General features: G+C 45.8%; 3 protein-coding genes across 3 annotated transcripts; 1 reads left to right on the top strand and 2 right to left on the bottom strand.

Moving 5' to 3' along the window:
- Positions 1-30,605: 30,605 nt before the first annotated feature.
- LOC125513435 (phragmoplastin DRP1E) lies at positions 30,606-35,492 on the bottom strand. The gene is made up of 15 exons (XM_048678555.2): positions 35,204-35,492; positions 35,025-35,088; positions 34,820-34,927; positions 33,864-33,965; positions 33,500-33,550; positions 33,349-33,410; positions 33,162-33,252; positions 32,597-32,661; positions 32,320-32,514; positions 32,113-32,232; positions 31,965-32,035; positions 31,663-31,888; positions 31,537-31,587; positions 31,054-31,449; positions 30,606-30,975 (listed from the first exon to the last, which is right to left on the bottom strand). Exons 1-15 carry the CDS (start codon positions 35,348-35,350, stop codon positions 30,847-30,849), a joined length of 1,878 nt encoding a protein of 625 aa, XP_048534512.2. The 5' UTR covers positions 35,351-35,492; the 3' UTR covers positions 30,606-30,846.
- A 2,952-nt stretch (positions 35,493-38,444) lies between these two features.
- On the top strand, positions 38,445-43,666 carry LOC125513424 (T-complex protein 1 subunit epsilon). Its single transcript, XM_048678546.2, has 9 exons — positions 38,445-38,787; positions 39,078-39,396; positions 39,527-39,875; positions 40,014-40,146; positions 40,223-40,275; positions 40,936-41,038; positions 42,475-42,641; positions 42,715-42,828; positions 43,157-43,666. The coding sequence occupies exons 1-9, from the start codon at positions 38,589-38,591 to the stop codon at positions 43,325-43,327; spliced, it is 1,608 nt and encodes a 535-aa protein (XP_048534503.2). The 5' UTR covers positions 38,445-38,588; the 3' UTR covers positions 43,328-43,666.
- A 16,769-nt stretch (positions 43,667-60,435) lies between these two features.
- On the bottom strand, positions 60,436-64,333 carry LOC125534131 (uncharacterized). Its single transcript, XM_048697426.2, has 8 exons — positions 64,279-64,333; positions 63,575-63,677; positions 63,085-63,258; positions 62,568-62,699; positions 62,405-62,470; positions 61,500-62,022; positions 61,277-61,387; positions 60,436-60,774 (listed from the first exon to the last, which is right to left on the bottom strand). The coding sequence occupies exons 1-8, from the start codon at positions 64,320-64,322 to the stop codon at positions 60,584-60,586; spliced, it is 1,344 nt and encodes a 447-aa protein (XP_048553383.2). The 5' UTR covers positions 64,323-64,333; the 3' UTR covers positions 60,436-60,583.
- Positions 64,334-71,871: the final 7,538 nt, after the last annotated feature.

The raw sequence follows: 71,871 nt of genomic DNA, 5'->3' as shown, positions 1-71,871 counted from the left end.
GCAAGAGCCATGTGCTCATGATAAGCATATTTTGTATCTTCGGGGTTACTCTCCTCTTCTTCCTCTTCATCCTCTTCTTCTACACTAGCCTTGGCCTTCAAGGCAAGGTTGGGCTTCTTTACGCGTTGAGAATGCAACACCGCATTATCGGCGGTCTTGTCCAAGATCCTCATTGCCACAAACTCATCGAACACTTCAGTTGAGGACAAGGTGTGAAGTCTGGCCTTTGACAGATGATGGAGGACATGGCCTTATGGTAAGGCATCATGGCCTTGAGAAACTTGCGCTTGATCCAATTGTCATCCGTATCCTTGCTTCGATGATCTCAGAGTGAGACCGCGAGAGTGGTTAATCTCCGGTAGAGCTCACGAGGTTCTTCATCTTCATTCATTGCAAACTCATCGGCTTCATCTTGAACCACTTCATAGTTGGAGTGTTGAATGCTTGCGCTTCCCTTGTAAATGGAAACAACATGTTGCCATGCTTCCTTGGCCACGGTGAAAGGTCGGAGACGAGCAATATCTTCGGGAGGGATGGCCTCTTGGAGAATTCAAAGAGCAGACTCGTTGAATTGATGATCCGCGGCTTCTCTAGGAGTGAAGTTGCTTGGGTCATGCGGGTAGAAACCTTGCTCAATAATTCTCCAAAGGTTAGTAGACCTATGATTTAAATGACGTTTAAAGCGATTGACCCATGAGGCAAAATCCTCATTTTCCACAAGCTTAGGAGGAGGACCAACATGATTCAAATGAGTGGAGGGAACTGGTCCTCCATAAGTAAGTGGAGGTTCAACATGGGCAAAGATGCCATTTCCACTTCTACCACTAGATAAAGGAACTTGTCACTAGTAGCCCCCCCCCCCTTGTCGGAGTTAGCATCCGTCACCTTGTTAGCGGGATCACCCACTTTCATTGGTGCGGTGGATAATTTAAGGCCTTCAAAAAACTTATTGAACATGCCTTCAACCTCGGTCGTCATGGAGGTTTTCAATGTGTCCAAAGCCGCATTGAACTCCTCACGAGAGACCGAGGAACCCCCATCGGCCGTAGACGAGGACGGAATCACACCGGGGTGCTCCCCCCCCCTCCCGGTCTACGGTGTCAACCATACTCTTTGGAAGGCAAAGTCCTTAATAAATAGACGAGGCTCTGATACCAATTGAAAGGATCGATATAGTTGACTAGAGGGGGGTGAATAGGCAACTAACAATTTTTAGCTTTTCTTTACCAATTTAAACTTTGCATCAAAGTAGGTTGTCTAGATATGCAACTAGGTGAGAAACCTATATGATGCAACAACAACAAGCACACAAGCAAGCAAGGGATACAACACGATATAAGCTTGCACAAGTAAAGGTAAGAGATAACCAAGAGTGGAACCGGTGGAGACGAGGATGTGTTACTGAAGTTCCTTCCCTTTGAGAGGAAGTACGTCTCCATTGGAGCGGTGTGGAGGCACAATGCTCCCCAAGAAGCCACTAGGGCCACCGTATTCTCCTCACACCCTCACACAATGCGAGATGCCGTGAATCCACTATTGGTGCCCTTGGAGGCAGCGACCGAACCTTTACAAACAAGGTTGGGGCAATCTCCACAACTTAATTGGAGGCTCTCAACGACACCATGAATCTTCACCACAATGGAATATTGCTCCGCGGTGACCTCAACCGTCTAGGGTGCTCAAACACCCAAGAGTAACAAGATCTGCAAGGGATTAGTGGGGGGAATCAAATTTCTCTTGGTAGAAGTGTAGATCGGGGCCTTCTCAACCAATCCCTAGAAAATCAACAAGTTTGATTGGCTAGGGAGAGAGATCGGGTGAAAATGAAGCTTTGAGAAACAGTGGAGCTTAGGGAAGGAAGAGGTAGTCAACTTGGGGAAGAAGACCCCCCTTATATAGTGAGAGGAAAAATCCAACCGTTACCCATCTACTCAGCCCGCGACATGCGGTACTACCGCACATACACGCGGTACTACCGCATAGGATTGCGGTACTACCGATGGGTGTTGCGGTACCACTGTTCGCATGGCAGGAACCAGGTGAGACCCTGTTGCACACGGCAACGAGCGGTAGAACCGCCGGAGTGGTACTACCACTCACCCTTGCGGTACTACCGCAAGGCAGGGCTCATTCGGGGCTGGGAAGGCACAGACTAAAATTACATCCGTGACTACTTCCGCTGAGTTTCGGTCAGTGCAAAAATCCGACACGGTACTACAGCTCACAGGGAGCGGTACTACCGCGTGCGGAAGTAAAAAATTACTTCCGCCCTACTTCCGCTCAAGCCACTGATCTGGGCCAGAGGCCATGGTACTACCGTGTGCTAGGAGCGGTACTACCGCACTTGCGATACTACCGCTGCTATGGGCGGTACTACCGTGGGCAGCTGCGGTACTACTGCTCCCTTGAGCAGTACTACCGCACGTCACACATCAGCAACACTAGAAAGCCTTCATCTTTGCAATGACAAGGGGAACAACCGGTGCTCCAATGAAGCAAGGAAAGGTGGTGCAAAGAAACAGACGTGTACATGTTGATTCCACCCTAACCTTTCCGAAGCGGACCCCCTCTTAATAGTACAGCTTTCCTATGACTCAAGTCCACCGAAAAGAAACATAGAGAAACGTCGTCTTCGATAGGTTCCGAGGGGCACCGAATCATCTTGTGCCTAGACATGAGATATCTGAAATGCTCAATGCACATGATTAGTCCGCAAATGCATTGTCATCAATCAACAAAAGAGCAATTCATTTCTTCGACTCAATGCCTCCTCATTTGCTCCCATTCCCATATTAATAAAAGAGAGAAATATGCCCTTACAGCACCCCTGTTTGCATAAATACCAAAAAAGTGATTAGTATAAAGCAAACAGTACTATGAATTGACAGTTTAAACAGGCAACCTACATGATCCATGCAGAGCACACATTTAAAAAATGGAACTCACAGGAAAGAATTCTAAAACAACATTGTATTGGCCATCACCGCAACAAAGATGGAGATATGTGAGTCCTTCTGAGCTAAAGTTAGTTTGTTCTTGTGGGCAGTAATGTAATGATCCTTCAACTGCTTCCTTCTAATATGAAAAGGATGATCCTTTTGTGCAAAGGCAATAGAACAACTAAATGATGCATCCCTGTTTTCTCTAAAAAAAGGAAAGGAAATAATTAAAACAACACAGATGTAGCACTTCTCAAGGACAAATACCACTTTCTCATCACAGTATCTAAACAGTAGCACAACACCAATAGAGATGACAAAGCTCAATCATATGGATGAAATCCGTGGGCCAGTCCCAACCTTTGTCAGGAGGCTAATTGTATAGAGCATACGGATGAAGCACTTCCCCGGAACCATCTGTTGTTATCTACTATGGTTGCCATGCTTACTATATACTCCTCGATTAGTTTAATGTTTCCAACACCTTCTTGTGCAGTTCCACTAAAATATATGTTATCTTCAAAGAAGATCCTTGTTTGCACAAGTAGATATAATTACATATTACATTAAGAGTGGCATAAAATTAGTGGCAAAATAATTGCTTGTTCCAGCCATAGCAATAAATTAAGATGCAAAACTATATCATTACTTGTGTCATTATAGTTATAGTGCTTCATTACAGCACCGGGAAATGATTTTTGTTTTTCTTCCACTTGTTCTTCCCCTTCATCACTTGGTTCAATAACAGACAAGCTTCGCCTTCAATGTAAGATTTGGCATGTCAATTAGGGAGCACAAGTATAGCACTAAACAACGACATTAATTTATGATAGTGGCAAAATATAGGCCAACAATTGTGAAATATCATTATCTTACCTCAATGGGATATTACGACGCACATACAGATTGGAAGTCTTGTCTCCATTTGTGCAGTTCACTAAAATCAAGCAACATTACCATATAAGTAGCACAACATATGAAAGCGCACTGCACAATCATGTGAAGGAAGGCTAGTACTGACCTCTCATGATGCAGAATTCAAACAACTCACAAGAAGAAGTTATGAAACAAATTTGCCAACACGGATAGGAAGTCAGATCTCCTCTTGTGCGGTTCCACTAAGATCAAGCAATCAAGCAACGTTGTTGGAGTGACATTTTGGTTGAACTACACAAAACACTCTTGAAACAAAATATTTTTGTGAAGTGCAACAAAAGGTCGCAATAGCAACAAGGTGAAGTAGATAACGTTGTTTACACAGATGTGAAAAGGAAACAACTACTGGTCAACAACGGTGGATGACACAGAAGCCCACAAAAAGAAAGAAGACAATAGCATTTCTCAAACAATGGCATTGATTCATATTAATAGAGAGATTATATTAACAATAAAATTCATTAAACATGTAATTTGCTTTTAACAGTGGCATTGCTTTAATTTTCTAGTGGCATTATTAGAGGGTGTTTGTTTACACGGACTTTTTGGTGTAGGGACTAAAAAAAGTCCCTTTTAGTCCCATCTAAACCAAACAGGAGGGACTTTTAGGGACTAAAAGTGGGCATTTGGGACTAAATAAGGAAGACCCTCAGGGAGTCTTTTTGGGACTTTTTCCAATAGTTGCCCCTACCCCGCATCGCACCTTATGTCTATTAGTTCATTACTAGGGGCAACATGGTCTTTTAGCATGTCATTTAATAACCTCTAGTCCATGTTTAGTCCCTGGAACCAAACATGTAGGGACTAGGGAATTTTTAGTTGGGACTAAAAAAAGTCCTAGGACTTTTTAACCAAACAGGGCCTTAGATTAACAACAACTAAAGAGTTGTACGGGACAGTGGACGCACCACCACCATGTGCATCTACCGATGTATAAAGGGGTGATGCATAGTCTGTTGTGACAAAGAACAAACAACCAAGGAGCATATTTGTGTTGGTCCCAATTTTGTTATCTTTAGACACCTTTCCCTATGTGAGGGCAGGAGATCTAGTCCTGCTCAAACTCTACAGCCTTGTCCCCCAAAACAGAAAGATCAGTTCGTTACAGATGTGTGTACTGCGTTGGTCATTGTTTTCCCTTTTCGACCAACATAGGTGCTGGATAGCCAGTCTGTACTACTTTCCCCCTTCCTTTCCTCTTTGAACCACGTCCTAGATTCATGTTATACAACTTTCCCCACAACCCCCCCTTCCTTTCCTCTTTGAACCATGTCCTAGATTCATTCTATACAACTTTCTCCACTACTTTCCCCCTTACTTTCCTCTTTGAACCACGTCCTAGATTCATGCTACACAACTTTCCCCACTACTTTCCTGTTTGATCCAACACCTAGATTCGAGTGTAGAAGCGAAAAAAGCCCACATGCAGCTAGAGCAATGCATGTGGAATAAGTAAATTATACCTTAAGGTTCTCGGGGTGTGCCTCAATGGGTGACCGGAGGCCGATCTGCCGACACTATGTACGGCAGCAAGGAAGAAGGGGTCGGAGGCCCTCCCGCGCCGCCGCTGGGTGAAAGAGAATAGTTGCGCCGGTAGTGGATTCCCTCCTTCGCCGACGGTGATAGCGTTAAGCCTCCTTCCCTTCCCGGCGGACGATTCATGCCGGCTCTTTGACCAGCAGTGAGGGGGGAGAGAGAGAGGCCAACGAAGTCTTGTTTAGATCTGGAGAGGGTGAGAGAGTGTAAAGAGAGCAACTACAAGCGTTGAGGCTCCGGCGTGTATATATATAGTGGAGAGAGAGTGTGAAGAGAGCAAACCCTAGAAAACAAGCGCCAAGGCTGCAGCGTATATAGATGGAGTGGTTTTCTTTTTCTCTCCATAAAAATTGTTTTAAATCGTGCATGAAACGGAACTCTTTATTTAACATAGTGAAGAAAAATACTAGGGGCAATGCTAATACGTGAAGAAAATTTAATGTTGTCAACTCGCAATTAACGCTGCACGCCTCCCGGTCGTCCTTAGTAACATTCACGTGTGATACACGACCCTCTGAAGTGAACAACAACTGAACCACACACGGTCAAAATATCGGAAAGGTGGGCTGCACCATCCTCCAATTTTAAATATTTTGCGCACTTGTATTCGGCCTAAGTCAGTGTGCCACCGTATGTACTAAGGGTTATAGCGGGTGCTAAGAAACTAGGGCGTATTGAGAGTAATTGCCATGGCGTTTATTTGTAGGTTCACTTGCAAATAGTGAAACTCTATTCTCCTCTTATTTAGTGTATGAGGCAAATCTTTTGCCTCCGTTTCAGAAAAATAAACGGGAAATTCAATTTTAATTATTTAGTTTGTACACTTTGCTCTCTTCCAATAATTTTGGGCACTTGTATTTGACCTAAGTCAGTTTGCCACTGTATCTCATAATACTCCCTCCGTCTGGGTGTAAGTCACATTAGAAGGTGCAGCGGGACCAAGGTACAAGCAGATTGGAGGAGAAGGAGAAACTTGATCGGTCCTTCCTCCAATCAAAGCCCTGATTTCTGTCTCTAAACACAACAATTAAGAGATGTCGTTTTAGCTACCATGCAGGGCCACATATTAACTCGCATGCAAGTCGACTTTGATTCCTTGACTGATCAATGTGTAGTTGCGCTCCATGCATTGGGTTTCTAGGGGAGATAAAAAGGCAGAGTAAGTAACAACGCTCGCTAGCAACGAGGCTAGGAGGGGATTGAGATGCGAAGTTAATGGATGACACCTAAATTTTTTGGGAATATTTGATTTTCGTAAGATGACTTAACACCTAGACGGAGGGTGTACTACTCCTCAGTCCAGGTTTGATGGAATATTCGTCACCTCTTCTCTTCTTGTACGTACTCCATTTATATCACTTCCTGTGGCTTCCCACTCGCACGATATTCCTATTCTATGAACTTGTGTGTGTGTGTGTGTGTGTTTTAACGCGTGTGTGTGTTATAGAGAGTGACACATCGACCTACTCCTACAGAGAGATGGTGTGTAGTGTACGATTTATCCACGAGAGTCGGTGCATCCTCTCGTTTCCGGGCGTCCGATTGGGACAGCTGCCATGCCCGCTCCTGACCAGCCTGGCCTACCCAAAGCCCCTCCATCACCCGCGCGCACTTCCTGTCTAAAACGGTTATCGCCGCTCCAGAGAATCGGTGTCGCATTCATTCCCGGGCAGAGCGGATGCGACCTCTCACTGGCGCCTGCATTGAATGGAGAAGCGGATTCAAGAGTGATGGTTGCTTCGTCCATCCAACTTACTGTTGGGTCTATGTGATTTGATGGCTCATTAGTCATTATTACTGAGGTGGTACAACTGCTGGATGTACTACGCTTCGGCGAACGGAGGTACTAGATTACAATTTTCTCCATTCTTACAGCGAAGGAGTGCTAAAGTAGTGAAAACACGCAAGCTCAATGATTACATGGCCCACCTCACACTATCACCATATTTTCTGGATACCGTGCGACACCTAACTCTTTACAGTGTAGTATGGTGTGTACTGTAATTTCTCAGCAAGATAAATCTGTACAATGCTATGAAGCTTCCAAATTCTGTTTTCATGTATCTTGCGTCCAAGGTTGCCCCGTTGCAACATTTCATCAAATACAAAGGAGACTAACATGCATGCTATTGCATCTCAATGATTGACAGATCATAGCCAATATGTATTCCCTCCGTTCCAAAATAAGTGTCTCAACTTTATGCAAACTTCAGTACAAAGTTGTACTACTACTAAAGTTGACACTTATTTTGGAACAGAGACAACTAAAGAAAAAGACGATCCATGCAGTCCCTAGCCCTTGAACCCTAAACCCTAACCAGGCTTTAATTTGCTGGCGACGTTGAACCTTCTGAAAAATGAAGTTTGCAACCCTTTGACCATCGGATCATTTTGTGCAATTTCATTAAAATCAAGATGAGCATCCCCATGGCAAAGAAATTGAAGAAGCGTGATTAGAATAAGATTACTAGGACTAGTTGATGAGACATAAAATCATCACAAATACAGTAGAAGCCGGTAGAGGTACGTGCAGGGCAAAGAAGTAGAGAAATATCCACATGGAGCAATGTGGGCAGCTAGGGCAGTGGTGCGAGCCGGCTATAAAGGAAGTTGTACCTGAGGGATGTCGGGATGTAGCTCAACCTAGAGGAGGGCGGCGGGAGGCGGCAACTTCCCACGTCGCGGTAGTGAGCAAGGGACGAAGGAAACCATACCGGCTTTGTGAGAGAGAACGGCGGGGACCCCTGATCGGGAAGTGCCGACAGTGGGTTTTCGCCGTCGGCGACGGCGACCGCATCTACACAAAGAATCCACCCCTTCCCCCGTCGGACGTGATCCGCCCGGATGTTAGAGATGTGGCCACACTCGTTTTGTGCGAGAGAGTGTGAAGAGAGCAACCCCAACAAGCAATCGTGTAGGATCGTCCTGGCTATGTATATAGTGGAGCGGTTTCTTTTTCTCTCCATATGAACCTTTTTATATTGAGTATGTGCCACTGAAGGAAAATAAATTATTTATAAATGACCCTCCATTATTCACGACCCTCCATTATTTATAAGTGAGTAACTACTACTAGACGCGTCAAATTATCACATGGGTTGCATCATCGTACAGAAATGAGCTCCACCGTGTCACGTGTGTGGTTGGGGAAGATGCAAAAGACACAAAGAGTACACGTGTGTGGGTGCGTGCACCTCTTCTCTTCGAGCATGGTTATTAAAAGTATAGCCCACTACTCTACCACGCGGTTATTATATGGGCAAAGAGTATAGGCAGTAATAATGACTAATAAGCCGTCAAATCACGAGGCCCGCCTTTCTCTATGTTTGACCGAGGAAGCATCCATCATTTCACTCCTCGTTGAATATCCATCCGCTGCTACCTCCACAAATAAATAAAAATCCGCTTCTACCTCCGCAACATGGTTAATAATATAGCCATGTCAATCATGACATAGAAATATCATTCACTGATACAATAGAGCTGGCTCTAAGGCTGGTGATTTTTTTTACTTTGTCTCTTTCTCTTTTTGTCACATTTACTCATTTTACATAGGAGCACATGTAGAGGATGGCTATTCCTTTCGATGGGACTTCTTCATGGGGTTTAAGACTAAGCAGCTCCGAATTATGCCCGCCGCCCACCACTCTGAATCATGCCATCTATGATAGTACTCCCATTGCAACAATGAGGTCCACTAGGTCTAGCACGTCCTATAAGAAGAGACTGTCACACAAAACATACATCTTGTTGCCTTCTTCCTCATAAAGTATGTACCACTGGTACATACTACTAGTACTACTACTACTCGTTCTCCTATAAACCTTGCGCTTGGCTCTTCGCCTCTTCGAGAAGTCGAGCAATAATGGTAGTACAGTATATCATTTTGGCTATCTGAGACCGAATGAATTGCTGCACGTCCATCACGTGGGCGAGGGTCGAGGGGCGAGGGAGAGTGTGTACTAGTACGTCTGTTTCAATATGGACTACATACGGAGCAAAATGAGTGAATCTACACTCTAAAATATGTCTATATACATCAGTGTTTGGAGTATGTACTAGTAGTTCATACTGAAATCTACTAAAAGACATATTTTCAAACAATATGATAATCACTCTAACCAAGGTAGGGACGAGGAGTAACGAAGGGAGTAGTAAAATTTTCTCCTCGCCATGCGAGCCACAGCGCGCGTGGGCGAGGGGGCGGGCGTAGGCGTAGTAAGCAAGATTCTCCTCGTCCTGCGACTTTGTGAGCCACCACGCCTATGGGCGGGGGAGATGGCGTACTAAGCAAGCTTCTCCTTATTTTGCGAGCTGACATGACACATCAAAAGTAATACGTATAGAGCATCTCCAGTGTATAGAGCGTTGCTTATAAGGTAGGCCCCACATGATTTGCCTCTTTTTAACATAACGCATCAAGTCGCAATTTGTTTGTTCACCCATGGTACACGATCCTCCATCAAGTGGACAACCAGTACACGTGTCAAATTACCACATGAGCCGCCTTTTCGTACAGAAATGAGCTCCACTGTGTACCCGCACGGGTGTGGTTGGGAAAGAGGTGGGAGTACATGCGCCGTGCATGCACCTCTTCTCTTAATGCACGTCCCCCACCTACGTGGGTGTGTGTGAGAGAGATACAAACCTAGACAGATGGCGTGTGCGTTCGTGACTGTTTTTTGTTGGGGGTGATTTTGTGAATGTATTTGTGGGAATATGTGTCGATGATATCTCAAACAAAAATTTGACACATGCAATGTGTGTGAAATAGAGGCCTATCTATATCATATATAAAGGGGGCGATCCATGAGAAGAGAGGGAGGGGTCATAGATATCGATAGAGTCGAAGAGAGCATCAAGTGGGTGGGTGCGAGATCGATGAAGAGAGCCATCGAAATTGTGTGTGTGCAAGTCAAAGATATAGGGCGACTGAGCTACCGGAACGTCAGAGGGCACAGGGCAAGTTTGTGTGTGGCAGGGAGACATGACTAGAGTGCTCGATGTATCGGTGTGTGTCTGGGGGGAGGGGGGAGACAGAGACCTAACTAGAGAGGTAGATCGACTCGTATATGTGTTGAGAAGGAGAGACCCAACTATGTCTTGAGTGAGATCGGTCGACATCCATACATAAGTGAAGGACGGGAAATAGGTTGGGACAGAGAGAGAGAGAGGGTAGAGTGCCGGATGGGTGGTGGAGTTGCTTCTCGAAGATGGTGGGAGAGGCCTACTAGAAAAACTGAGGGTATAACAGCAATATTATCAGTAAGGGTGGGATGTGTTTCTGTGTGTGCGTGTGCGTGATAGATGTGTCAGGAGGCATGCATGGATGATGAAGAGGGACCATGTGCTTGGTAAGCAGACCTAACTAGATCGGTAGATCAATTGTTGTGTGTCGGAGGAAGGGAGAGACAAAACTAATGAGGTAGATCGACCGGTGCGTGGGGAAAACGAGTTATAAAGACCTAGCTAGCTATATGTATAGCGGGAGATCGGTCGGTGTACATCCATTTGTTAGAGGCAAATAAGACGCAGCGAGACGGATAGACAGAGAGAATGGAGCTAGGAGGTGGTGCGAGAGGCCTACTACCTAGATAGGGGGAGGTGGTGCGAGAGGCCTACTACCTAGATAGGGGGAGGAGTGTGCGATTGTGAGATCGATGAAAAGAGGGGCGAGAGTTTACATGTGTGTGGGACCGTATGAGAGACACGAGGCATGGAAACAGAAAGGAGGAGATGGAAGGTGTGTGTGTATGTGATAGGCAGACATCGCTGGAGAGGTTTATCGATTGGTGTGTGTCGGAAAGGAGTTGTGGAGACCGACCTAAAGAAAAAAAATGAATGTGCACGATGGATAGAATGCTAAGGGAGGGGGAGGGTGAGGAGGGCGTGTGCATGCACGAGAGAAAGTTAGTGCGAGCTACAAAGGTTAAAGGATTGTGTGGGTGTAAGAGACTGACAAAGATCATAATTCAATATGAAAGTGGATTCAAATATTTGAATAGGAGATCATAGTGTTATAAACATATGCATGCATGAATATAGCAGTGATACGCGTGGTGTGGTTTTGGACATGTTATACCATAATGTGATAATGCGTGGCGTTTGCAACTCACAGCTAAATATCGAACAATCTAAACCATACTATACATCGAACAATCTCACATTTTATTTGAATTTGTGATAATGTGTGGCATTTGCAGCTCACAACTAAATATCGAACAATCTAAACCATACTATATATCGAACAATCTCACATTTCATTTGAATTTGTGATAATGTGTGGTGTTTGCTACTCACATCTAAATACTTGTAGGCATAGGGGGCGGGGCACCATACATTATGTGATAAACACATTATAGATATAAGACATGATTTAAATTATGAAGAACTAGCTAGAGCTTGAAATGTACTGTGACTTGAAATCAACATAAAGTGGATTCAAAAAATCGAGTTTGAGTTCATATAGTACACATAGTTCATATCTAACTCGATAGTAATCATGTGGTGTGATGTGAAGATAATATACAAATGATGGTTTAACTTGACAATATTGATGATTGTAGATCTTATTAAAATAGGAATTCAAATGGTTTAACTTTACAACAATCATGATTGTAGATCTTATTTAAATAGAGAAACAAATTCAAATTTAGTTCATATTGAAGCGGTAGTGTATATATGTTTGGAATGCACTAAAACGCTCATTTGAGTAATAGGTTGCATGCATTATACACGTAGAAAAATATTTTAATTGAACATAACATGAATTCAAAGTTTTGAATGGCATTTGTAGTGCAGATTGATTTGGTACAGTACACGAGACTAGACTCTCTTGTGTGGTGCGAAATGATTTCTTTTTGTTTTTTCGTTGAGGGAAGTGCGAATTGATTTGGTATAGTACATGTTAGGTTTGTCCAGAAATTTCAACCCGTGCCTTGTTACCCTGAAATATTTAAGATATATCTTTGTATCGTTGTGCTCCAAAAACTCCCTCCATCTCAACCCGCGCCTTGCTATCCCAAAAATACAACATGCGCGAAAACTCCCACCTCTTGTGAAATCCCGACACGCGAAATGCATGTGATACCCCTGAACCGAAAGAACCCCCTAACTCAAATCGGTGGGGGTACTTTTGTAACTTACCCCACATTTCAGACAAGCGCATCCCTAATCCATGGTTCCCCCCTCCCATCCCATCTGCCCACCCATTCGTACACCAAGGCCGCAAACACCCGCGAAACCCCACACCCTCCTCCGTCTGCCAGCTAGCCGGAGCCTCTTCCCCGACGATGTCGTCCACAACAACACCTTGACGTCCCTCGTCCACCGCACTAGATGAGGATCCCTCGTCGATCTCGTCGTCCCGCCGGTTCAGCCACCCCGTCCTCCACCTCCAAGGAGTTGCCCCGATGTTCCCCTCGTCTTCTGCGCCACCTTCATTCCCACACCGTCGTCTTCACCTGCACCATCAGAAGGGTGGCATCATCACCGATTCCTTGGATGAAGCTGAGGCCTAATCAGTGCCACCAAAGAGGTTCTACACTAATCGCTGTATTTTCTTATTGATTCGATCTCACGGTGTTGTCGGCGCTCGATCCCGAGCCGACATGGCGCGGCTCCATCCACGGCGGCGTCGCCAGCCACTTCCTCCATGGCATCGCTCCCCGGTGGCGACGTCCACATCAGTAGGAGCTGCTGCTGCTTTGGCTCTCACTCGCGCTGCTGCTCTGCTCTTGCTCTCAGTCCCCTGCCTGGTTTGCTCTTGCTCTTGCTCTTCCTCGCGCTGCTGCTATCGCTCTTGCTCTTACTTGCCCTGCTGTTCTCGCTCTTGCTCTTGCTTGCGCTGCTGCTCTACTCTTGCGCGCGTTGCTGCTGTACGAGCAGCAGATCCTGCTCTCCCTCAAGCCCCTGCAGCTGCTACCCGAGATGCTGCTACACGACCAGTTGCCCCAGCTCTCGCATGCGCTGCTGCTCTAGGCATGGCTGCTGTTGCTACTGCTTTTCTACTACTAGTGTGTTCCGTTATGACTGTAAAATTCAGTTTCGACAGCAAAATTCAGTTTCAACAATTAAATTCAGTTTTGACAGTTAAGTTCAGAGATGAGCGGCTGATGTATTTTACATCTAGCACTTTGCGGTTACGTATTTTACGTCATCTATTGGATATGCTATTAGAATTCCACTCAGGTTAACATTATCTCTCTTGTCCTGCTTCAGCCTCGCCATCGTACAACTCACCGGAGCTGCTCCAATGATGAAACCCTCCATGACAGCGGTCAGTACCCCGGGTATCCTCACCGACCAACCCAATCGCGCTGAGATCAACATGGCTTTGCCAAAGAGGTTGTACACTTGTTGCATCGCTTTTTTACTCTACATGTTATATATATTGTCCACTGAGTACACGTAGTAACATGAAATACGATTAGTTTCTCCTACTATATGACAAGCAGTGAGGTACCAGGCAACTTAGCTATCCGTGATGGACTCTCTTGAACGCCATCATTATTTATCTCTGCGCGTTTGAGCTGTGCATTTGTAGATGGGCCTGGGAGTTGAGCTAATAGGGCAGTGGCCTGGGTCCAAAGTAATAGAAGTAGCACAAAAACATTTCTTGAGTGTAGGTTTTTCCCTGCTTAAGCCTGCCTACTAGAATCGTCAGTGCTTGAAAGGAAAAGTGAAGGAAAAACATATGAATTAGAAAGTTTCCTATGGTACTACTATTCATGGGTTTGGTTCAAAGGAATGGAGCAAAGGAAAACTGTAGAATTTGTTCCTTTGGTGTCTCCTTGAAAGAAAAACCATAGGAATTTTAATATCCACTTGTCCTCCTTTTCAAATTCCTATTTATGAAGTACGAGACTAAGAGATAGTAGCATAATAGCATTATAACCGTACATTTTTTGTGGTTTGACTTAATCTCAGCATGCTTCTTTGCATCCTGTGATCTTCCAATTCTTGTGAACCAAACACACAAATTGGCAGAAATCATGCGTTTTTAAAATCTCTGTTTTGCACTTGCATTCCTATCCTATTCGTGTGTATTTCCTATTCCTGCATTGTTAGAATCCTCAAATTCAAACAAGCCCTTACACAATTACTTCTGTTACAGATATGTGTCAAAGAAAACCTTGTGTGCTTTGTCCCACTCCTGTTGTGCCGTCGTCCACCCCAGCTCAGCTGCTCCAACGACAGAAGGGTCCACCGCAGCAAGGATTCGGCCTCTAGACTGTCTTTCGCCGCCTCAGATTTTCTTCCCCGCTGCCAGTAGCCACGACAACTTCATTACCATCATCAACCGAGCAGATGACCTCGAGGACTACACAGGTCCGCAAGAGAGGTCGCACTCTTTCGTGTCTGCTTATGTTATGCATCGCTTAATATTACATGCTACTTTATCATCCTGTTCACCGATTAGACTCTGAGACAGCTCCAAACTAATGCTCAAACTTGAGTTTTTAAATGGTTGTGGGGTACATATCGGGGCCGCAATCAATAGTATCTATCTACTATCTGGTTAATCTCAGGTGTCTACTATGAGTTTCATGTTGGGTGGGAAACAAATAGTAAAGAAGCCATTATCTGTATTTTTTTAATGAAGCCATCATCTGCCTGCTATCATTGGTTTTGGGTCTATCCACATGTTGCTACCATCACTCTGGATTTCTGCATGCACTCCTTACATAATCTCACTATGTTTTATTCCTATGCATGTCAGATATTGTACACAATGGAAATGAACATGTAGAGCAAAAGAGACGAGCCTTGCGTGGCAATAAAATTTCATGCAGACGTCGCTCCATGGTGGGTGCAAAGGCAACCCCCTCCACCCATTTCGGATTGTAATCAAGAGGAAGATAACTGTTCTGAGGGGGATTCAGAAGGAGAAGACCACTCCTATTTACCCCCTGAGGTCTTCGCTCTAACTTGGCATGCTGATGTTGGTAATATCATGCATATGGTGCCTTGCATTACTTACTGTATACATCAAATATGCCATATGCTTAGTTTAGACATGCTTTGTGTGAATGCCATCTGTTTAGTTTCTTTATCGTATATGTGAATTATGCAATGCCATCTTGTTTAGCCAGGCATCATATATGTGAATTTTGCAATGCCATCCTGCTTAGCCAGTCATCTTATATGTGAATTATATCATGCCATCCTTTTCTTCATTACGTATTACATTTGTCAACAATGTTAGTACATTCAACTACTCTTCATGTGCATCAGCCATTTGACACGGTGATGGAAAATTCTGGAGTGAAAACAAGGTCTTCAGAGGAGGATTCAGAGACATATCTCGCTGGTTATGGATAGCTTCTCAAAGGAGGATTCACAGACAAATGACCAGTCCTATCCCCCCCCCTCGAGGTGTATGCTCTAACTTGGCAGGGTTATGTTGCTCATATCGTGTGTATGGTGTCTTGCATTGCTATGCCATTTGCTTAGTTTAGACATGCTTTGTTTGAATGCCACCTGTTTAGTGTCTAATTACCATATATGTGAATTATGCAATGCCATCTTGTTGCAAGAGATTATATATGTGAATTATGCAATGCTACCTTGTTGCAAGGCATTATATATGTGAATTATGCAATGCCATGTTGTTTAGCCAATCATCATATATGTGAATTATATCATGATATCCTTTTTTTGTATTGCGTGTTCCATTTGTCGACAACATGTGTATATTCAACTACTCTTCTTGTGCATCAGCCATTTGCAGCGGTGATGGAAGTTTCTAGAGTGAGACAATGCTACCTGCTGAAGCAAACATCTTTCTGGTTACAGATAGCTCTTTAGAGGAGGATTCAGAGACAGATGACCAGTCCTATTTCCCCCCTGAGGTCTATGCTCAAACTTGGCAGGGTTATATTACTCATGTCATGCATGTTGTGCATTGCTTAGTTTTTACATCACATATGCGATTGTCATCTACTTACTTGCTTAGTATATAAATCATATATTTTAATTATGTCATGCCATCATGTTTACATAGACAGCATCTATCTGAATTATGGCATGCCAACCCATTTAATAAACACATCATATAGTTATATCATCTCATCATGTTTAGTGTTTACAGTCATCATATTTTGAATTATGTCATTCTGTCTATGAATTATATAATGCTATCATGTTTCCATAGGCGGCATGTATGTAAATTATGGCATGCCAACCTATTTAATAAATACATTATATATTATATCATGTTATCCTGTTTATACAGTCATCATATTTTAAACTATGTCTTTCCATCCTTTTTAGTTAGCCATCATATATGTGAAATCGTGTCATGCTATCCTGTTTAGTTAGCCATCATATATGTGAAATTGTGGCATGCTATCCTTTTTGGTTAGACAACATAAATGTGAATTATTTCATGCCCTCTTTTATTCCCCACTATCCATTGCACATGTCTATCATACAATATTTGTACATTCAATTACTTTTCTTGTTTATTAGCCATTTGAATTGGAGAGGGTGATGGCAGTATCTAAGGGAGTAACAATGCGGTCTTCAGAAAAGATAGTGCTACCAATCGATGCAGATAGAACCACAGTTGTTCTTGCCCAAGAACCAGCCCCACCACACATAACCCAGACTCTCGCAGATTGTACCCCTACCCAGTTGGACAGAGAACCAGCTACACCCCTTCTAACCCCAACCCCAGCAGATAGTAACCCAGTTCCAGTTGACACAGCATTGTCTCCACCACAGAGCACCCAAACACGAGCAGTTAGTAAGAGAACAGTAGTGCCCAAAGCACGAGGACCACCACTCTGAATCCCAACTCAATGCTTAAAGCACAAGAAGAATTGTTCTCAGGTCAGGTTTTGTAGCCATGGTTCATACTCCTTTGCTCTTGCATCACTGTATTTACTCATACCAACTATTTTCAAATTTGAAGGATGGAATTGAAACTTCAATGGCACAATAAGTATGTTTTAAACCTGTTTCTTTAACTGGTTTGCTGTTGTAACTTGCTCTATGTTGATTTATGTTTCAATTGAATAAACAGCTATGTTCTCATGTCATGCACATTACAAGTGTTGTTATTGCTCTGTAGTTTCCCACAGTTATATTCTATCTATTCTGCTTTGTCTTAAACAGATATTATTTGAATTGTGTCTCTATCTTGATTTGGTAACAAAAACTAGAATGATATAGACCATACAGTGACCATGGTACGTAGATATATGTTTGTTTCATGTTGTTATCATGTCCACTTTACTACTAAACTGATTTACCGAAATGAGTTTCATATACAACATGGTAAAACTGTGATGTGTCTGCTTGTTTCTCTTTTAGAATGCGGACAAAATATTAGAGAAGAGTACCCCGTTATGCAATGGTAACGGAAGTAATGCAGATAAGGTTCAAGATAGTGAGACATCCCTGTTGGTCTCCAAGAAAGCTGATAAAAAGTATCTTGACGACAGTGAGACAACCCAAAGTCCTGTCTTGATGTAGTGTTCGAGTTACTGTCCACTACTGCTGGCACAAGATCTTCGAACTCGCCGCCTGAATTAGTTAGTCTTCTTGAGTCTCAACTTAAAGTTGAAAGACATCGATCAGATGTGCCGCGGCACGAAGCCGAGGGACTGAGGAAGTCCCTGCAGAATTCAGATGCATACTTTCTGGTGCAATAGCAAGCGTTGGAGGAGTTAAGCGCCAAACAAGAGAAAGTTAATAAGCCTGCTAAGCATCTTGCCAGCATTATCGGTACGCAGGATATTGTTTCTTGAGCTCTTGTGAAGTGGTTTCAGTTCTGGACTTGTTTTGTTGCGGCGTTTATTTGCACTGGTCGCCAACTTTGACAACCAGTGTATGTGATATGCTGATTTGTTCCCTATATTTGCACTGGTGGCGAACTTCGATGCCCAGTGGATGTAATACGTGTAATAGCCATGATAGCCTAGCGTAAGTTGCTTGCTTATTTATTTCCTTGTTGTCTTGTTTATTTATTTGCTTGTAGTCGGTGTGGTTCTTTTTCCGCGGTTTGCTAGTGGCCGCAATAACCTATTTTTTAAAACTAGGCCACAATAACCATGGGCTACATATTTACTGTAGTGACCATGGGCCTCCTACGGGCCGTAGAAACAATGGGCCTTCTACGAGTCGTAGCATCAATGGGCCTTCTACGGGCCGTATGATCGATTGGCCAAACATGAGCAAATAACAGACCACATTATGGGCCGTAAACGGGCGGGCCAACCATAACGGGTCGTTGTTAATCGGTCGTATTTGATGGCGCTGTGAAAACAGCCCAACGAATTAACGGGCCACAAACGGGCCGACTGTAACCACGGGTTGAATTTGTCCCACAAGCAAAAAAGGTCAGTAACGGGCCATAAGTAATCGAATGCTAGAAATGAGCCCAAGAATAAATGGGCCCTGAGAAGGCCGAAAGATAACACTGGTTGGAAATGGCCCAATGGAATAATGGGCCGTTAATGGGTATAAAGCAATACACTGTTCATTGCGGGCCAGTTTCACCACGGGCCATTAATGGGCCAAGAGTTACAAAGGGCCTCATATGGGCCGAAAGACGTCATGAGCTATACATGGGCCAGAAGTTACAATGGGTTGGAATCATATTGGACGGCCCAGATGAAGCTACTAGGCTTAATTCGGGTTGGCCGTAATGGGCGGCGAGTTAACGGGTCGTAAATGGGCTATATACTAACATCCCGTTAACAAGCTTTCCGTGGATCGGCCCGCTGCCTTTTGACCAAGTCAAACGGGCCGGCCTTTTCACCAGAATGGGCCTCTGTTGGCCGTGCCACGTGTCGACGTATCATAGGCGCCTCCTGTCCAATGAGTGGATGACATCTGTCCCAACGATGAGCCGACACGTGGTTCCTCTGCCATTGAGAATTTTACACGTGGAAAATCCCCATTGGTCCAGGCTGTTAACGGGTTATCGGATCCAAAACCGGACCCGATAACTTAACGGCGACCCGTTACGGTGGATGTCACGTGTCGGTTGCCCTTGACGAAAGCACTTCCATGACATGCCATTTATCATCATGGAAGTGGACACTTCGATGATGATAATTTTGGTAATGTCATGGAACACTTCTATGACAGCACAGGTATGACTATCTTGATTCTGTCATAAAATCATCATGGATATACATGCATGACAGAAAACGTGACCTACTGTGACAAACACGTATCATCACAGAAGTGTATTTTTTTGTAGTGTTATCACGAGGTTGTCTACGAAACTTAGAGAAATTAAATCATGAGATATATCACCAAAGTTAACACTGACAAGCGGTGAAATAGTATCTCTATTCGCAAGATTAATAGTAACATCAATATCCTCTATTTCATCAAGTGCAATATCATTCATAATTTCTTGATATAAGGTAAATGGGATAGCATTCACACTAGCACCCAAATCACATAAGCCATGATAACAATGATATCCTATCTCAACTAGGCTTATTCTTATCTTCAGTATCGGGTTTAGCAATTATAGTAGCTTCATCACAGAAGTAAATAACATGCCCATCTATATTATCGACCAAGAGATCTTTAACCATAGCAACATTATGTTCAACTTTAATTTTTTCAGAGGGTCTAGGTGCTCTAATATTACTTTTGTTAACCACGGTTGAAACCTTCGCACGTTCCTTTATCCTAACAGGAAAATGTGGTTTCTCGATATAAGCAGTAGGCACAACTGGATCAACATTGTAAATGATAGTTTCATCTTTAACTATAACGGGTTCCTCAATCTTTTATTTAACAGGGGGATGATATTTAAACCACTTCTTCTTAGGGAGATCAACATGAGTAGCAAATGATTCACAAAAAGAGGCTACTATCTCAGAGTCAAGTCCATATTTAGTGCTAAACTTATGAAAAGCATCGATATCCATAAAAGATTAATAGAATCGAACTCAAGTATTATACCTGACTCATTACCTTTATCGAGTTTCCAATCTTTAGAGTTGCTTTTAATTCTTTCCAGAAGATCCCATCTGAATTTAATAGTTTTCTTCATAAAGGAGCCAGTCGAAGAAGAATCGAGCATGGTTTGATCATCATGAGAAAACCGAGCATAATTTTTTTAAGATAATTTCTTTTGAGAGCACATGATTGGGGCATGTGTGCATCATGTACTTAAGCCTCGCCCAAGCTTGAGCTATGCTTTCTCCTTCACGAGGCCAAAAATTATATATATAATTCCGATCACAATGAACGAGATGCATAAGATAAAACTTTTGATAAAATTCTAATTTCAATCGATTCCAATCCCACGTTCCAATATCATCACATATCCTATACCATGTCAATGCCTTTCCCTTCAAAGATAAAGGAAAACCTTCTTCTTAACTTCATCTCCAGGTAAACCTGCAGGCTTAAATAATCCACAAACTTCATCCACATAGATTAGATGCATACCAGGATGTAGTGTTCCATCTCTTGCATAAGGATTAGCTAGCGGTTTCTCTATCATACCCGAAGGAATCTCATAATAAATATTTTCAGTAGGTGCAGTAGGTTGAGGAGCAACTCTTTGTGCTTCCGATCGAGGTGAAGATACCCCGAACAAACCCCTTAAAGGATTGTTTTCCATAGTAACAAGTAACAGTAAATTTCAGCACGTAATATAAATGTTTCCTTACCAAATTCCACTTACCAAAGACGCTTCACTCCCCGGTGACAGCGCCAGAAAAGAGCCTTGATGACCCACAAGTATAGGGGATCAATTGTAGTCCTTTCGATAAGTAAGTGTGTCGAACCCAACAAGGAGCAGAAGCAAATGACAAGCGGTTTTCAGTAAGGTTTTTTTTGCAAGCACTGAAATTAGCGGTAACGAGTAGTTTGATAGTAAGATAATTTGTAACAAGTGACAAGTAGCAATAGTAACTAAGGTGCAGCAAGGTAGCTCAATCCTTTTTGTTGCAAAGGACATGTCGGAACAGTCTCTTATAATAAGCAAAGCGTTCTTGAGGACACACGGGAATTTCATCTAGTCACTTTCATGTTTGTTTGATTCGTGTTCGCTACTTTACTAATTTGATATGTGGATGGACCGATGCTTGGGTGATGTTATTACTTGAACAAGCCTCCAACTTATGATTAACCCCTCTTGCAAGCATCCGCAACTATGAAAGAAGATTTAAGATAAATCTAACCATATCATAATATATGGATCCAAATTAGCCTCTTATGAAATAGCGCATAAACTAGGGTTTAAACTTCTCTCACTCTAGCAACCCATCATCTAATTACTACTCCATAATGCATTCCCTTAGGCCCAAAGATGGTGAAGTGTCATGTAGTCGACATTCGCATAACACCATTAAGGGAAACAACAACATACATATGATCAAAATATCGAATGAATACCAAATTCACATGATTACTTACGACAAGACTTCTCCCATGTCCTCGAGAACAGAAGTAACTACTCACACATCATATTCATGTCCAAGATCAGAGGGGTATTGAATAGCATAATGGATCTGAATATATAATCTTTCACCAAATAAACCAACTAGCATCAACTACAAGATGTAATCAACACTACTAGCAACCCACAAGTACCAATATGAGGTTTTGATACAAAGATTGAATACAAGAGATGAACTAGGGTTTGAGATGAGATGGTGCTGGTGAAGATGTTGATGAAGATTGGTCCTCCCATGATGAGAGGGTTTGTTGGTGATCACGATGGCTTCGATTTCCCCCTCCCAGATGGAAGTGTCCTCGGCGAAATCGCTCCGCCGGAGAGCAAAAGTGCTCCGGTCCAAGTTTCGCCTCAAGATGGCAGTGCTCCGTCCCAAAAGTCCTCTCCTTATTTTTTTTCTAATGCAAATGGGCTTATATACCAGAAGATGGACACCGGGGGCTGGTCATGGGCCCCACAAGCCACTAGGGCGCGTCGGGGGGAGGGGGTGGGCGCGCCCTAGTGCCTCGTGGGCACCTGGGTGGTCCCCTCCGGTACTTCTTTTCTACAATATTTTTTATTTATTCCAAAATATGGTTAGAGGAGGGGGGTCCTCACACCTGATGATAGCCACAATCTTGCGGGAGTGACACCATATCGCTCTATTGTGCAACGGGAAACCAACGTTGAATCGCTCCATGAGTGAAAGTGCATTTTATATACCTCTGTTGGGTTTTAGTGATCAAACGACAAGGGCATTGAAAGGATTAATAATTTATAAAGTTTATTTTGAGAAGTTCACCCATTTGTGAGTGGAACCATAAATGGGGATCCCTAATAATATATCTTTAATGGGGATCTCCAAGCCGCCCCATGATGGTGGCCCCAAGCGCCCGCGGTCCACCTATCATTGACCCCCGAGGCGGGTCGCCCGAGTGCGAGCCGCTGAAAGATCGTGGATCTCGCCTAGAGGGGGTGTGAATAGGCACTTTAAAATAATTACGGTTTATGCTTGAACATATGCAGAATAAAACTAGCATTTAATTTGTCAAGCACAAAACCTAAAACGTGGCTAGAATTACATGACGGTGTCTAGGACGAATACGTGGCCAACAAGCACATCTCTCTCGGAGATCCAAGTTCCTGATCTTCCTTTGCGTGCTGACTTCCAAAGGTTGCCTTCCCAAGGGCCCGGGTTACTCCTCTAGGGTAGTTGTTTCGAGATCCTTGAGCCTTAACCTCGTCAACCTAAATTCAAGAAAAAAAAGAAACATGGTGAAAAAGAGTCCTTAAGTTACACAGACTAACCTTTAGCTACATCAGTGTTTCCAAGCCTTGTACTCTATATAAACCATCCTATATAAACCATCCGAGAGGCTCAATACGATACACAATGTTATGTCAATTCTCTCGTGTCTAATCTTGTTACACTAGGCATGGACCAGGCGGTCACCGAGGTTGCAGGTCGGCCGAGGAGCAGGAGTGGGTGCCGCGACCGGTGATGGGGGAGGTGGACTGGGATGGAGGGGGAGGTGGACTGGGATGGAGGGGAGGACTGGAGGAGCCATCCTCCTGTGTACAGTACAGTGTGCGAATTAGCAGGCAGCTCATTCAGTAGTACCGTCGTTTATTTTACTGATCTCCTCCTATCAGAAAACGTCGCCTTGGAGCGTGACAGTATTACATGTGTTAAAAGAAAGAAAAATAACGGCCAGCAAATACTCCCTCCGGTCCTTTTTACTCTGCACATTGGATTTGCCAGAAGTCAAACTTTGCTAAGTTTGACCAAATTTATATTAGAAATTATTAGCATCTATAATATCTAATAAATATAATATGAAAATATATTCCAAGATGAATCTAATGATATTGGTGTTGTTATGTGAATGTCTATAATTTTTATATAAACTTGGTCAAAGTTGAATGAGATTGTCTTCGAACAAATTTAATATGCAGAGTAAAAATGACCGGAGGAAATACATCAAGAGAAACAACATAGATGCAGCCCGAGCCCCGGTGCAGTGGGAGGATCGACACTTGTACCCGGTTTCAATTGTGTCCGTCCTGCACGGCTGACAGATTCAATGCTTTCAATGCCGCACTTGCAGGGGGCACCGGTTTCATATCCATCCATCCGCTCTGCTGGACGGACGGACGGACGGACGAGTAGGGTGATCACATCTGGCGGTGATGGAACTGTACCAGCGAGTAGGCCCTTCCATGAAGTCAAACCTGAGAGCTGTCGCGGTGGCCTAGAAAGAGGGACATTTCGGTGCGATTTCATGGGTCACGGCATGATAATGAAGAAATTTCGCGTGAGTTCACAACAAAGTTTAGACGGAAATGAGGGAGGATGACCGTGCGATCATAAACTAGCTCGAGGTTTACATGAAATTGGACTCAGATTTGCATGGAGAAAGACGAAACAAATAAAAGTTTTGTAAGAGGAACTCCAGCAGGAGTCAGTCATACAATTCGGGTCGCCACAATAATTTTTGAATAAAATGGAGCTTTAACAGTCGTCACTCCGACTTCGATCCCCATAATTTTTGGAGGCACTTCGTATCGAGCCCACAAGCCTTCATATTTGAAGGTTTATCTGTCAAAATAAGTTGTCACGCAATGTTATGACCCAATTTGTCTTTTTTGCCGAGAACTGCTCGAATGTCTAAATAAGTTGAAATTTAGATCGGACCTCACGCATCAAATTATCTACTACACACAAAAATTAGATTGTTTATATCTTTTTAGTATTTGTTTTGATTTTTTCTGAGCAGGAGCAGATGAACCTATGCATCGAGTTGGATTTCCGATACATTACATTTTTTGTTGGGAGCTAGACTTTTTCCCCTTTGTTGGAGAGGAACCGGAAGCGGGCATTTGAGTTGTGACAACTCCTGCGCGGATCACCCATCCAGCATTCTACCAGACCGGGATTCGGGATCAAGATGCGGCGGATCACCTATCCAGCATTCTACAAAGACCGGGATTCTGGATCAGAGATACGTCGCGCTGGTAAGAAGAACCGCAGATCCTTATTAGATGACTAGTGCCGTACCACCCCTCCACGCCGACGCCGACGCGGACGCGGTCGGTCGGAGAAGGGCTGCCACGCTTGACCGCGCAAAGCAAAGGGCATGGGCTGATCCGTCGCTCGGACGAACTGTCGCGTATCTGATCCCAACTGTCCCCTCTCTGATCGACGTGCGTGGTCCTTGACGTGGAACAGGGATCCGGCTTGCCTGCTCCTTTCATGTTTCCATCCGTGCTCTCACTCCATCCTACGGCTGTCTTTTTCTCCTTTTTCTTTCTAATCTAGTCATCTCCTCCCCTAATTTTAAAAGGGTGGGGTCGGGCCTTATCTTGTTTCAATTAAATCATGCCATCTATGCGGGAGCACGGATGGGAGCACATTGGGGGAGCAGGCAAGTCTTGTCCGTGGAACAATTCGATATAGATTTATTATCAGGGGGGAGCAACGCGGAGGCGGGACCATGACCACGAGCGAGACGCCGACGCCGACGGGTCGTTCTCGTTCCGTCGCCCGCGTCAGGCACACCGGCGAGGCGACATGCCAACAGCGACCACGATATTCTCTGCCGTGCCGGTGGGCGGTAGCCGCTTCAAGCATCCTCCTGCCCGGCACGTGGCGGATAGGAGAGGAGAGCACACATGGCCCTTTATCGGCAAATTTTCGTGTTTTGACCCTTTTCTAAGACCTATTTGAGATTTGACTCTAGTTTAAAAAAAATTCAAGATCTGACCCTTTTGCTACCCCCAGAGTCCATGGCGGTAGGGTCTAACAGCCTACTGTTAGGGACTTTGGTGGTAGGAAACATCGCTACCGCCAACCAGGCTGGCGGTAGCCTGCACAACCCTATCGCAAGGTGCTTGGCGGTAGGCACAAGCACGCATTGTGTTCAATACTTAGAAGTTTTTTGGCGGTAGGGCATGCAACCCTACGGCCAGGGACCTTGGCGGTAGGCTGTTATACCCTACCGTCATGGTCCCTGGCGGTAGCAAAAGGGTCAGATCTCGAAAAAATTTCAAACTAGGATCAAATCTCGAATAGGTTTCAAAAAAGGGTCAAAACACGAAATTTAGCCCCCTTTGTCCATCTCTTATTTAACACGCTCGGAACAATTATTTACCGGGGAGAAAAGTTTAGAACTTGAGGTTTAGTAAACGCGGTAATGTAAAAAAATCTGAAATGTAGATGTATTCTACGTGGTAAGTTCAAAACACAGGAAGACGTAACACATAGTAGTAGTATATTGTTTAGTTGCACCATAGAAAAATGTGAAAACTTTCTGAAAGATTGCTCGCCAAAGTTATCCCCAAGATAAAAGAATTTTGTTGACTTTCGTATTGCATGCAAATAGCCAATATAACAGATTCATGAGGATCTCTCCCTAAAAAAAGGCTCTCAATCATAAACACAAGCAAACAAACTCTGTAGCTACAGAACTAAGGCAATGTCATGAACAAAATGTATAATATAAGAAGAAGAAAAAATAGCATCCGATGCAAGGATGTGCAATGAGTAAGGTGTTCTTGCTAGGCATGTCCCACGACTACGTTAGGCGGGTTAAACCCGGCCGGTGCTAGCGCAGCAAATAGAGGAGGCAGCAGCACACAACCAACAGACCAAATCCGCACAAGAACTACCACGACATAAACTTATTACTCGCACTAGCGACTAGACATCGCTCGCTCCCGGCCGGCCATCACATGCGAAGATGCTAGTGGAGTAGTAAACTCTGGCGTACAAGGGCATCTCCGGCGCCCCCCAGGCAATTTTTTTGCGCCGGCGTCAAAAAAACGGTCCAGTCACGCCTCCAGAAACCCGATTTTCGCCAGCCTAGACCAAAAACAGCACCGGCGAACCCAGACCGAACCCGGTACGCTGGGGGACGCCCGGGGACGCCGGGACAAACTGTTTTGGCGCGAAACAGCCGCGGGCCCGCCGCGTCAGCAACACGGCGCCTCGTCTTCCCCAACGGTCTCGGTTCCCGTGGGGAATCAATGCCAAGGCTGCCGCTGGTCAGCCTTGCCATTGATTCCTCACGGGCGGCGCGTCACGGGACGGCGCGCCGATGCCTCCCCTCCCTCACACGCGTACACACGGATGCGGCGCGGCTATATAGCCGGTGGCCTGCACTCGCCTGTGCCCACACCAGCCCCGCCCCTCGCCGCTGCCCAGCTCCTCCCTCTCCCTACCTCTCCCGAGCGCCGCCGCCCAGCCCCTCCCTCTATCTCTCTACCTCTCCCGAACCCGTCGCCATGGCGGAACGCTACCCGGAGACGAGGCGGCGGCCAACGGCTTCGGCCGCCGTTCGCTCCGCGAACAGGAGTCCTGGCTCCTGTTCCAGGCGAACATCCCGGCGCCGCCGGACATGCGCGCCAGGCCGACGGGGTGGAGGCTCAGCGCCGAGGGAGTTCCCACTCCCCCGTTGCCCGACAACGTGGCGAAGCCGACGTACTTCGCCGAGGAAGTCGAGGTCGTGCGCGCCTCCCTCACCGACGCCCAACTCTCCCTCCCCCAGTACGCCGCCGACAACCACGCGGCTTGGGCTGCGTATTTCGAGCGCCGCCAGCAGCAGCGCTTGGCGTCCATCAACGGCGCGCCGGTGGTTGGCGGCCGGCAGAACAGCGAGGGGCGCCACCTGTGGTGGGGCGTCCCCGGCCGCACACTCGAGGGCGTGCTGACGTACCTCGAGGGCGGCAACGACCCGCCGTTGACGTACCCAGCGAGGGCGGCCGCCCCGGCGCAGCACCAACGCGCCGGGCCATAGGCGCCAAGGAGGTTCGGGTCCTCCTCCTCTTCTTCCTCCTCCCGATCTTCATCGCACTCCTCCGGCACTCCGGCCCTGCTCGGCGTCAAGGCCGAGCCCGCGGCGGAGATGCCGCTCGGCCGGCGCACCCGCAGCGCCGGCATCGTCATCAACGAGGGCGGCCGGCGCGCCTCCTCGTCGGCTCCTCCGCGCTTCGTCAAGCCAAAGACGGAGCCGGGGCTCGCGCCAGTGAAGACGGAGCCGGGGCTCGCGCCGGTGAAGAAGAAGCCGGCCGTGCCGGTGACGACGGAGCTCGACGACGATGACGTGGCCCTGGAATGGGCGCGCAGGGACTCCATAGCGATGGAGAAGGAGCGCCTGGAGAAGGCGAAGGAGCGCCAGCGCGCCGCCCTGCTTCGCTTCGCGGAACGTCGACGCGGCCGCGACGAAGGCGGAGTCGTCGTCATCTGCGACAGCGACGACGACGACGACGATGCGCCGCCACCAGTCCGCCATGGCGACGCCGGACAGGGGTCCAGCAAGGACGCCCGCGTCAAGGAGGAGAAGGCCGACGACGACGATGGCGGCGACGGCGACGACTTCAGCCAGTTTTTCCTTTAGATTAGTTTATGTATATGTGCTATGTAATGAAAATCCGCGAACTTCGCTGAAATGTGCCGAAATTTATCGTGTTTGGCCGAAATTTATCATATTTGGCCGAATTTTATCGTGTTTAAGCCGAACTTCGCCGAATTTCTTTTATTTTAAAACGTGCCTGAGGACGGCCCTGGGGCCGGCGGCTGGGGACCAACTCGTCCCCAGGCCCAATTTTTGCGCCAGCTCACCCCCAGGCGGCGATTTTAGGCGCCCCCTGGGGAGCCAACGGCTGGAGATGCCCTAATGGCCAACAACCGCCGATCCTCTCCTTTTGCTTCTATACCTAATTGTATGCAAAATAATTGTCCATGAGGAGACCGTCTTGGAGATCGTTCGTTCGGACATTACTATCATGATCGACTGCGACACATTGCATGGCCATTTATGCTGCTATGAATTGGCAGCGATTACAGTTCTGTGCAACTATACCAGATAGTCCATGCATGGAGAGCTACTGCTTTTTAATGGACCAAAAAGTTCTGTCGGTAAAGAATTTGACCGGTCAATTGCCTATTTTAAAGCAGCCAATTCTTGAGGCCAGAGGGGAGGAGAAAGAGTCAACCCCAATGGCTCATGTCTTGTGTCATTGTCAATTTGCTGCAAGAGAAGAGAAGATCTGTTCTATGCAGGGTACTCGTGAAAGATCGACGGGAAAGAAAATCGTAGCTCTAGAAAACGTGCAGTCCGTAGCAAATACCAGGTGGAGAATCACCGAAGAAACCAAAAGTCAGTTCAACATACTAGCATATACTGCAGAGTCAAAGTCAAGTCTACTGAAGATGAGTAGGTGGCAAGAAAAGATATGCTCGATTTGTATCCTGTGGAACCAATACTACCAGAACAAAAGAACCGGTAGTAAACTTGACCTGACTCGTCTCTGGAGAATTGAAAAGCTACAGATAACAAATTATCAGACCGTGGGCAGGCCTTATATACAACACATGCAGATTGAGTTCTGCCAAGAATGTGTAGACGAAAGTGCATAACTGCATATATGATTTACCAGGAGGCTCTTGTCTACCCTGGAAACAAAGAGCCCCAAAACTAACAAGAGCACCACTGGACAATATGTATCAGGCCAGGCCAGGACGGTTACCTTTTCTCTTTTAGTAAGGCCAGGACAGTTAGCAATAGCAGGTAACGAATGGTCTGAACTCTGAAGGTCTGAAAACTAAAAGAAGCAGAAAGTCTAAATGCCATGGCTTATAGGCTGGAAAAGAAATAGGTGCGCTTTCTCTGAAAGAAGGGGTAGGGGCTTGAGAGTTGAGAATAAGGGAGTGTTCGGTTCCTCTCCACTTCTCTGACTCTGCTCCCGGAGCGGACCAGACTACAGCTCACTTTGACGGAGCTGCCAAAACCGAGCTCCCCAACTCCGCGGAGTGGAGAGATTCCAAACAGGGCCTAAATAAACATATGAATCCTACTAAAAGTACCAGAAACCAAAAGGGGGGGAGATGTGTCATCAACAATGATACTTCTCTTGGCACAAAAGTGTCTTTGTCAATTTGCTGTAATAGAAGATATGTTCTATGCAGGGTTCTCATGAAAGATCGACGGGAAAGAAAATCATAGCTTTAGAAAGCGTGGACTAAATACCAGGTGAAGAATCACCAAAGAAACCAAAAGTCAGTTCAACATACTAGAGTACTGCAGAGTCAAATTCAAGTCTACAAAAGATGAGTAGGTGACCAGAAAAAATATGAGCGATTTGTATCCTGTGGAACCATTGCTACAAGAACAAAATAACCTGTAACTTGACCAGACTCGTCTAATTCAGGTTCCTCTTCTGGAGTATTGAAAAAGCCACCGTTAACAAATTATCAGATCGGTAGGCAGGCCTTACATTACATGCAGGTTGAGTTGTGCCAAGAATGCGCAGACGAAAGTGCATGTATGATTTACCGGGAAGGCTCTTGTCTAAGATTTTCTTTAGGGCGGCTCTTGTCTGAACCTGGAAACAAAGCGCCCCAAAACTAAATCTAGTTGCAGTAATAATCTCCTGACAAGAGGACTATTATAATGTATCAGGCCGGGCCAGAACGGTTACCAACAGCAGGTATGAATGGTCTGAACTCTGAAGGTCCCACAACTGAAGGAAGCACAAAAGGGGCAAAATGGCCTGTAAGCCTAAATGCCATAGTATACAGTCTGGAAACGAAATAGGCGCTCTTTCTTTGAAAGGGGAGTTCAGGGCTTGAGAGTTGAGAATAAATGAGCATATGCATCAGTATGCACAAAGATGGTGAAAGATCATTACTTATGCTGAGAACTCCGCATACAGATTGTCAAAGATCACATGCATCCTACTAAGAAGTACCAGAACTAGTACTTCTACTTAGAAGTCTGTAAACTTAGAAGTCTGTAAATTTCATATCCGTAGTCACACAAAACTGTTATATTCATACTAATAGCTCGGAATTACACAGTGAAAAAAAGACTAGGAGTTATTTACAGCAAGGTAACTGATCTGTCAGCTGAGATTTGACAACAATAGTCCAGACTAACCGACTGCTAATTCGGCATTTCTCAAAACAACATGAGTTGAACTAAGGTAGCAAGTATATTACAAGCACATGGTATGTTACCTTCACCGCGACCATGACACGGCATCAATCTCATCCCTTGCTGACTTGTATAGCTCAAGCCTCTTAAAGCATTGCTGCCTGCGCCCCATAAGAGCAGGATCCTCATCAAGGAGTAGCGCGAGCTGCTTAGCCTACACAGGAAATTGATCACTGAGACAACTGAAAGGATAAGGAATGAACATATTTAGACAACAAAAGAAGACACCTACATCTTTACTGCCCACTTGAATATAGAAATAGTTCAGCAAGGACCGCTTGGCTTCCCGGACTTGGCAGTGAACAACAGCCTTGGGAATAGTATTCTTCAGTGTGTCCGATACCATGCCAATGTACGAGGACACATTAGAAGCAATCCTCCTGAAGTGCGCGTCAGAGTACCGATCAACAGGAGTGGAAGGTCCAGTTCCAGCATTGTCCACAGGGTATCCAGTTCCAGCCCTGTCCACCTCCTGTGGAAGCTTGCGGAAGAAGTCGACCGTCAAATACGCTGACTCCATATCGACCAATCGCACAGTAGTTTTACGGCCCTCTTGACGGAAGCTCTCCAGGGCTTTGTTGCATGCAGCAGCAAGCTCCGCTTGAAGAGTGGGAAATCTTCTCAGTTCCTAGTGAAACAATATCACTACAGTAAATACATAACTTACAAAAATTTTAAGTGGCAAGTTGGAGTTGAAGTGTACAAGAAAACAAACCTCAGTCTCCCCAATTGATTTCCTTACCAGCTCTTTCAGGACATTATGCACCTAAAGTGATGATAAAAGGGGACTTAGTGGAAGAAACATGGCAAAGCAAGCAACCACAGGAAGAAGAAATCTTACAGCATCTACAGAAGCTTCAGCTGGCCCTCTAAAATAACTGAGACCAGACTCTATCAGTCGACGGTAACCTTGCTCAGGAGCAATTAAATGAGGCTGATAACCATCAGCTTGTGACACAATTCGTTTAACGTTTGGCAAGGAGAGGTGGCGATCAAATGGAAGCTTCCGCAGAGCAGCAGGGAGTTGATTATCAAAGACCCAGTAAATTCGATCACCACCAGGTCGTCTGCATATTTCAATATCCACGTTACAGATTATGACCAAGAAAAATAAAGACATGAAATAATCAAAATGGAACTTACCCTCCATCAAGATGTTCTTTAAATATTTTGTCAAACGCACGGCACAACTCCAGGACTAGATATAACTGAGCCTGCACAAGTACATGAATGGTGTTACATATGTCTGTTTGAGTCCAATGCAATTTAGCTCAAAAGTTTCATTGATTACCCCAGCGTCTGATCCAATAGGTCTACCAAGGTGATCCATCTCAGATTCAAGCTCATCAATAGTTTTGTTTATCAAAGATGTGATGCTTGGAATGCGTGCCCTAATAACTGCCTCGAGTTGCTGAGAGATAAAAAACAGGATTGCATGATGAGACCATTGCTACCTTACAAAGAACAAGAATAAAAACACTAGAAGGATGTTTCGAACCTGTGAAAGAAGTTTAGCAAGATATTCTGAACCCATCCTGCTGGCTAAATGAGCATATTCAGGACTAGAATGAAAGAACTCTTGTTCTTTTTCCCTAGCAATAATCATGTCAACATTCCTGTTGATATCTGCTTGTGAGCGGTTAACAATTCCAACCCATGGGTGTTGTAGCTTGTAAGCTCTTCCTTCAAGAACCTTAGCGAGAAGAACAAGTATTGGGCATTATTAGGTCCTTAATAAGCCCAAAATTCACAGAAAAAGTAAAGTAGAAGCATACATCAAGTGCATCTGTTCCCTTGTCCATCAAATCAAGCTTAGTCAACACGCCAAAGGTCCTTTCACCTATGAAAATTTAAAATGATCCCTCAGGCAAGAAATATGTTTTTTATAAAGTACGCTTTTATTAATAGGCAAGAAAATATGGTAGATGCATCAAACAGATAATTTTGTCACAGTGGGGGAGAATATCAATCAAATGTGAACAGGTCATAAAATATTAGACAAGAGAATCAGTAGTCTAAGCCATTGGAGTGAAATGTACATCGCACATGGCTCAGTAATCATTAATCGACCACAATAATCTGGAGTTAAAACCAAATACTTGCTAAGTTATGTATCGGTTCCACCGAAAAGATGTTGTTTTGTTATTTTTCATGTTGAACATCCATAGTGCTAAAATCTTTGAAGCAAATGACATCAGCAAATATGATGAGTTGTGACATTGATAGGCGTATAAAACATAAGTACATACGTAATTATTCAACATCATACTGAAGGATTGTACCATCAGATAATAGAATTAGTAGATCACAACAAAATAAGTGCAGAATTTTGGTTCATACCACTTGGATCAACATCCCGAGCAAGCTTAATGGCATCTGATGTTGCTATATCTTGATTGGCAGGAGATATAGCAAGTATAATACAGTTTGGCTACAAAAGAAGATAGGAATGTGTCACTCCATAGGTAAATATCAACATGCACATCTTATGTATGTCAAGTGCACCCCATTGAAGCAATAGCAGTACCTTCTCAACATATAAGCGCACCATGTTTTCGATATCCTGGGCAATGCTTTCAGGCTGCCCCTCTGAAAAGAGATGACAACATGGTGAATGAAAATTCCTTGTGAACATTGCCTAGATCAGAAAATGTGAAAAAAAATAGACATTGGCATACCGGTAGCAACCTTAGTTAGACCCGGCAGATCAATCAATGTTAAGTTGACAACTGCAATAGCCAATTGAGTAGAATAAATGACTTATCAAGAAAATGTAGAAGTAATGCCCCTCCGGAAAAAGATTAAGATCCAAGAAGATGCAAGAGCTGCATGAATGCTATTGTTTATAAACTAAGATCTCTATATAAACACCACCATGAAAAAGGAATGAAATCAGAGATACATGGCTACTGTTGTCAAACAGAGAAGTTATAGTGATATTCATATAAAATGGAACTGGAAATTTATATTTAGTAAATACCAGCAGCAATATTCTCCATCAATGTAGCACTAAGTTATGCACTTATGTCCAACGTATAATACCGTTTGGTGAGTATATGCTGAGATGAATAGGGACTGGAGATATTTGTTTTGATCTCCCCGTCAATCTATCAGTTTCATCTTCGATTTCCATGCGCACAAGAGCTGCAGAAAACAGACAAACAGCATGTACAGAATAAGCATCTGATCAACTTGAGTTGCCTCCCAGTGATGAAAATACTTCAGCTATTCCAAATTCATTTCAGGACATCATTTTTTTTCTGAAGGATGGATGTGTGTGATGTTTTTTGGATACATGTGGCCATATGCAAACCAGCCTGATCAAAAACACATAACACTTGAACTGGTAGCACCAGACGCAGGTTGGTCAAATAAAATCGTTTAAATCTGCCAGTCTCAGCATTAACACCTACTCATTGAATCACTGATGGAAAAGTCTTAAACACTTAGCAACACAGTCAAGTGCATAATGTAGTCTGAGCTATCCACATAGGGTGGAGACTAGAGAGAGTGACCATAGAACTTTACCTAAAAAACTCCCCATTGCACCTGACCCATCCTTGTGGAGTAGAAGATTACAACCATATCGATAAGCAATAGATAAAACCACACATTTTTTTATAATAATAGCACTCTACAGCCAGTGCATCATCAAGTGCCCACAGCCTGAATATTATCACACATATGTAGCTTGTATTGAGCAATACAACTTCTGGTGCAGGTGCAGGTACATATAGATATATTATTCCACTGCACTTATTAATAGCACAGCAAATCACAGTAGACATTAAAAAATCAGGCATCCATTACTACTAGTAGTTACTTGAAGCATAACCCTGAATAACCCCCTAATCAGGCATCCATTACGGGCACAGAGAGAGCTCACCGAAATCGGGCATTAAAAAATCAGGCATCCATTACTACTAGTGTTTACTTGAAGCATAACCCCTGAATAACCCCCTAATCAGGCATCCATTACGGGCACAGAGAGAGCTCACCGAAATCGGTGAACCGACGCCTTGGTGCATGCAGGAACTCGGCGTACTCCTGCTCCCCGACCTCCGTCTTGTGCAGCTGCAGAACCAGTGGCCTCCTCGTCACGATCCCTTCGAACCACAACGCACAACCGCGAAATTAAACAATCAAAACAAACGGCACAAAAGCTCGAATAGTCGGAGCCGGACGCGGGATTCGCTGCCATACCAGAGCCTCGAGGGAGGAAGTCACGCCCAACGATGCTCTCCAGCACGGACGACTTCCCCGAACTCTGCACGTACGAACGCAACCGGGCGCAGAAAAATCAAACCCAGGCGTCACGGTAATTAAGCCACGAAACGAAAACCCTAGGCGGGGTGAGCACAGGCGACCGAAGGTGGGAGTACCTGCCCTCCGACGACGGCCACGGAAGGCAGCGCCTCCCACAGGGCGGGGAGGGAGGCGGCGGCGCCGTCCCCGCCGTGGTCGCCGAGCACGGTGCAGGCGCGCTGGATGCGGTTCACGAGCACGATCACGTTCTCCATGGTCGCCATCTGCGCAGCCCCGGCAGTTGGAGTGGAAGGTTCTAGAAGGCGCGGGAAGGGGGAGGGGGAGAGATGGCGCTTCGCTGCTGCGCGAGAGGCCCTGCGGACGAAGGAAGCAGAGAGGCGTTGCTGTCGTGGAAATTGAGAATCGGCTTCGTCGGCCTGTATTTTAACTGCCGGTTTTGCTAAGGCTGGTCATAACAGGAGTAACTTATACTAGTGTTATACATATATATGACACTAGTCTAAATTATTATCTTTATAATGCAAAGTAATATAGTAGTAGTGTCATAGAAGACTTCATTAATTAGCTTGTAGACTTATCTTGTCTTGGAAAACGCTATGTTACAGTAATATATTATGTTACCACTTCTCATTAACTACATGTCACATAAGTAAAAATTTCTCGAAGTGTGTTATGTTACTTGCTAAGTTACTCCCACTATGACTAGCCTAAAGCACATCTAGATGTGCCATAAGTTGCACATCTAAGTCATATGTCATTGATTTTACATTAAGATTCATGTGAATATTTTCTTTTTTTTTTCTTTTTTGCTTGATTCACTCACTTAGATGTGCAATAATTAGAGCACATCTAAATGTGTCCTAGACACACCCTTTAACTGCCAGTTTCACCCCTCACGATATTTCCAACTTTTCAAGTCGCCAAATGCAAAAGAAAGAAGAGTCCAAGTCGCGGCTTTGGTCACCAAAATTTTAAATTTGAATAGTTTCTAAAACTGAATAGTTACTTTTTAAGCTTATAATTAACCTAAATAGTTTTAGTAGTGCATGAAAGAAATGAACAGCAAATGCCTTTTTGCGAATGGAAAACTCTGCATGTGTCATGAGGAAGTAAGTTTTCTAGTAGTATACTTTTGGTAAATGATCTCGATTTGGCGCCAGTCTCCTCCCAATTGTCCCTACACGCGTCATTTTTCTCTCCCTCTCCACACACATGCCACCCGTTGTGCCCCTATCTTCTTCTCATTCCCATTTGTGTCACATTATTCTTTTCCCGGCATCACCCAATCTTCTTTCCCCAACACACGAATCCTCCACGGCCACGCAGATTTTGTCGTCGATGGTCACCCCACCTCCAGCGCAGGACCCCATCCCAACCACATCCTCCTGACCTGGCCTGTGTTTTTTTTCTTCATCTCGTTTCTGCCTGCGAGCCATAGCATGGGGGAAGCTGGGACCGGCACCACAAGATGCTACGACAGGAAGATGGGGAAGCTGGGACCAGCACTCCGCGATGCTACGACGCGCAAATGGGATGTTGAAACCATGCCCCGATGATGTTGGGACCCTGCACTATGCCCAGCAGATGGATATGCTAGGATCCTGCACCCCTCAATCCTATGATAGACAGGCGGGTATGGTGGGATCGCCACATGGGACACTATGGCCATCAGTTGGATATGCTCAGACCGCGCCCCCGACAATATTGTAATCCGCAAGTGGCTAAGCTTGGACCACAACGTCCGCGTGCTACGACCACATCGGTTGTGTGCCACGACGGTGATGAGGGTAAGCCACCAAATGTTGAGTGCATGCCATCGTCACCACATGGACACATTCCACTACAGCCATGACTCCACAACAACCAAGCAAACTACAAAATAACACATCAAGCACGCTAGAAAAAGGCCACTACCAGACTCGAGCGGCGACCCAAACTCATATCGACACCATCATCGTTGCCGGAATAGACGTTGACGCCCTAAATCTCAACAAACCACACAGACAAGCCGCTGCCAACCACCTGTTTTCTAGTCGTAGCCGGCTTCAAGATGATGCCCCCAAGGAGGAGAAAGACGCGAATACACATCTATCACATGATTCAGAGAATACGAGGTTTCTCTTCAAAGCCAAGAATGTGGGGAGAGTGATGAGAACATCTCCATAACGGCGCTTCCAAGAAGACCACGCTACTCGTGGGCGCCGTCATCGCTGGATCTGAAGGAGGTGGAAAGAGGATTTCTCCTTGACATGCCTCGACCACCTTCTACCCTACACCGGGACATCGCCCACCGCAAACCCTCTAACCACCGAACCATGCCTCAAGCCAACTCCAATTTTGTCCGCTGGGTCCCATGACCCGCCACGCCCATACATGCACCGCCCCGTGGCCGAAGCTGCCACCACCAAGTCCGAGACCGCCACCCGAGAAACTGCAACCAACCGCCAGCACAAACCAGATTTGGGCCAAGCCCAAGTGCATCATAACCAGGAACCACCGCCTAGCCCACGCCATAGACACCACGAAGCATAGGACCACCTCACCATCGGGCGGAGCAGTTACTAGGCATTGCCGCACGTGGCCACGCTAAGCCCCCACATCGCCTCTCGTCCTAGCCTCCTCAACATTCGCCAGAGCAACACTCGAAGGGCAATCCCACGAGCCAAGGTCGGTCACCATGGCGAACAACTCCACCGAGAGGGGCGCGCCCAGAGCAACGCTCGCGCGAGAAACAAATTCAGTAACCGTCAACCGCCAGCGTCGACCCGCCAGTGGGCTTTGCCCAATGACATGTGTCGCTTGCGGCGGCGATTAGGGTTTTCGCTCGAGATCGACGTGGGGTCTTCTTTTGTACCCCAATTTTCTCGATTGTTCAGTCACACTATTGTGGTTTAATGAGATTTTTGTCTGTGTAGACACAATAGTACAGTACCCAGACTCAGTTCCCCGCAGAAAAAAAGAGAGCGGCTCAGTTTGGAGAATGAATCAGGCTACATATATGGTCTACGGAGCAAGATGTGTAAATTCCAAAATAAAGTAAATCAAGCATGCGTTAGCTCCCACGCAAGCGTGTAGTCGGTGTAACACTTATCATGCTTGGCAGCGAAGGTACAAGGGTAGTTTAGGAAGAAAACACGCTGATGACGGGGCAGGTGGACCGGTCGCTTCAAAAGTTCTTCAAACAGATTCGTGGGATGGTGACGTGGGTCTCCGACGCGCATATCTCGTCCACGGTTATGAGTTTTTTCCCCCTTTTAGCAACGGTTTCGGGTTTTATTCGTGGGATAGAAAAGGCCAGCCCATCTATCCAACCCGGCCCACACATCCATTGATGAAGCCCATATCCTTTTGGATGTTTCGTGAAGTTTTTTTTTTGCCTAAGCCTGACAAAGATCGCCGGTACGCCCGCTTGCCGCCCTCGCGCCGCCTCCTCCTCCCCCGGTGCGATCCGACCCTTCTAGAAGCGCCGCCCGCGCGTCCCGTCCATCGGCGGCGCCGGCCATGGCGCTGGCGTTCGACGATTTCGGACGGCCCTTCATCATCCTGAGGGAGCAGGAGAGCAAGTCCCGCCTGCGGGTGCTCGACGCGCACAAGGCCAACGTCGCCGCCGGCAAGGCCGTCGCGCGCAGCCTCCGCACCTCCCTCGGCCCCAAGGGCATGGACAAGATTCTCCAGTCCCCCGACGGCGACGTCACCATCAGTAACTGCTCCACCGCACTCTCTCACTCCCCTCCCCGCTCTGCTTCCTGATCTTAGCCTCACCTGTTCTTTTTTCTTTGCGGGAAAACTTAAGGTTCTCGCATGCGATCTGGCCCTTGCATCGGTTTCTTCGAGGGCTAGGGATTTTGGTGTGTGCTACGCAGTATCTGTCCAGAGTTCTAGATGTCTGTAGGGCTGTTAGTTCCGTTGGAAATTACTTTGATTTTATTCCTATAATAAAATAAGGGAAGTTCGGGTTTCTGAATAATTACCTCCCTTATGATTTTTTAGCAAATGACGGAGTGACGATCCTGGAGCAAATGGATGTTGACAACCAGATTGCAAAGCTTATGGTGGAGCTTTCCCGTAGTCAAGACTATGAAATCGGGGATGGTACTACTGGGGTGGTGGTCCTGGCAGGGTCGCTCCTGGAACAAGCTGAGAAACTGCTAGAGCGTGGTATTCAACCGACAAGAATTGCCGAAGGATATGAAATGGCTTCCAAGATAGCTTTTGATCACCTCGAACATATCTCCACTAGGTTTGAGTTCACTGCTGCAAATATAGAGCCCTTGGTGCAGACCTGCATGACAACTCTGTCCTCAAAGATGTAAGTCGAAGATATTCACTCTTAACTTCTCAGTTATGTAACCAATGTTTTAATCTGCTAGGAAGCAGGGTAGATTCAGTTTATATTTCTCTCCGTTTGTCTAATTGGACCCGTCATTCTTAAACTGCAGTGTTAACCGTTGTAAGCGGATGCTTGCTGAGATTGCTGTCAGGGCAGTCCTTGCTGTTGCTGATTTGGAAAGGAAGGATGTAAACTTGGACTTGATTAAAGTAGATGGTAAAGTTGGTGGAAAGCTAGAGGACACTGAGCTAATATACGGAATCGCTGTTGACAAAGATATGAGCCACCCACAAATGCCAAAGAGAATCGAGGATGCTAATATTGCCATCCTTACCTGCCCATTTGAGCCCCCAAAGCCCAAGACAAAGCATAAGGTTGACATTGACACTGTAGAAAAATTCCAGACGATGCGTGGACAAGAGCAAAAATACTTTGATGAAATGGTTCAGAAATGCAAGGTAAAGGCCTACAAAATTTCAATGTATTTTATAGTAGGGCAAAGTCATGATTTTGCGCAAAGTTTTTTTTACTTTGCATCGTATCATTGTTGATTTCTTAATATAAGTACTTAAAGATTTGTTTGTAAACACTTGCAGGATGTTGGTGCAACCTTAGTTATCTGTCAGTGGGGTTTTGATGATGAAGCCAATCATTTGCTTATGCAAAGAAATCTGCCCGCTGTCAGATGGGTTGGTGGTGTTGAATTGGAATTGATTGCCATAGCTACAGGTTGATATGAGTACCTCTCCTTGTCAACCCGAATGTCTTATAAATACACTATCTAACATTTGAAAACTGACTGCAGGGGGACGTATTGTTCCAAGATTCCAAGAGTTGACTCCTGATAAGCTTGGGCAGGTACAACTGGTTTTGTGCTCCTTTTTGTACACAAGGAATAATTTTTTCTGATAATGTACCCAAGTAATATTAAATATGCATGGATTGGTGCAGGCTGTATAGTCGGGTGTCTAATTTTAGAACCCCAAGTATGTGAAATCTTAAGTAGCTGAGACTACAGAGCATATGCGGAGACTAGCTATTAATTTGTGGGAGTTTTTGTCTGTATACGTAGTTACATACTTTCTATTATTTCTTAATAGTATAAGTGTATCGAACAATTTAAGAAGTTAAAACAGATAAGTGATACTCCCTCCGATCCGAATTAATTGACTCAGCCTCTATACAATGTCCAGTAATTGTTAAGATGTCCGCTGACTTTAATTAGCCGCATGTCGGTTTGTGAGGATGACTTGATTGACCTCAGGACAATAAACTAAAAATTGAATGCTCAACAATGTTAATCTTTACGTGTTTCTTGGTAGTTGAGTAGGGTTGCCACTTCTCTCTGGTGTAATCAATGCGTTCCTTCAGCACCTAGCAATGAGGATGTTTGCCATCAAGATACCATGCAAAACATATTCTTGAAAGTAATCGTAATATAATTATGCTTTGTTTAAAACTATACCATACTACTTGTATCTCATGTGGTTTGCTTATCTGCATACTTTGCTGAAACAGGCTGGCTTGGTTAGAGAGAAGTCATTTGGAACAACAAAGGATCGAATGCTTTGCATTGAGAGGTGTGCAAATTCCAGAGCTGTAACTATCTTCATCCGTGGCGGTATGTTCCAATGGATAATATCTCTTCCTTCATGTTCGCATGTGCATATCTCCACATCCTTTATTAGGTCATCTGTGCTTGTACCTTCAACCAATCAGTGATCAATCTGTCCATATAGTTGAGATACTTTTGTGTTGCATACAGTCAGTGGCGGAGCTAGAAACAAATTGTTGGGTGGGCCAAGCTAAAGAACGGCAAATGTTTTTCCAACTTTTGAATCATCGGCATTCATCAGTACCTTCTGTTCCATTTTTACAAGATCAAATGAGTACAAATATATAAAAGAAAAGCTATACCAAAATACAGTTTCATTAGACTATTTTTGTTAGTCATTACAGGAGTTTTTGAAGACATCAGATATTGAGTCACATACTACAAATTGGTTTCAATCATTTGTCCTTTTAAAATCTATAACAATGCCTTCGCATAGAATTTAAACAACATATCTCCAGTGAATTATTTATGCTACCACACGAATAGACGACGACCTCAGTCGAATTTAGGAGAAGGAAATTGGAGATGATTCATAGAAATCATTCACCTGTGAGCCAGCTTACAAGGATTCAGACTGCTAGCTGAGTGGCCTGTGGGTCGTGGCCTCGTGAACCGGCCAACTGGCTGGGAGGCGGCTGAAGTGTGTGGTGTGTCGGTGAGCGGCGGCTGTCTGTGTGGGCTGACAGCGGGCGGCTGCACCATTGCTGACTGCTGCGCGTCCTTATTTGTGGTATGGTGTGAGGCAGTTTCGCTGGGGCTGGGCTGATACCTGTTATTGCTATGTGTTGTGTTGTGGGCTGGCTAGGTATATTTTTTTTCTCCTGTGCTGGGCGGGCCACGGCCCATTCAGCCTTGCCGTGGCTCTGCCAGTGCATACAGTGCAGACAATTTTACCTGTGTTGGCAGTATCCAGATACGTGACAGTTTTCACTGTTCCGCACCCAATTGTCAAATCTAGTGTACTTGCATAATTTTAGTTATTAATCTTGCATAATGGCAAATTGTGCACTGAAATATATGAGAAATTTCTTTGTAACATTCACTTCCCCATTATGAATACAATTTTTATGATACTATTGGTTTTTAATTAGGTCATAATTTGTGAGTACTTGGTCCTATGACCCATCGTTGTGTTGGGTACATTATCAGATCATAGTTTGAGAGTACCTTGTCATACATAACCAGCTGGATTTGTAGAATGAGTACAAAATATTCATATACTGTTCATATCATCATGATTGTATGATGCACCATCGAGCTGTGTGTTGCTTTTCCTTGAAGAATTGTAGGGTTCTAAGACCTCACACTGTAGCAACCCAACCAACTATGCTAAGTAGAAAATGATTGATTGTCACCGCTAGTATTGATTTTCAATATGTGCACTAGCTAAAAGGTAAATTGCTTTTGGAGTTTCCATGATAAAGCCAGCAGCTACCATGCAGGCAACAAAATGATGATTGAGGAGGCCAAGCGAAGTATTCACGACGCTCTGTGTGTGGCTAGAAATCTGATCCGCAATAACTCTATTGTTTATGGTGGCGGCTCAGCTGAGATATCTTGCTCTGTTGCTGTCGAAGCTGCAGCAGATCGATATGCTGGAGCCGAGCAGGTAACTGCTGAGTTTCAACAGCTAAGTTGCAACAAGATGCAATATCGTTTCATCATGTTCTTTGTACTTGCAGTATGCAATTAGGTCGTTTGCTGATGCGCTGGATGGGATTCCACTAGCCTTGGCTGAAAACAGTGGTTTGCCACCTATTGATACGTTGACTGCGGTAAAATCTCAGCAAATTCAGGTATTATGGTTCTGTTGCCTTACTCCCCAGTCTGCTCTTCTAATAGGTAGCAATATTTGTTCTTGATGATTCAATGAAACGTCACTCGTCCTTGTACTTCGAGTCGGATGAGTCTGTGCGCAAATCCTAGTGTTATTGTACTTGTGATACAGAAGTGTTACTCGAGGCCAAGGCACACACTACAGTATGTGCTTGCACATCCTACCAATTTTACTGCTTGATGCCGTCAATGCAGCATATTTAATGCTGTGATTAAAAGCTGATTTGGATGTCTCGTTTCACATTTGAGTAACATGCATGTGATTCTGACCGGTTACCACCTCTGCAGGAGAACAATCCCTACTGTGGCATCGACTGCAATGACGTCGGGACCAACGATATGAGAGAACAGAACGTCTTTGAAACCCTGATTGGCAAGCAACAACAGATATTGTTGGCAACGCAGGTTGTTAAGATGATACTCAAGATCGATGACGTTATCACGCCGTCAGAGTTCTGAGTACTGATAATGTTGCAAGCATGGGCGACCGTGCTGGATAACAAACCATCATTATACCATGCAGCATTGCTGAAGCAGTTGGATTGGCCACTTGCTTGTACCGTAGGCCTATATTTTGCTTGTGACGCTTGCTGAAGACCTTGGTTCTTGCGTTCTCACATCTTGTTACATGAATAATAAACAATCTCTCTTTTTTCTGTATTTTCCGATGCTTAGTGCTTTAGTCTGGGTGCCCTCTACTATTGTTTATTTATTCGTCAGTGTACAAATTGCATTTAATCTGTTTTGCTACAGAGGAACTATGCAGAAATATGAAAATACACGATAACAGGTTGGTCAGTTGGTGGGGTTCACTTGGCCTAGCCGTTCAGGTGTACTCGTGCAGTAAGCCCTCCATTTAAAAGGCCATGAAAAGTTTTTCCCTGCAATATTCGCAGAATATACATCTAGAATTGTGCTAGTTGGTATAATGAACTGAATGTCTATGTTAACTAGACAATACTTCTTGCGTTGCTGTGCAAACTGGTTGTGATATATTTCAATGAAAGGTTGTATTCATATGAGTTATTGTGTTTTAAAGTAATAATATGAGAATTGAAACTGAATATAACATATTATTACTTTATAATAAGAGTAAAATGTTTCAAGTAATAATATGTATACAACCTTTCATTACTTTAAAAAATGATAACTCATATGTATACAACCTCTCATATGAGTTATTGTGTTTATATACAATTCTCAAGGGGAGTATGATTTAGTATATTTGTTGTATAGTTGTAAAATGTTTATTAAATATAACTGGTATAATAGAACGGAAAACTTTTTTACTCTCTCCATTCCTAAATATAAGTCTTTTTAGACATTTCAAATGGACTACAACATACGAATGTACGTGGACATATTTTAAAGTGTAGATTCACTCATTTTGCTCCGTCTGTAGTCACTTGTTGGAATCTATAGAAAGACTTATATTTGGAAACGGAGGGAGTATCATGCATGGCTACATGCTGACTTTTTGAATTCTGAGGTGCAGGTATGGCCCCTTGGGACTTGTTTGGTTGTTGGGGAGGGAAAACCCAGGGTAGTAAAGCCCTGGGTGAGCTCTATACAAATGGCACTGAAAAGCTTGCTTTGTTCGTTGTGAAGAGGGGGATCAACGCGCACCCAATCGCATCCTAGCAAACCAAGAGGTTTCGGGTTGCCGTGCATTGGTCGAAATTGATCAGAAGGAGGCAGACCTTGCTACCACCATGAAGGGAGAGGGACATGGTCTCAGGATTACCTTTGCAATGGATATCAAATGAGTATTTCTTAAAATGGGGAAATATTATTTTTCTAACTCAAATCGAGCCACGAAATTTAGTGGATAACAATGTGAGCACAAAGATCATGTCCACCAAGTTTCATGATTGTTGGACACATGGAAAGATATATTGGGATTTATGAGCAAATAATGGCTACAAATGGAATGTTGAATTTAGAGAGACATTTCATAATGTCATGGCAATATTTTTTAGAAGTGGACTTCGATATATATCTTAGAGGCTTTGATAATATTTGGAGAATCTTAGGATCAAAAGAAATGAAGTTTCCTTTATAGTGGCCAGATATATAATTTAGGGTTTTCAGTATTTGGATTTAGGGTTAAAGATAAACCCTAAGAAAAATACTTGGTATCAAAATGGTTTTTGAGCGAGTTTCTGGTCCCAGGTGAGAGAGCTTGCCAAATTACCAAGGTCATTCACCAAAGATCCAAAGAAAATACATGAACTCAAATATGAAAAGAAGGAAGTTTATTAGTCAATGCAATTGGTTCAATCTATGAGGTGAACGGGATCTACGGTGGGAGCATTCCCCTCCCCTCCCGCGACGCTCCCGCGGCCGTCCGGGGGGCAACCCTAGCGCCGCCGCCGCCACCCCCCTTCTCTCTCTCCTCCCTCGCCGCCGCCAAGGGGCACGAGCGGGCGAAGGCCGGTCGTCGCCGGCGGCGGCGGGACCATCTCGTCTCCTTGCGCGGGGGGTGCGGCGCGGGCCGGATCTCGCCGGTGGGGATGCCGCGCTCGTGCCGGGTGTAGCGGTGCGGCAGCGCTCCGAAGTAGGCCAGCGACGACGGCGTGGCGTCGGGCGACATGGTGGTGGTGCAGGCCGGCGGGTGGCGGCTGCTTCGCAGCAGCGCCTCGGCGCCTCGTCTGGCGCTGCGGGTCGCGGGCGACCGGGTCGCGGGTGGCCCTTCTCGCCGTGGATCTCAGGTGGAGGGGCAGCACGGCAGCGGTGGAGGTGGGCGGCCCCTGTCCAGCCGTGCCCCTGCGGCTGGACGGCGGCGCTCGACGCGGGAAGGCCTCCCCGATGACCTCTCATGGCTGTGGCTCGGCGGTTCCGTGCGCCCTCCTCCTCGGCAGCGGGCGGTGGCCGGCGCTCTCTTGCGGATCTGGGCATTTGGCTTCGGGGGCGAGACAGGGTCTCGGGAGGGGGGAGCTGGTAGGGGGGACGGGTGCGCTGTTGCATTCCCCGTCGCCGGCGCAGTGATGCCGGTCATGGCCATAGGCCGCTCCTCCTCCTCCCCCTTCCCCCGGCCATCTGGGCTCGGTTCCCCTTGAGGCAGTGGTCGCCGGCGGTTCTGAGGTGGTTGGGCTCATGGATCTTGTCCAAGACGTGACCTTTGGGGATTCTCGGGGTGGTCCGGTGGCGGGGCAGCGGCCCTGGCGGTGGGAGTCGCGTGGGTCGTAGGCGGACTGCGCGACTCGGATGCGGGCGTGCAACCACGGCCGCTTGGGTGGCATGGTTGCAGGTGGTTGGCGGACCGGGGATGCAGCGGTAGGGTGGAGCACCGGGGTTCATCACTTACCTGTCCATACACGGGTCGACGGTGGCGGCGTCCGCGGATGTCGTGTTCCTCCCTGCAGGCTCCTTCGTGGTGCTCTCACTCCTCCCGTCGTGTTCCAGGTGAAAACCTGATCTTTGGATCGGACGATGGCGACGGTCCGTGGTCGTGCCCTTCTTGGAGGCATCGTCTTGGAACCCTCGGTCCGGCATGGTCCGTTGCACTTCTTCCTGGACGATCTCTCATCTTGATGGTGGTCTCCATCGGCTACAAGCAGTTCTTTTTGCTCATTTCTGTTGATTCTTGGTAGTCGTTGAAGTTGTGTGTCGGTGCCCGACATTCTTGTATCTTGCCTTGGGTTGTGTGACGTGCGTTTGTATCGGTTACTTGGATGTAAGTGTTGGTGCTTTATTTATAAAGCGGGGGGAAACCCTTTTTCTTCAAAAGAAGGAAGTTTAAATCACATGCCAAATTTCATCCAATGATGTTTGGCCCGTGACAGGACCGCACAATTGGGTCTCTCATCCATTGTTGGGGTGTGATCCAAGACACACTGTGGTGGAGAGGAACAAGAGACATGGGGGCTAAGCTTTTGTAACGCTCTCGATGCGGCTATATCTCCCACGTGTCGAAGCACGACTTAGAGGCATAACCGCATTGAAAGCAATGTCGCAAGTGAGGTAATCTTCACACAACCCATATAATACATAAGGGACAGAGATACATAGATGGCTTACAATCGCCACTTCACACCATACATGTGCTTTACATCATCCAGATACACTCAAGATCCGACTATGGAACCAAAAGAAAAGAAGACTACCCCAAATGCTACACAGATCCCTGATCGACCCAACTGGGCTCCACTACTGATCAACTAGAACGAAACAACACAAAGGACAAGATCTTCATCGAGCTCCTCCTTGAGCTTGATTGCGTCATCTGCACGGTTCAACGGCATTTGCAAACTGGTTTTGGAAGTATCTGTGAGCCACAGGGACTCAGCAATCTCACACCCTCGCGATCAAGACTATTTAAACTTATAGGAAGGGTAAAAGGTATGAGGTGGAGCTGCAGCCAGCGACTAGCATATATGGTGGCTAAACATAATCGCAAAAGAGAGCGAGAAGAGAAGGCAAAAGCATGGTCGAACAACTAATGATCAAGAAGTGATCCTAGAACAACCTACGTCAAGCATTACTCCAACACCGTGTTCACTTCCCGGACTCCGCCGAGAAGAGACCATCACGGTTACACACGCGGTTGATGTATCTTAATTAAGATCAACTTCAGGTTTTCTACAACCGGACATTAACAAATTCCCATCTGCCCATAACCGCGGGCACGGCTTTCGAAAGTTCAAAACCCTGCAGGGGTGTCCCAACTTAGCCCATCACAAGCTCTCACGGTCAATGAAGGATATTCCTTCTAGTGGGAAGACCCGATCAGGCTCGGAATCCCGGTTACAAGACATCCTCGACAATGGTAAAACAAGTCCAGCAAGACCACCCGATGCGCCGACATCCCGATAGAAGCTGCACATATCTCGTTCTCAGGGCACACCGGATAAGCTAAGCGTACGGGAGCCAACATAACCCAAGTTGCCAAGGGACAAGCCCGCACGGTGCTCTGGGTTGGACCAACACTTAGACAAGCACTGGCCCGGGGGTTTAAAATAAAGATGACCCTCGGGATGCGCGACTCCCAAGGGAAAACGGCTAGGTGGCGAATGGTAAAACCAAGGTTGGTCCTTACTGGAGGAGTTTTATTCAAAGCGAACTGTCAAGGGGTTCCCATTATAACCCAACCGCGTAAGGAACGCAAAATCCGGGAACATAACACCGATATGACGGAAACTAGGGCGGCAAGAGTGGAACAAAACACCAGGCATAAGGCCGAGCCTTCCACCCTTTACCAAGTATATAGATGCATTAATTAAATAAGAGATATTGTGATATCCCAACAAAATATCCATGTTCCAACATGGAACAAGCTCCAATCTTCACCTGCAAGTAACAACGCTATAAGAGGGGCTGAGCAAAGCGGTAACATAGCCAAACAACGGTTTGCTAGGACAAGGTGGGTTAGAGGCTTGGTTCAACAATATGGGAGGCATGATAAGCAAGTGGTAGGTATCGCAGCATAGGCATAGCAAAAGAGCGAGCAACTAGCAAGCAAAGATAGAAGTGATTTCAAGGGTATGGTCATCTTGCCTGAAATCCCGCAAGGAAGAAGAATGAGTCCATGAAGAAGACAAACGGACGTAGTCGAACGGGTCCTCACAAACGCAACGTTATCGGAACCAACCCGAAGAAGAAAACACCGGAAAGAAGCACACAACATAGTAAACAACCAACACATGAACATGGTATGATATGCGGGATGCGGTATGCGATGCATATGCATGGTTTGCAAAGGAATGATTGAACCTGGCCTCAACTTGGAAATCCAAGAGTGACACTGGAAAGGTGAGGTGATTTCGGTTGAAATTGATTTAAAGATCACCGGAATCGGATGCACGGTTTGGAAATGGCAAGCAAAATAAATATGGCACCGGTCTGCGATAATCAGCAAGTAGCCATCTAGATGCATCAAGATAAATATGCTACAACACTCAAACATGGCAACAAAATACATGGCAGGGATCCACTCAAGAAGCTTGACAGAAGATGAACACTGAGCTACGGCTAATCCATCCATTAACAGGTTCAAACAAGCATGGCAAAAGTGCAAAAGATAACAGGTTTCAGACTTAGTGAAATTAACACAAGTCTGGAATTTATCATCAGAAAGCACACTTTAGAGCATGAAAACTACATGCTACAGGAACATAACATTGCAAAGCAAGGCATGGCATGAAGCTACTCAAAGCACTTAAGAAAAGTCCCTTAGTGACCTTGAGCCAAAAGGGATCAGGAAATATAATTGCAAGCATGTGAACATAGCAAAAACATAAACAGATCTCAGACTTAGTGAAAAACTGGAGCATGCAAATCAGTTAACGAGTAGGCATGTTTACGAGCTCGATGCACTCACTACAGAGCATGGCATGACAACTAAGCATACACCCAGCAAGAAAACATGGCATAGGAGCTATACATGGCAAGAATAACAACATAGCATGCACGGATCAATAGCAACATCCTCGGCAAAATCGCTAATCATGTCAACAATCTGCCAGGATTCACTTTATAGCAAAAGTAGAGCTCGATTGACTCAAGCTAGGGTGCTCCATAATTGCAAACAAAGACATGGATGGATAGAGCACCACAATGTTAACAAAACATCCTTACTGATCATCCTCAAAAGAGGCACGGATCACTAGGAAACAACATGAACATATGGCATAACGACAAAAACAGAACAAGGACTTGGTGAAATTCTAAGTCCCTGAAATCAGTATTACCGATTACGCCACTTTGCATGCTTGTTCAAGTCACCACAAATATCACAAAAACACATGGCAAGCACCTCTGTAAAGATGGCATAGCATATAACAAAACACATGTAGAGCTCAGGATCATAGCATGCACACATTAATCATGGCAAAAATGACAAAATGCCATTTGCTGAAACAGATCTGACAAATTACTCACATAGCCCTCTTTCAACGACAATTCGGGCATCAAGATGAGCTCAAATGAAAATGATGCAATGAGATAAAATGATGTACTCGTCAAGACGAACATTTTGATATGCTACACGCGCAAATCGGAGCTACGATGAGGGATTTATGATGCGATGAATATGGGCATGTGATAAGATGGAAAAAGGTCTTAGGCGTTTCGAAAAAAACAAATGAGCGCGTTTTAGAAATACAACGCTCAGGGCGGCGGGTAGCAGGGCTTCTCACCCGCACTCGTACGAGCAGGGCGGTCACGGCGGCGTCAGGAGGAAAACCGGCGAGGGGAGGTGTCGGCGGCCGGACCTGGCGAGGATGGCGAGGTCGGAAATGGGTTGCCGGCGGCCAGATCCGACAGTGGGCGGCCGGATCGGGGCACAGACGGCGCTCCGGCGAGCTAGCACGTCGGCAAGGTCGGGAAAGAACTCCGGCGACTGCGCCAGGGTCCGATGTGGCGCCTAGCGTCAGATCCGAGCCTGGGGGGGTCCGGTAGGGCGGCACGGGTCGCCGGCGGTGAGGAAAAAGGCAGCAGGGGCCGCAAGGCAACGGCGGCGCAAGCGGGTACTCCGGCGAGGAGGCGGAGGCCACCGGCGATGGAGGCACGAGCGCGCGGGAGACCGGCTGGGCTCCGATGGGCTCGGGCGGGCCGATGCGGTGGGAGGCGCAGAGAGACGACATGGCGTGTTGTGGTTGGCTGCGGAGATGGAGGCGGACATGTCCGGCGAGGAGAAATTTGTCTAGCGGCGTGGAGAAGAGAGATCTAGGGTTTGTACCGCGGAATTTTCGGGGGAGGCCACATATTTATAGGTAGAGGGAGCTAGGAGAGTCCAAATGAGGTGCGGTTTTTGGCCACGCGATCGTGATCGAACGACCGAGATGATGGAGGGGGGTTTGGTGGGTTTTGGGCTACTTTGGAAGGGTGTTGGTCTGCAACACACACGAGGCCTTTTCAGTCCCTCGGTTAACCGTTGGAGTATCAAACGAAGTCCAGATGGCACGAAACTTGACAGGCGGTCTACTGGTAGTAAACCAAGGCCGCATGACAAGTCCGGGTCCAATCCGAAAACGTTTAACACCTGCAAACGAAAAGAGGTAGAAAGGGACACCGAGTGACATAGGAGCGCCGGATTGCAAAACGGACAACGGGAAAATGCTCGAATGCATGAGACGATCATGTATGCAAATGAAATGCACATGATGACATGATATGCAATGCATGACACGCAAGCAATGACAAGGCAACAACAGCGAATAACTGGAGGACACCTGGCACATCGGTCTCGGGGCGTTACAACACTCCACCACTACGAGAGGATCTCGTCCCGAGATCTAGAATGGCACTGGAGGGACAAACAGAGGAGAAAGAGAAGAGGTAAGCTAAGTTGCTTCTTTGACAAACGAGTGAAACAGGACCTTGAAAAGGTTAAGCCATTTCCGAGAATAGAATAAACTGAGAGGAACGAAGTTGAAGACACTCCGTTAAGAAAGAGGAAAAGAAAGAGCCGATTCGGGTAGCACTTCGGTTGAAAAGAGATGAAAGACTTGATAAGGCGAAAAGAACTTGAGCAAAAAGGTCACAACACTCCGGTTAAAACGAGATAGAGAAGGAATAAGAACGATATAATTTGGACAGCACTCCGGTTGAGAAGGGATGCAAAATTTGATAAGATGAGAGAGCTCGAAAGAAAACACGACACTCCGGTTGAATGGATCAGCAAAGAAAAGAACACTATCATGACAAAACAAGAAGATGGGCAGAAGAGAGCAACATCACAATGCCTCCGGAACAAAAGAATATAAGAAAGATAATTGAGATAGGAGAATGGAGAAGAAAATGCCAACTTCTGCCACAAAAGAGCTTGAAGAGGCATCTTTAGGAGAAGGGTCGAACGGAGTTGTTGGAAAAAACCAACAACGAAAAGAATAAGCTTGATATGGTCTTATGGAATACATCTCAAAATTATGAGGTGACAACCTGCCACTCACGGGAAGAAGAATTGGATTGGTATGAACAAGGAGACGAGAAAGCTTATTTCGCCGGGAGGGTAGATGAAGAACTTGGATCATATATGAGCACCATAAGTAGCAACAATCCTTAGGGAAGGCTTTAGGTGAAATATAACCCAAGATAACTCCAATGACGAGATTGATGGATTTAAAATATCTCATTCTTGACAACATGTGAATCATGAAAACATGAACTCAAATTATCAAGAATGACATAATACCACCTCCAATAATATGGTAGAAAGAATTGCACTCCGGATAGCAAGAAGAAGAATGCCTGAGCTCCTCTGAAAAGAATCTTGATGAGCACTTTGAGAAGGAATTTAAATCCTTGATGAACCATCATGTAGAACCTTCATGAAGAACTTCGTTAAACAAAAGGATGATCGAACGGAAGGAAAGAGGAGTAGAAAAACACAAGGTGAATCCTTGCAATGATTTGATGGATCTTTGGAATGATAATTGAAATAACTTTGAGCTTCGGAAAAGAAAGATGAAACAAATGAAGACGAGAATTTGATGAGCCTCCGGAATAGGAAATTGAGTTCACTCGATGAAACAAAAATAAGAATTACGTATGCATATCCTTCATCTTTTTAAATTGATGACAAGCAGCGGATTCGGCATACCACTTATTCTCGTCGGAAGGATTAAATATAAATATAGCTCAAACTTTAGGAAGGTCTTCAACGAACCACCGGAAGGATTGAAAACAACGAATAAATTGATATGATAATGAATGCCGAGAAGTCTTGAACGAACCACTGTAAGAATTTAAAATGAACGAAGAGAAAATAAAGAAACACCGGGAAGAATTATAAAAAGAACAAAGATACTTGAGAGGATTTGATACATGAGAACGAATAGATCGCAAACTTAATAGATAAAATACTTGAATGATGCACCGGCAAGATTTGGAGAAAGTGAGCTGAAAACTGAAATGAATGATCCGAAATGATGGCCTTCAGAGGCACAAACTGAAAAGACTCCTGAATTGCTCTAGATGGGTGAAAAGAATTCTGATAATTGAAAACAATAAAGAGAGGATGGCCTCGAATTAGAACCACGAATCTCTGAGAGAACGGATAAGATATGGAGGTAAGGCTCTTCTTCGGTCTTCAAATAACGAGAAAGACGACGAGAAACACCACCGTGAATTGTTGAGACACTCCGGAATAAAGAAGAATAGAAAAGTTGAACCAATGATGAAAAGAATTTGGAAGATCTTGGAGAAAGACATTTGACTGATGATAAATCATTCTTACGTCAAACTTCGAAAAGAAATTTGAGGATAGCTCTGGGAAAATAAGAAGAGTCAGGTAAGATCCTGGGAAAAGACCTGTGGGTTAGGCCCACTCAAAAGAAAACACCGTTGAATGATTTGAAAGAGAGGTTGCACCGGTTGAATTAAATGACTTGAATGAGATAACAACCTCGAAGGATCTTGAACGAATGCAGAGTGGAAACACGAATCTTCGAGATATCTTGAGCACTCCGGAACAAATGAATAGCGAGAGGTGAATGATAAAGAGGTGCACCGGTAAGAAAAGGTATTTGAAACGAGAAAAAAGGATATGATCCACAAAGCTTGACTTGGTTCCACCGGAGAAGAAAAAAGAATGAATAATGGTGAACTAGAAACTCCGTTAAAATCTTCATGAGCATCACCGGGTAAGAACATTGATTGAAAAGAAAGAAGAGGCTTCACGTGAATAAGATGGATAGTTTTTTTTAAGAAATCTTAGTCCTTGAAGAAAAAGGGTGGGTGGGCGGGAAAAACAAAGGCAACTTAGAGACGGATGAAACAAATACCGTTGAGAAAACCGAGAGGTGATCTTGCGATGTTAAAATGATCGGATCCACTTGAAGAGAAACACGCCAGTGAAAAGAAACTGAAATGACAAACTCGATGGTCGAGAAGGATTAGTATTCACATAGGAATATGAGAACACCACTTGGAAAAAGGCATGGAATCAACACTTGACATTGAAGCAACTCGAATACCACAACTCAAAACAAAAACAAAGGATTGGCTTGCAAAATAAGCCGGAACAAACATATGATAGAGATTTCGTCCAAAGTTTTCGTGGTAGGGCCTACAAGGGCTCGATCGTACAGCACCATCATGTACAAGGCAGTGCACATGACATACGAAGCGTCCCCGAGTCGGCATAGCCAAGGACTCTTTAAGACACAACGAGACCACTGTAAAACCAACTGTGGATAGGCGGACCACTAGACGTCGAACCCCAATTTCATATCATACATCTGTCGGAAAGATATCCTAAGAGCTACTTGAATTCCCACTTATAAACTCCCGAAACTTTCCGGTTATGCAATCACGTGTTGGGGATACAGGGGAAGCATAATATCTCACCCAAAACTAGCAAATCCTACATCCAGCTGTATCCATCCTTCAACACATAACCAAGAAACCTTCGGAAACCGTCTACCTCAACCTTCGAAAAGCATCCGTTATACGAGTTATCGCAATACTCCCGAACTCCCGCCCCAGTACTGGGTGGCGTCGAGGTTATCTCACCAACAACTGCATAAAAGAGATTTTCGATGTCGATGAAACTAAACTCAGGTATTCCAGAACTGCAACGATAAAATTGTGACGACAACACCTCGGAGCTCAACTCCCCAGGACACTGCCACAACCCCTAAATGACAGGAGGCAGCAAGAACAATGTTCTTGTCACAAAACCATCGGAACGATTCCAAGATACCCGCGTGATCCTAATTTTTTTAGTGAAATTTGAGAAGAGAAGAGTCAAAACTCTACGTCAGGATGCCTCACCAGAGCGATGAAGGGACTGGGGAGTAAAAAGAATTCCTAAACTCTCCGATATATATAATCCTAAATGACTCAAAACATTTTTCTAGACTCAACAACGCCAACTATTCGATCAAGCAGGGGGCTCCTAAGGTCTCTGATTACCAACTTGTAACGCCCTCGATGCGGCTATATCTCCCACGTGTCGAAGCACGACTTAGAGGCATAACCGCATTGAAAGCAATGTCGCAAGTGAGGTAATCTTCACACAACCCATATAATACATAAGGGACAGAGATACATAGATGGCTTACAATCGCTACTTCACACCATACATGAATAAAGCATTACATCATCCAGATACACTCAAGGTCCGACTACGGAACCAAAATAAAAGAAGACTACCCCAAATGCTACACAGATCCCTGATCGACCCAACTGGGCTCCACTACTGATCAACTAGAACGAAACAACACAAAGGACAAGATCTTCATCGAGCTCCTCCTTGAGCTTGGTTGCGTCATCTGCACGATTCAACGACACCTGCAAACTGGTTTTGGAAGTATCTGTGAGCCACGGGGACTCAGCAATCTCACACCTTCGCGATCAAGACTATTTAAGCTTATAGGAAGGGTAAAAGGTATGAGGTGGAGCTGCAGCCAGCGACTAGCATATATGGTGGCTAAACATAATCGCAAAAGAGAGCGAGAAGAGAAGGCAAAAGCACGGTCGAACAACTAATGATCAAGAAGTGATCCTAGAACAACCTACGTCAAGCATTACTCCAACACCGTGTTCATTTCCCGGACTCCGCCGAGAAGAGACCATCACGGTTACACACGCGGTTGATGTATTTTAATTAAGATCAACTTCAGGTTTTCTACAACCGGACATTAACAAATTCCCATCTGCCCATAACCGCGGGCACGGCTTTCGAAAGTTCAAAACCCTGCAGGGGTGTCCCAACTTAGCCCATCACAAGCTCTCACGGTCAACGAAGGATATTCCTTCTAGCGGGAAGACCTGATCAGGCTCGGAATCCCGGTTACAAGACATCCTCGACAATGGTAAAACAAGTCCAGCAAGACCACCCGATGCGCCGACATCCCGATAGGAGCTGCACATATCTCGTTCTTAGGGCACACCGGATAAGCTAAGCCTACGGGAGCCAACGTAACCCAAGTTGCCAAGGGACGGCCCCGCACGGTGCTCTGGGTTGGACCAACACTTAGACAAGCACTGGCCCGGGGGTTTAAAATAAAGATGACCCTCGGGATGCGCGACTCCCAAGGGAAAATGGCTAGGTGGCGAATGGTAAAACCAAGGTTGGTCCTTACTGGAGGAGTTTTATTCAAAGCGAACTGTCAAGGGGTTCCCATTATAACCCAACCGCGTAAGGAACGCAAAATCCGGGAATATAACACCGATATGACGGAAACTAGGGCGGCAAGAGTGGAACAAAACACCAGGTATAAGGCCGAGCCTTCCACCCTTTACCAAGTATATAGATGCATTAATTAAATAAGAGATATTGTGATATCCCAACAAAATATCCATGTTCCAACATGGAACAAGCTCCAATCTTCACCTGCAAGTAACAACGCTATAAGAGGGGCTGAGCAAAGCGGTAACATAGCCAAACAACAGTTTGCTAGGACAAGGTGGGTTAGAGGCTTGGTTCAACAATATGGAAGGCATGATAATCAAGTGGTAGGTATCGCAGCATAGGCATAGCAAAAGAGTGAGCAACTAGCAAGCAAAGATAGAAGTGATTTCGAGGGTATGGTCATCTTGCCTGAAATCCCGCAAGGAAGAAGAACGAGTCCATGAAGAAGACAAACGGACGTAGTCGAACGGGTCCTCACAAACGCGACATTATCGGAACCAACCCGAAGAAGCAAACATCAGAAAGAAGCACACAACATAGTAAACAACCAACACATGAACATGGTATGATATGCGGGATGCGGTATGCGATGCATATGCATGGTTTGCAAAGGAATGATTGAACCTGGCCTCAACTTGAAAATTCAAGAGTGCCACTGGAAAGGTGAGGTGATTTCGGCTGAAATCGATCTAAAGATCACCGGAATCGGATGCACGGTTTGGAAATGGCAAGCAAAACAAATATGGCACCGGTCTGTGATAATCACCAAGTGGCCATCTAGATGCATCAAGATAAATATGCTACAACACTCAAACATGGCAACAAAATACATGGCAGGGATCCACTCAAGAAGCTTGACAGAAGATGAACACTGAGCTACGGCTAATCCATCCATTAACAGGTTCAAACAAGCATGGCAAAAGTGCAAAAGATAACAGATTTCAGACTTAGTGAAATTAACACAAGTCTGGAATTTATCATCAGAAAGCACACTTTAGAGCATGAAAACTACATGCTACAGGAACATAACATTGCAAAGCAAGGCATGGCATGAAGCTACTCAAAGCACTTAACAAAAGTCCCTTAGTGACCTTGAGCCAAAAGGGATCAGGAAATATAATTGCAAGCATGTGAACATAGCAAAAACATAAACAGATCTCAGACTTAGTGAAAAACTGAAGCATGCAAATCAGTTAACGAGTAGGCATGTTTACGAGCTCGATGCACTCACTACAGAGCATGGCATGACAACTAAGCATACACCCAGCAAGAAAACATGGCATAGGAGCTATACATGGCAAGAATAACAACATAGCATGCACGGATCAATAGCAACATCCTCGGCAAAATCGCTAATCATGTCAACAATCTGCCAGGATTCACTTTATAGCAAAAGTAGAGCTCGATTGACTCAAGCTAGGGTGCTCCATAATTGCAAACAAAGACATGGATGGATAGAGCACCACAATGTTAACAAAACATCCTTACTGATCATCCTCAAAAGAGGCACGGATCACTAGGAAACAACATGAACATATGGCATAACGACAAAAACAGAACAAGGACTTGGTGAAATTCTAAGTCCCTGAAATCAGTATTACCGATTACGCTACTTTGCATGCTTGTTCAAGTCACCACAAATATCACAAAAATACATGGCAAGCACCTCTGTAAAGATGGCATAGCATATAACAAAACACATGTAGAGCTCAGGATCATAGCATGCACACATTAATCATGGCAAAAATGACAAAATGCCATTTGCTGAAACAGATCTGACAAATTACTCACATAGCCCTCTTCCAACGACAATTCAGGCATCAAGATGAGCTCAAATGAAAATGATGCAATGAGATAAAATGATGTACTCGTCAAGACGAACATTTTGATATGCTACACGCGCAAATCGGAGCTACGATGAGGGATTTATGATGCGATGAATATGGGCATGTGATAAGATGGAAAAAGGTCTTAGGCGTTTCGAAAAAAACAAATGAGCGCGTTTTAGAAATACAACGCTCAGGGCGGCGGGTAGCAGGGCTTCTCACCCGCGTGGCCTTGGGCCGGAGAGAGACGGAGCTAGGCCGGGTGGTTGCCGCAGCCCACGCAGAGGGAGGTCGTCCTCCTCCTCGTGCACTCGCACGGGCAGGGCGGTCACGGCGGCGTCAGGAGGAAAACCGGCGAGGGGAGGTGTCGGCGGTGGGACCTGGCGAGGATGGCGAGGTCGGAAATGGGTTGCCAGTGGCCAGATCCGGCAGTGGGCGGCCGGATCGGGGCACAGACGACGCTCCGGCGAGCTAGCACGTCGGCAAGGTCGGGAGAGAACTCCGGCGACTGTGCCAGGGTCCGATGTGGCGCCTAGCGTCAGATCCGAGCCTGGGGGGATCCGGTAGGGCGGCACGAGTCACCGGCGGTGAGGAGAAAGGCAGCGGGGGCCGCAAGGCGACAGCGGCGCAGGCGGGTACTCCGGCGAGGAGGCGAAGGCCACCGGCGATGGAGGCACGAGCGCGCGGGAGACCGGCCGGGCTCCGATGGGCTCGGGCGGGCCGGCGCGGTGGGAGGCGCAGAGAGACGACGTGGCGTGTTGTAGTTGGCTGCGGAGATGGAGGCGGACATGTCCGGCGAGGAGAAATTTGTCCGGCGGCACGGAGAAGAGAGATCTAGGGTTTGTACCGCGGAATTTTCAGGGGAGGCCACATATTTATAGGTAGAGGGAGTTAGGAGAGTCCAAATGAGGTGCGGTTTTCGGCCACACGATCGTGATCGAACGACCGAGATGATGGAGGGGGTTTTTGTGGGTTTTGGGCCACTTTGGAAGGGTGTTGGGCTGCAACACACACGAGGCCTTTTCGGTCCCTCGGTTAACCGTTGGAGTATCAAACGAAGTCCAAATGGCACGAAACTTGACAGGCGGTCTACCGGTAGTAAACCAAGGCCGCATGAAAAGTCTCGGTCCAATCCGAAGACGTTTAACACCCGCACACGAAAAGAGGTAGAAAGGGACACCGGGTAACATAGGAGCGCCGGATTGCAAAACGGACAACGGGAAAAATGCTCGGATGCATGAGACGAACATGTATGCAAATGAAATGCACATGATAACATGATATGCAATGCATGAGACGCAAGCAATGACAAGGCAACAACAGCGAATAACTGAAGGACACCTGGCACATCGGTCTCGGGGCGTTACAGCCTTTTATTTGCATCATTGCTACACATAGCTTGATGGACATGAAAAGTGGACAAGATGGAACTATGAGACATCATTGAAGATGCAAACGCTCAACACTAATGTTGTTGATGACGATGAGCTGGTAGAGAACCCATCCACTCCTTATGTCTGATTGGATGGTGAAAAATTGCAAAGCAAACCAAGAAGAATGGTGGTGTTGGCGATGGAGGCAGTGACTATGATGGTGTCGATGTGGATGATGGGATTGCATGAGGCCCATGCTACGACAACTTTAAGTCCACCATGTGTTGGTGGTTCTTTTGGAACGAACTTGTTCATTCGGTGCCTTTTGGCACAAACTATGGCTGCGTTTGATGGATTGGATGAACTTTATATGCCCTAGTTCAATTAAGATATGGTGTATTTGAATTGTTTATGTTTGCTTGGAAAATATGATGATTATGTTTCAATTGTTTGACCAAAGGTTTGGAAGAATTGGCAAACCAAAATTTTTGGGAGGTCAAACTATAGGGAATCTGCTAGCCGAGTAAAAGTTTTCTTAATATTTGACTCGTTGGGATAGGAAGAGAGTTTGAGGGATTAAGTCTAGGGCCTTTGCTAGAGATGCTCTTAGCAGCTTCAAACACTCGCGTGAAAAAAATTGTACACCAAGAAGAATTGTATTTTTTTTCATGATTTCCTGTAACGCCCTTAATTAGGATATCTTTTTTTACAGAATTTTTTTTGATGTATTCATCAATTTTTAAGGTAGTACAAAGAACATCAAAAGTAAAAATTACATATCTAGCTTCGCCGACCACCAAACGACGACTACAAGCACTACAGCGAGGCGAAGGCGCCCCTCCCTCACCGAAGCTAGGCAAACCTTGTTGTAGTAGACAGTCGAAAACATCAAAAGATTAGCACACCAGAACAACAACCACCGTCGATGAAAAGAAGCGTAGATTAAAAGGATTAAACCTGTAGACATGCGAACGCAGACCGGATCCACATGCATCCACCGAAGACAAAATGGCGACTTCCCGCGAGATCCGTAGACAAGTCTTCATACGACCTCCGACGATATTAGAAGCACCGCGGGGACGGGGGCTAGAAGCACCACTGGGATAGGGGCTACGGGGAAAATCTCATTCCATCTTCAGAGAGCCACCGTCGCCTGACCTCTCTAAGCAGGACACAAACCCTAAAAAAAACTCAAAAAGACTTTAAAAACAGAGCCCTCCGGCAGACAAGGGCCGGGATCCACTGTGCGTCCATGATCCTGAGGCCACAGGAGACTAAACAAATCTCAACTAAACAAATCCACAGAGCTAGTCATTTTATTGATCATATTTATAATGTTTACATATAGCTTAGCATCTTTAGTACTCACATGCAAAAATTGTACACCAAGCAGAATCTACAAATTACTTTGCATGCTTTTCTAAGAGAAAAAAAACGATCACTTCGCATGCTTGAGGTTTGCATCGGACAGCATGCCTTCGATGGCGGCCTTCCAGACCTTGCAGTGCGTCTGGTCCTCCAGCAGCAGCTGCACCGTCCCGGCCGACGTGCTCAGGGCCACCGCGAAGCACCTCCGGCCGTCGACCACCGCCTCGCCGCCGCCCCCCGTCGACACCCCGAGTAGCTCGTCTGGACCACGACAAAACGCGCCACAGAGAAAGAAATCACGTCAGTAAGGCAGCCGGACACGTAGAGGAGACGAATCGTCGTCGACTTGCCGATGTCTCAGTGTGTGTGCAAGTGGCCGGAGTCCGGAGCGCGACGTGCCGCCACGGCTGGACCACGCAAAATCCATGCATGGCGACGACGAGACAAGACCTAGCTATCCTGGAGGGGAACATTTCAGGTTCTGCGTGTAGGGGGCCGTACGGTGCGAGGCGACAAGCGGCGCGTGCGCGCAGGTGGAGCGAGGGGAAGACGACGGCGAGCGCGCGTGGTGCGGTCATGACTTATGCGTGCATGGCGAGGCAACAACAAGACGACGACGAGCATCACATGCTGCTTTTTCAAAGTAGAGACAGTTTAAAGGGACGGGCTGCGCGTTTGTGTGGTGCGGATGCGTCGTGATGATCAGATGAAGCTTGCGTCGTCGTAATCATGGTAGAAAATTAATATCTTAGTAGTATCTTACGGTCGTCGTAGGTGGCGAAGGCCCCGCGCAGCCGCTTCCTCCCCAGCCTGAGCGCCACCGCGCCGCCGCCTCGCCGGGGGAAGACGGACACCGTCCTCACCCGTACCTTTCCTGCAAACCAATGGCGGGTCTTAACTTGTTAGGTCTGTAGTTCCCAGTCGATCGATCACATTTACAGCAATGGCGCGCCCGGCCGAGACGTGTCAATACTGCATGCTCTTACCGCAGGGTAGGCAGACCCTGAGGGCGATGCCTTTCTGGATGCTGGCGCTGATGCTCATGGCCATCGCGTTGGCGTTGGCGTTGACGTTGCCATTGGTGCCGGTGCTGATCCCTCTGACGTCCGCGGCCCTGAGCTTCAGCGCGGCGGCGCCCCGGAGGCACGTCGCGGCGGTGGCGGTCAGCGTGAGGAGCTCGGCGGGGGAGCGGCTCTCGAGGCCGGTCTTCACGGCGGAGGTCACGCGGGGCCGGTTGGCGCCGGCGGACTCGGCGGCTTCCGCGCAGACGGTGGCCACCAGCGCGGCGGCCGACGCGAGCACCGCGCCCAGCTTCTTGTCCCCCCGCAGGTCGCACGCCGACACGACGCCGGCGATGGCCGCGGCGAGCTGGGCCACCGAGACGGCCGCGTGGGCCTGCGCCGAGTGCAGCCGGAGCTCGTCCCGCCGCCGCCGCCTCCGGCTCCCCGTGATGGAGACGTTGTCCAGGAAGTAGCCGCGCAGGAGCGCCTTCATCTGCCCAACGTTCAGCTGCCAAAGCATCCACTGTTGTCAAATCCGACAATATGCTAACTGAGTAACGTACTATCACAGTATCACTTCACTGCTCTGCACTTAACCAGCTGGAGTACTATACCCTTCCTTTTTCTGCTTATTAATTCAAGTGTCCTTTTTTCTTGCACAATTAAGAAACGACAGTGCTTGTTAAGGACGGTCTAACTGTACCGATCTCTAAAACGACAAGTAAGAAAGATCAGAGGCGGCACGGCGTGCGTACATCCTAATATCCTACACTGTTTGGCAGTGTTGATACAGTGTACAATCTACACTATTTGGCTGTTTGTTATACTACTATGCGGCCATGTTAGTGTTGTCCTTGTGCTTAATTAATTCCTTGTGCTGTTGTCCTTACCCATATAGGCTGGTTCAGCTTAGTCTTGCGCTGCTTGGAGCCAGGCTTCCCACTGGCCAGAACTCTCTGTCAGATAAATAAACCAAGAAAAGTTAAATTGACCATCACAGGGAAGATCATAAGATGTCTTTTCAACTGCCATTAAAGGTCAGCAAAAACTCACCCACGTCTGAATCTGATTGAACAATTGGCTTTTACCGCCATCGACTCGAATCGCATCGAGCTCTTTCTCTCCGTCTTCGTCTTCCTTTGTCTCGCCTTCTCCATGGTGGTCTTGTGCTGATGCTCCTAGGCACTGTTTGGTAGAAGAGAAAACCCAGCAGTCAGAAGGTGGTATTTTAATGAACATTCATAATCTACACATGAGAAATGCAATAGAAAGTAGTACTCCCTCAGTCCGGAATTAACCGTCGCTGAAATGAGCACTCAGTTCAGCGACAGTTAATTCCCGACGGAGGTTGTACATGCTAATATATTACTACAACCGTCAGTTTTTCGGCAGTAACCATCTTTTAGAAATTTTCTGGATCTTATGAAAAGAGAGCACGCGCACCGAGTAATACGAATGCACTGTGTCCCAGTGAGTTGCAAAGTATAATGAAACGACCTCATGCTAGATTATCAACGTTAGCCGCCTCTGTTGTTTAATGGAATGGGAGGTGTGGTCCATTTAAACATACACTGGGAGTGAGTATTTGAAAGAGATCCGAGGAGGAGGGGTTCCATGTCCGAGAGAGGAACTCCATCGCCTGCTCAGGGATCACGGGCATCTCTTCGCCTTTCGGGGGTCGCATCGACGACTTTTCCTTGCGACGGATGCCCGCCTTCTGCGCATCGATCTGCGTGTTCTCTGCCTGCTTTGACATTCAGCACATGATCACTGAGATGGTTAGTCACTAGCTAAGACATCAGAACATGCAAATAGAGATGCAGTAATAGTGTTGCTCAAACATCTAGTGCACCATGCTGACTACAAAAAAAGAAGATGTTCCTTTCTCTGAATCCTGTCATAAGATGCAGTTGTCCAAAGATACAAACAGTGCTTAAGATTTGTATGATTTATATTATAATAGGATTAGGCCACACATCTATGCATATTATATACTGTATAGAGCTAAAAAAAGTTTATCTTATGAGAAGAGTACGAAGCAAGCAGGAAAGTTTCATCACCATTTGACAGGACAAGGAGTGGCATCTCTGGAAGGGGGCCGTCCCAAACTCAACTCCTCTCCTGAAATGCTCCATCTTATCACCCACGTAAAACGGACTCCACCTAAAGATTTAGCAGAATCCGGTTGATCAATGAGGATGGAGTAATGAGAGCTCAAAGATCATGCCTATTTATAGTCAGGGCCAAGTTCTTGTCGTCCACTAAATGTGATATCAAGATCCTACCAACAGTATAACCCCTTCACAGTATCACGATTCGTCGTTCTCGCTACGGACAATTTGCTAGAGAACAGGCACTAAAGAACAGCTGCAATTATTAGATTATTAAAAAGCATTGTCTAATTGACACTGTAGGCAGAGAATTATTGGAGAGCCAAGTTTCAGGTGAGACAATCTGTTTTTCCATGCTAAAATGTTGAGATAATCTACATGGTTATCTATCTGATTAACACTTGCAACATTTCCTTGAGCAGTACCTTAACACTGGAACTGGCCTCAGTGGCCTAAACATCATATATATGCTAAACGACAAAATAATATTAGCAGAGACTAATCCTGGTTTAAATGGTGGATACTTCAGAGGATTTAGGTACCAATTTTACAAGAAGCAAAATAAGGCCAGGAAGAACTGTGATAGTAGTAGCAGTAAGCAATGAACATGAAACTTAGCCTGAAGATAAGGGCTGTAGAGAAGGAAGGCTTACCTTAGTAGGAAGCCCTGGATGCACCGATGTTGTGACACCTGCATTGGTTCAAGTATTTATATCACAACCTCAACCTAAAAAAGGTAGTCGCAAGCGGCGATCGCACTGCATTAGCAGTAAGTAAGAGTAATCTAGTATTATGATTGCCAGCCCCACAGGATCCATCTTGCACTTATTATACACCTGAAACCGCCTCGTTTTTCGACGTCCGGTTGGGTCGACCTTTCTTCATCCAGGATCTCTGCTGCTCGAGCAGAGTAGTAAACTGCGGAAAAAGGGGCAGATTCGCATACTTCTTCTGGAATTGATCTCTGAAGACTGGCCAACAAGGCCTGAACTGATGTGGATTAGACAGGGGAGATGGTCCTGCTAATAGGTAATGGCAATTTGGCATGGTTTATCATTGCCACTTATGGTATGTGCGAATGGAAAATGCGCGGTGCTGTACCGCGTGCTTCGTTAAAAAGGGAAGTGTTTTGGTGTATGTGTTGGTCACAATGCAAATTATGCAATGGATGGTAGCCAGGCAATCTGCTCTGATGATGTAGAGAGATCTGCAAAGGCAAGGTGAATGAATGATTGTGACGCCGAAGGAAAGGGAGGATTACCACTGATTTGAGATGATCATCCATAACGAAAGCTTACGCCTAAAGCAACTCTCTAGTGCTTTACAGTGTAGTGATGGGATATAATCTAATGGTTTCCACAGGTGTGAACAATGTACTACTGTCAATGTGTTGGGCGATGCGGGGTTCTTGTTAGTTTAAGTGTGCTACTCATTGTAGCTGGTGACAAGTGTTGAGCATTTGGCTGCCCAGACAAGGAGAGGGCAGAAACCTTGCTATACTCCTTGCATTCCCAAAGACTGCAGTACTAACGTACTAGTACATGTGAGTGGCATTTTTACATGACCAGCTGCACTAAAAAGGTGATCAGATCATCAGATAGCACATACTATGAACGGAACCATATGGATCAGGCCAGTGACCGGTGGATTCGCCTCCCCTAATCGACGCGCAGGCGCATCGTCGCCGCGCTTCTGATAGAGGCCAGCAGATATCTGCTCCCAAATTGGCGCAGCAAATTGTACAGGCTACAGAGTTGTCCAAGAGGAGAAATGATAGGCACTGACTGACCTGACCTTTGCTGCCTCCTGCCTGTAAGTGGCGTTTGAGCCTGTTGGGAAATTTTGCTTCTTGTGCTGAGCGTGGAGATGAGATAACCCCCACGCAACGACTAGCAGCCTGATGGTAGTTCGTGAGCCGATGCTTGATCACTAATTGCCGTCGTAATCCCGGAATTGAAGCCACGGATTCGTGTAGCCGTTGAGAGAAAGAGTCGGGAGCTGGGCCCACCAGAAATGGTCCACCGGGTCAGAAAAATAATAAAAACACAAAATTCAGTTCCTCTCTAGCGGAATACCCTATTTGACGCATGACGCGGACTTGGGCCGGCCCATTTAGCATTCTAAAACATTCTGTGTTGGTTTTTTTTCTTTCTTCGGTTGTTTTTCTCTGCCGGTTTTGTCAGGTTCTCTTTTCCCTTGCAAAAAGTGCTCATCTTTAAAAAAAGTCTTTAGAAAATATATTCGAATTTTCAAATCTGTTAGTTTTCTATATTTTTTCGTTTTTAAAAAATGTTCGTGTTTTTCTAAAAAAACTGTTAGAAATTTAAAAATTACATTTTTAAACAATTGTGTATTTCAAAAATGTTCAAGATTTTCAAAACAAACCATGTTAAAAAATTAGGAATTAAAAAATAAGATTTTCAAAAAAAACTCAAAACTTCAAAAATTAGTTCACTTGTTATATTTAATAAAATTTTCGTGGTGTTTTTGGAAAGCCAAATAAAAAAACTGCCGATACCCCAAATAATTGCAGTAGGAAAAATATCTAACTGCTCGCTATTCTGTCACAACTTTTGTTTAGACAAACATGCAAAGCTTTATTATATCGTCACATTGTAATTTATGCTACAGCTTCTAGTGTTAATGGGCCAGTCCCGCTCACCCGCTCCTGTGCGGGAGGTCGATAATTTGACACGGCAACCGTGAGATTGTACCTCCCCTCTCTAGCAATGCCTCATTCGCATAAATTACATTTTTGGAAAATGCCCATATTTTTTATTTTCAGGCAAGGTTTGGTTGCATCCCAAAAGAAAGTCGTAAGTCTTTGGACCGGTAAGTAAATAATGGTCGAGCAATGTTTTTTGTGTGTGCGCTCTAGCGGAAACCTCAACCTGGTTTTCGTAGAAGTAATATACTAATATGGATCAATAAAGTTGTACTAAAGCTGCGATAAGTTCCTATTCACATTCCGCCAGGAGTCGGGGAAGAGGAAGGCGATCGAAAACGGCCCATGGATGTTTGATAAGGAACTGGTAGTTGTGGAGGAGTTTGATCCGAGTAAAAGATTGGAGGATTATAAATTTAACAATATCCCAATTTGGGTTCGAGTTTTTGGGCTCCCGCTGGGCATGATGAACACGGAGTCTGCTGAAGAGATTGGTAATGTCATTGGTCAGTATGTTGAGGCTGATACAGGAAGAGATGGAAACACGATAGGTAAGTATATGAGGATAAAGGTGAGGATGTGTATTGACAAGCCGATCATGCGGGGCTTTACCTTGGAAGACGGGGAAGAGGAAGGCGGCAAGGGGGACCAAAACATGAGGAGCGGAAGTAAGGTAGTTGATCTTGAGGGAGAAGAGGAGAAGGGTTGGTGTCGGTTCGAATATGAATTTCTCCCGGACTTCTGCTATACATGTGGGATGATTGGCCATGTCGAAAAGGACCGCATCACAAAGCTGAAGAAGGGGGATGCCCCACAATTTGGTAGATGGCTAAGGGCGGATATGGGTCAGAAGAAAGGAGGTATGGAGGAAGGAGCATGGAGGGGTTCGGGGATAGCTGGGGGTGGACACAGGAACTATGGGTATAGCCGATCATATGGGCGGTCCGGTTCTGGAAGTGATAGTCTCTCATGGAGGAAGAGCGACTCTCGGTCAGGTGGGAGAGAGGAAGGGAAGACAGATGGGGGTGAAGAAGTGACCAGTCCCGTCAAGACTACTAGACCAAGGGAGAAAACTGGCATTCCAAAAATACTATCGCTAGAAGGTAATGAGGGAAAGACCAGCAGGGAGGACGATGGTCGGAAGTATATGGCGGAGATGATCAAGGAGGGGAACACTGATAATGAGAGGCCGTCTGATATGGTGGTTGCGCGGGCAGAATTAGGGAAGGCCTCCCAACATGGATCGGCCAAGGAGATGCAGCCAATGCTTGTTTCTAGCACAGGTACTATGCAAGAAGGGGGGAAGAAGGATCATGGGAAGAAGTATAAAAAGGTGGATAGAAGGGGCTCTGTGGATACGCAGAATAGGGAGAGGGAAGTGGTGCTAGGACAGAAGAGAGTAGTTTGGAGGATGGAGAGGAAAAGGAGGGGAAGAAGAGCAGAATTGAAACGGGGGGAAACGGGAGCGACTTGGACGGCTCAGTTGTGGAGAAGGACAATAAGGACAGCATATCGGCCGGGCTGCAAGAGCAGCCCCGCCGGGCGCAATGAAAATCATCGGGTGGAACTGCCGGGGGCTTGGGAATGGCCCGGCAGTTCGTAGTCTCCTCGATATGGGGAGAATGGAGGATCCCGACATATTGTTTCTCGCAGAGACAAAACTCACGGAAAAGAAGCTGGAGAGATTCAGGTGGATGCTGGTGTTGGAAATATGCCCTAGAGGCAATAATAAAAGCATTATTATTATATTTCCTTGTTCATGATAATTGTCTTTATTCATGCTATAATTGTGTTATCTGGAAATCGTAATACATGTGTGAATAACAGACACCAACATGTCCCTAGTAAGCCTCTAGTTGACTAGCTCGTTGATCAACAGATAGTCATGGTTTCCTGACTATGGACATTGGATGTCATTGATAACGAGATCACATCATTAGGATAATGATGTGATGGACAAGACCCAATCCTAAACATAGCACAAGATCGTATAGTTCGTTTGCTAGAGTTTTCCAATGTCAAAGTATCTTTTCCTTATACCATGAGATCGTGTAACTCCCGGATACCATAGGAGTGCTTTGGGTATACCAAACGTCACAACGTAACTGGGTGACTATAAAGGTAGACTACGGGTATCTCCGAAAGTGTCTGTTGGGTTGACATGGATCAAGACTGGGATTTGTCACTCCGTATGACGGAGAGGTATCACTGGGCCCACTCGGTAATGCATCATCATAATGAGCTCAAAGTGACCAAGTGTCTGGTCACGGGATCATGCATTACGGTACGAGTAAAGTGACTAGCCAGTAACAAGATTGAACGAGGTATTGGGATACCGACGATCGAATCTCGGGCAAGTAACATATCGATTGACAAAGGGAATTGCATACGGGGTTGATTGAATCCTCGACATCGTGGTTCATCCGATGAGATCATCGTGGAGCATGTGGGATCCAACATGGGTATCCAGATCCCGCTGTTGGTTATTGACCCGAGAGTCGTCTCGGTCATGTCTGCTTGTCTCCCGAACCCGTAGGGTCTACACACTTAAGGTTCGGAGACGCTAGGGTTGTGAAGATATGTATATGCAGTAACCCGAATGTTGTTCGGAGTCCCGGATAAGATCCCGGACGTCACGAGGAGTTCCGGAATGGTCCGGAGGTAAAGAATTATATATAGGAAGTGCTGTTTCGGCCATCGGGACAAGTTTTGGGGTCACCGGTATTGTACCGGGCCCACCGGAAGGGTCCCGGGGGTCCACCGGGTGGGGCCACCTATCCTGGGGGGCCCCATGGGCTGAAGTGGGAGGGAACCCAGCCCAAAGTGGGCTGGGGCGCCACCCCCCAAGGGCCCATGCGCCTAGGGTTGGGGGGGAACCCTAAGGGGGGCGCCCCCTTGCTTGGGGGGCAAGCCCCCCACCCTTGGCCGCCGCCCCCCCTAGTAGATTCCATCTACTAGGGCCGGCCACCCCCCCTTGGCACCCCTATATATAGTTGAGGAGAGGGGAGGACTTGATACCTGAGCCTTGGCGCCTCCCTCTCTCCCCGTTACGTCTCTCCCTCGTAGTATAGGCGAAGCCCTGCTACTGTGACGCCCTGCATCCACCACCACGCCGTCGTGCTGCTGGATCTTCATCAACCTATCCTCCTCCCCTTGCTGGATCAAGAAGGAGGAGACGTCTCCCGTCCCGTACGTGTGTTGAACGCGGAGGTGCCGTCCGTTCGGCGCTTGGTCATCGGTGATTTGGATCACGTCGTGTTCGACTACATCATCACCGTTCTTTGAACGCTTCCGCACGCGATCTACAAAGGTATGTAGATGCATCTGATGACTCATTGCTAGATGAACTCCTAGATGGATCTTGGTGAAACGAGTAGGAAATTTTTTTGTTTTCTGCAACGTTCCCCAACAGTGGCATCATGAGCTAGGTCTATGCGTAGTTCTTCTTGCGCGAGTAGAACACAATTTGTTGTGGGCGTAGATTTGTCAACTTTCTTGCCGCTACTAGTCTTTTCTTGCTTCAGCGGCATTGTGGGATGAAGTGGCCCGGACCAACCTTACACGTACGCTTACGTGAGACCGGTTCCACCGACTAACATGCACTAGTTGCATGAGGTGGCTGGCGGGTGTCTGTCTCTCCCACTTTAGTTGGAGCGGATTCGATGAACAGGGTCCTTATGAAGGGTAAATAGAAGTTGACAAATCACGTTGTGGCTTTAACGTAGGTAAGAAGTCGTTCTTGCTAGAACCCTAATTCAGCCACGTAAAACTTGCAACAACAATTAGAGGACGTCTAACTTGTTTTTGCAGCAAGTGGTTTGTGATATGATATGGCCAAAGTTGTGATGAATGATGAATGATCTATATGTGATGTATGAGATGTTCATGCTATTGTGATAGGAATCACGACTTGCATGTCGATGAGTATGACAACCGGCAGGAGCCATAGGAGTTGTCTTTATTCTTTTATATGACCTGCGTGTCATTGAGAAACGCCATGTAAATTACTTTACTTTATTGCTAAACGCGTTAGCCATAGTAGTAGAAGTAATAGTTGGCGAGCAACTTCATGGAGACACGATGATGAAGATCATGGTGTCAAGCCGGTGACAAGATGATCATGGAGCCCCAAGATGGAGATCAAAGGAGCTATGTGATATTGGCCATATCATGTCACGTTTATTATTTGATTGCATGTGATGTTTATCATGTTTTGCATCTTGTTTACTTAGAACGACGGTAGTAAATAAGATGATCCCTCATAATAATTTCAAGAAGTGTTCCCCCTAACTGTGCACCGTTGCGACAGTTCGCTGTTTCAAAACACCACGTGATGATCGGGTGTTTTATTCAGACGTTCACATACAACGGGTGTAAGACAGATTTACACATGCAAACACTTAGGTTGACTTGACGAGCCTAGCATGTACAGACATGGCCTCAGAACACAGAAGACCGAAAGGTCGAGCATGAGTCGTATAGAAGATACGATCAACATGAAGATGTTCACCGATGTTGACTAGTCCGTCTCACGTGATGATCGGACACGGCCTAGTTAACTCGGATCATGTAATACTTAGATGACTGGAGGGATGTCTAATCTAAGTGGGAGTTCATTAATAATTTGATTAGATGAACTTAATTATCATGAACTTAGTCTAAAATATTTTACAATATGTCTTGTAGATCAAATGGCCCACGTAGCCCTCAACTTCAACGCGTTCCTAGAGAAAACCAAGCTAAAAGACGATGGCAGCAACTATACGGACTGGGTCCGGAACCTGAGGATCATCCTCATAGCTGCCAAGAAAGACTATGTCCTACAAGCACCGCTAGGTGAAGCTCCCGTCCCACAGAACCAAGACGTTATGAACGCTTGGCAGACACGTGTTGACGACTACTCCCTCGTTCAGTGCGGCATGCTTTACAGCTTAGAGCCGGGGCTCCAAAAACGTTTTGAGAGACATGGAGCATACGAGATGTTCGAAGAGCTGAAAATGGTTTTTCAAGCTCATGCCCGGATCGAGAGATATGAAGTCTTCGATAAATTCTTCAGCTGCAAGATGGAGGAAAATAGTTCTGTCAGTGAGCACATACTCACTATGTCTGGGTTACATAACCGCTTGTCTCAGTTTGGGAGTTAATCTCCCGGATGATGCGGTCATTGACAGAATCCTCCAGTCGCTTCCACCAAGCTACAAGAGCTTTGTGATGAACTTCAACATGCAGGGGATGCAAAAGACCATTCCTGAGTTGTTCTCAATGCTGAAATCAGCGGAGGTAGAAGTCAAGAAGGAACATCAAGTGTTGATGGTCAATAAAACCACTAAGTTCAAGAAAGGCAAGGGTAAAAAGAACTTCAAGAAGGACGGCAAGGAGGTTGCCGTGCCCGGCAAGCAAGCTGCCGGGAAGAAGCCAAAGAATGGACCCAAGCCCGAGACTGAGTGCTTTTATTGCAAGGGAAGCGGTCACTGGAAGCGGAACTGCCCTAAATACTTAGCAGACAAGAAGGCCGGCAAAACAAAAGGTATATGTGATATACATGTAATTGATGTGTACCTTAGTAGTGTCCGTAGTAGCT

The sequence above is a fragment of the Triticum urartu genome, chromosome 1A, assembly GCF_056163025.1.
Source record: "Triticum urartu cultivar PI428250 chromosome 1A, HENAU_Tu73, whole genome shotgun sequence".
Classification (NCBI taxonomy): domain Eukaryota; kingdom Viridiplantae; phylum Streptophyta; class Magnoliopsida; order Poales; family Poaceae; genus Triticum; species Triticum urartu.
The sequence above is the reverse complement of the archived record's forward strand: the minus strand, read 5'-3'. Positions and strand labels throughout refer to the sequence as shown.

What these genes read in the sequence shown, in the direction of transcription:
- LOC125513435 (XM_048678555.2), bottom strand. Translation starts at nt 35,350, where the DNA reads ATGGCGACCATGGAGAACGTGATCGTGCTCGTGAACCGCATCCAGCGC. An exon ending in TCTAACTAAGGTTGCTACCG is followed by an intron (nt 33,411 to 33,499) that starts GTATGCCAATGT and finishes ATCTCTTTTCAG; the next exon opens with AGGGGCAGCCTGAAAGCATT. An exon ending in TTGCTAAACTTCTTTCACAG is followed by an intron (nt 32,233 to 32,319) that starts GTTCGAAACATC and finishes TTTATCTCTCAG; the next exon opens with CAACTCGAGGCAGTTATTAG.
- LOC125513424 (XM_048678546.2), top strand. Translation starts at nt 38,589, where the DNA reads ATGGCGCTGGCGTTCGACGATTTCGGACGGCCCTTCATCATCCTGAGG. An exon ending in AAATGGTTCAGAAATGCAAG is followed by an intron (nt 39,876 to 40,013) that starts GTAAAGGCCTAC and finishes AAACACTTGCAG; the next exon opens with GATGTTGGTGCAACCTTAGT. An exon ending in CTCCTGATAAGCTTGGGCAG is followed by an intron (nt 40,276 to 40,935) that starts GTACAACTGGTT and finishes TTGCTGAAACAG; the next exon opens with GCTGGCTTGGTTAGAGAGAA.
- LOC125534131 (XM_048697426.2), bottom strand. Translation starts at nt 64,322, where the DNA reads ATGCAGGTGTCACAACATCGGTGCATCCAGGGCTTCCTACTAAG. An exon ending in AGCTGAACCAGCCTATATGG is followed by an intron (nt 62,023 to 62,404) that starts GTAAGGACAACA and finishes ATGCTTTGGCAG; the next exon opens with CTGAACGTTGGGCAGATGAA. An exon ending in CTTCGCCACCTACGACGACC is followed by an intron (nt 60,775 to 61,276) that starts GTAAGATACTAC and finishes GTCGTGGTCCAG; the next exon opens with ACGAGCTACTCGGGGTGTCG.